The following is a 71789-nucleotide window of genomic DNA, read 5'->3' as shown; positions in this document are numbered from 1 at the left end:
GCTGAAAGAAGCTTTTACCACTGCTTTGATCTAATTGTCAAGTTTCAGATCACAGTCCACTTTGACCAGCAGGTTTGTGACAGTTGGCTTAACATACTGGGCCAAGGTATAGGGCTTTGGAGCGTGATGTCACGGGTGTGGGCGTGGAAAGGATTTTGGCCCGATCCGCCATTTTGGGGGTCTAGCGCAAGTGAAAAGGGAGCGAAGGCACACACAACAGCCATGGTTCGTAAATATGATAAGGAGATTCTGCAGGTCATTGATCAAAGTATAAAACTAAAATAAAATGTATTAGTGACACAGGATACAAACATGGAAGCAAGATGTGTAATTAGGATTATTTATAATAAATATGTATAAATTAGTGCAATTTCTTTAATCATAAAGAATAACTAAATCCTTCAGGACAATGTCACATCAATGCACTGAACTCACTATACTATAAAGACACATCTCCTGGATGCACTGGTACGCATCTTCAGTGATGTATCCTAGGGTCATCAGGTGTTTTGGGTCTCACAACATCATACACCCTCGCCCAGGCGACCCAGCCGGGGGTGATCAGGCCCCAACTTGCGTACCAGTAGCTACCCACGGATCAGCCCTCTTAATCCACAGCCACCTTGTGGCTTTCTCTGCCGCTTCACTCACAGCCTGGATGGCCCTCTTCTTGGCTGCCCCAGCCACGCCCAGCCGGCCTAGGACTTTGCAGAGTGATCGTCCTGCAAAGCCCCTACAACCCACTTCTATGGGCTCATAGAAAGTCTTCCAGCCCCTTTCCCTGCACTCTTGCACTAGTTCCTGGTATTTTCCTCGTTTCCTTTCATTAGCCTCCTCAATCCGCTCTTCCCAGGGCACTGTGAGTTCCAGCATGATCAGCTGTTTTGAGGCCTCAGAAATAATTATCAAGTCTGACCGGAGTGATGTTTTTGCAATGTTCTGAGGGAACTTTAGTTGTTTACCCAGGTCAGCCTGTAGCTGCCAATCAGAGGCTGTGTTGAGAAGGCCAGTTGTCAAATGTGGGCGCACCTGGGGTTTCTCTCCAGCCTTAATAAAAGAGATTGCCTTCCTCGGAGCATGATGATGCTTGCTGGTGCTGATTGCTGAGGCAATCTTTTCAGCAACTACTCTGAGCACCTGGTCGTGCCGCCAACGATACCGACCATCGGCCAGGGCCCTTGGGCAGCTGCTAAGGAGGTGTTCTAGGGTCCCTCTTCCAGAGCACAGGGGACAGGCAGGTGTCTCGGTCTTTCCCCACAGATGGAGGTTTGCTGGGCTTGGCAGAGTGTCGTATACTGCCTGCACTAGGAATCGGATCCGGTGGAAGTCTGCCTGCATGATGTTTGCCCAGGTGACCTTGCGCTGCAAGGTGCTCTCCCACCTTGTCCATGCTCCCTGCCGCTTAAGGCCTACAGCTCTGCTTACTCGCTCCTCCTCCACACCTGCTCGGACCTCTTCCTGGAGTAGCTGGTGTCTCTCCTTTCCCTGTGCCCTGCTGACCTGGGCCTTTGGGACGTACCCCAAGCCTGCTCCCCCTGTTGCTAAGACCCCCATTAGTGTTTTCTGCCTTAGGCGTGACTCCGCCACCTCAACTGCCTTCTCAGCCTTCCACTTTCTTCCTGTCCTTACCTCAATGCCTGCTGATGCCACCTTGCAGTCGTTAGAATCTCTGTACTGTAGGGCTTCTCGTGTGCGAGCCACCTTGAACTCTTCTGTGAGACCACTGAAGGGTAACTGCACGCTGTTGCTTGTCCCATACAAGGCAGCGCTGGTGAGACTGCGGGGAAGTCCCAGCCACTTACGAAGAAAGCCACTGATCTTTCTTTCAAGGGATTCCACAGTAGTTATTGGAACTGTATAGACAAGCAAGGGCCACAGGATTCGGGGCAGGATGGAATGCTGGTAGATCCAGGCTTTAAATCTTCCAGGCAAGCCGGACTTATCCACCTTAAGCCACGCTCCCAGCTCCTCATTTGCCTTCTGGATAGCAGTAGAGTCTTTCAGGCTGGAGTCAAAGAGTTTCCCCAAGCTCTTAACTGGTTGTTCCGTTATGGATGGAATAATGGTTCCTGAAATTGAGAACCGGAACTTGTCCGTCACCTTGCCCTTCTTCAGTACCATCGATCTTGACTTGGAAGGTTTAAAACTCATCCTTGCCCATGAGATGAGTCTCTCAAGACCTTGCAAGATCCACCTACACCCGGGAACTGATGATGTTGTAATGGTGAGGTCATCCATATAGGCTCTGATAGGGGGCTGACGAACACCTGACCTTGACCATAAAGAATAACTAAATCCTTCAGGACAATGTCACATCAATGCACTGAACTCACCATGTTATCCACCTAACAGCCTCCACATGTTCTCACTGTAATTTCCCCTCATGAATGAATTTATGCTGCACTAATCTGAATGTTTGCAGGGATATATATATATATATATATATATATATATATATATATATATATATATATATATATATATATATATATTGAATATTACTTAAACTCTCTTAAATTAACTTCCAATAAAAGAGGTTTATCATTGATTGAAATTCATTCAGAAATGTTTAACGAATGAGCTGTCACAACTTTCAAGTACAAAGTTGTTATGAAGTCTGTCACATCCCCCCACCTTTTTTTCTTTTTTCTTTTTTTATCCTTTATTTATTTATCCTTCTTATTTCATTGTACTGTATATTGTTACTCTTATTTGCCTTGTATGTCTACTGTACAAACTGAACTGGAATGTCTGACTCTTCGCTTTATGATTTCCATAACGTTTCGAAAAAAAACAAAAACCTCTTCGGCCGCTCCCTTCTGCCGTATTTTGCGGCAAAATTCTCCACACCCACTGCCGCGCTATGAATTGTGGGATATATGGGACCACGAAACGTACAACAGACCACGCATGATATTTGGGGAAATCAACGGTGCATTTGTAGTATGCATTTGAAGTACACTTCGAATTGGGACAGCCGTGGTCGCATGGCGGTGACGTAACCGCACTTAAAATGCGTACTTCAAGCGTGCAGCCCCTGAATTGGGACACAGCCCCTGAATTGGGACACAGCCTGTTGAAATAAGAAGAGAAAATGCTCTCAATTATGGAGACAGTCAAATAGTCTATTTATGTTTGATGTGTGCTTTGCATTTGTGTGGCTGTTAATAAAGTTAGCGTGCTCTAGGGGGCGTATGCGTTCATCAAAATGGCCGATGGCTGATGTGTATTTTTTCCTCCCTAGAATATCGTCGGCGAAGTTTGCCATGTGCGTTAGATTTCACTGCGCATTTTCATACCTCTGCCAACAGGTTATGGGCCCAGGAAGCTAAGAAGTTTTCCTAAAGCGTCCATCTGTTTTTTGCCACCGAGAGAAACGCCGCGACGTACTGTGCACTCGGTGAGGATTAGCATACCATGCTAGCGCCATGAGCCGACGAGCCGCTGAGTCAAATAGCCGTTGGGCTCGGCTAGTTTTTGATGGAGACGAAAAGAATTACGAACTATGGGAGACGAAATTTTTGGGCCACCTTCGTTTGCAGGGTTTAAGAGACATTATTTTGAGGCAGCCTACCGACGTGGAGGGAGAAGAAGACGGAGCAAAGAATGCAGAGGCCTACGCGGAGCTGATCCAGCGGACGATGGACGGAAGGCGCTGGGGATTCTAAGAAACTATTATGCAGGTAAAGGAAAACCTCGTATAATTAGCCTGTATACAGAACTCACTTCGCTCCAAAAGCCCAGCAGTGAGAGTGTGACTGAGTATGTGATACGAGCAGAGACAATAATCACAGCCCTGAGGAATGCTGGTGAAACATTGAGTGATGGGCTATTGGTATGGTTTTGAAGGGACTGCCAGAATCGTTCAAACCGTTTGCTATCCATGTCACACAAAGTGAAGTTGAAGTGACTTTTGCTGAATTTAAAACTAAACTGCGAAGCTTTGAAGACACAGAGAAAATGCGCGCCGCAGCGTCAGATGACAACATCATGAAAGCACGTGCAAGACCGAGCGACAATTCCACGTTTGAAAAATCGAATGACCGTGGGGCCGGCAACGCAGACATAGTGTGTTTCAGATGCGGACTAAAAGGACACAAAGCCAGGACGTGTCAGCGCAAGCAGTGGTGCAGCGAGTGTAAAAGCACCACCCATCGGGACTCAACATGCAGACGGAAACGGCGGCAAGACAACGCACGGAAAGTTTCTGAGGAGTCGGGTAGCAAAGACTACGCATTCCGGGTAAGCAGCGAGGATGCAGCGTTCCAGTCAGAGCATGGCATCAACAAAAAGGGTCTGATGGTGGACACAGGGGCAACTTCGCATATTGTCACAGATATAACGAAGTTCAGGAGATTTGACGACAGTTTCCAGCCCAAGTCACACTACGTAGAGTTGGCTGACGGCACCAAGTGCACTGGAGTTGCAGAGCAAAGAGGGGAGGCAGAGTTTTGCTTGATGGACAGCAGGGGGCAGTGCCACAAATGGGGCAACTATGATCTTCAAGCAAGGAAAAGACACCCTGCGACACAAAGACGGTACAAGGTTCCCAATACATGAGTACAACAGACTGTACTACCTACAAACAGTAAACACTGAAGGTAAAGACCAGTGTAAGGGTTGCTATGACATGCAAACATGGCATGAAATTCTCGGTCACTGTAATTATGATGACATTCAGAAATTACAGGGGGTTGTTGATGGTATGGCAATCAAAGGAAAAACAGACAAATCTGTCTTGCATTGTGAAGTGTGCACACAGGGAAAGTTTGTTCAAACTAGAAACAGGGACCCTGATGCACGAGCCAAAACCGCCTTAGAGCTGGTACACACAGACCTAGCTGGTCCAGTAGACCCAGAGTCCAGAGATGGATATAGATTTGCACTATCATTCACTGATGACTATTCCAGTGCAGTGTTTGTGTATTTTCTGAAAAACAAGAGTGACACAGCAAAAGCGACACAGAAGTTTTTGGCTGATACAGCCCCGTATGGGCAAGTTAAATGTATCAGGTCTGATAATGGAACAGAGTTTATGGGAAATGAGTATCAGGCACTCCTTAGCAAAAATGGAATCAGGCATGAGACCTCAGCACCATACTCACCACACCAAAATGGTACTGCAGAACGCAATTGGCGCACTCTTTTTGATATGGCCAGGTGTATGTTAATAGAGAAGCAGTTACCTAAAGAGTTGTGGACTTACGCAGTGCAAACAGCAGCTGTAGTGAGGAATAGATGTTTTAACAGACGCACAGAATAGACACCATATTTGATGCTGACAGGAAGAAGGCCAAACCTTTCCAGGATGCAGACATTTGGGTCAGTGTGTTATGCCTACAGGCAGAACAAGAGAAAACTAGACTCAAGGTGTGAGAAAGGAATTTTTGTTGGCTATGACAAGAACAGTCCAGCTTATATGGTCTACTACCCAGACAGTGGGAAAGTACAAAAGCATAGACTGGTGAAGTTTGAGACTAAAACAAGAGTAGAGAGACAAACACAGACTGACAAGGTGCCAGATGATGAGGGTGACTTTGAGACACCAAACAGGTTCACCAAGACCAGAGAACAGACTGATGTGAGTACAGAACACACAGATACTCAGGAACAGATCCCAGTAAGCATGTCTGAGATGAGCAGCCAGTCACAGGAGAATGAACTCGACTGCGAGGCTGCAAGGTATCCTTCCAGAGTGAGAAAGAGGCCTGGGTATTTAAGTGAATATGTTACTGATAAGGAGGATTGTGATCAAGTACTTACAAACATGGATTATTGTTACAGAGCAATGTGTAACATTCCCCAAACATTCAAGGAAGCAATAACTTCATCTAACTCAGAGAAATGGGTCAGTGCAATGGATGAAGAGATGCAATAACTAAGTGAAAATGACACATTTACCTTAACCACTTTGCCTGAGGGTAAGAAGACAGTGGGGGGTAGATGGGTGTACGCAGTCAAAAACAATGTTGATGGATCTGAGAAGTACAAGGCACGTTATGTTGCTAAAGGATACAGTCAGAGGATAGGTGTGGATTATGAAGAAACATTTTCCCCTACTGCTAACCTGACTAGTATCAGAGTGTTGATGCAAAAGGCAGCACAAGAAAACATGCTTTTACATCAGATGGATGTTAAAGCTGCCTATCTTCACGCACCAATAGATTGTGAGGTATTCATGGAACAACCTGAGGGTTATGAGGTAAAATCCGACACAAATGAAAAACTGGTATGCAAGTTGAAAAAGTCGCTATATGGGCTAAAACAATCAGGCCGAAATTGGAACAAGTTGTTGCATGAATATCTGAGTGAGAACGACTTTGTGCAGAACCCCGCTGACCATTGTGTTTACACAAAAATGACAGAAAACAAGAAGGTGATTCTGATAGTATGGGTGGATGACCTGATCATTGCTGCTAGTGATGAAAGTGAACTAACTGTTGTGAAGAAAATGCTTGTAGCAAAATTCAAAATGAAGGATTTGGGTAAACTGAGACATTTCATTGGTATAGATGTTGACCAGAGTGATAACTGTGTAAAAATGTCACAAAAACAATATGTGGAAAAAATACTTGAAAGATTCAACATGCAGGATTGTAAAGAAAGACAGACACCTTGTGAGCAAAAACTGAACTATGCTGATGATGCAGAAATGATGAGTGATGTCAAAAGGTACAGAGAGGCAGTTGGTAGTCTGATCTATTTAGCTACATGCACAAGACCAGACTTGAGTTTTATAGTCAGTAAACTTTCACAGTACTTTACTGAGCCAACTGAAGACCAATGGACTACAGTAAAACATGTACTGAGGTATCTGAAAGGGACAACCGAGAAAGAACTGTGTTACAGGAAATGTGACAACAAAGAACTGAGGTTGTGGGCATACAGCGATGCTGATTGGGCAGCTGATGTGACAGACAGACGGAGTACAACTGGTTATTGCATAAGCTTGTCTGTAGATGGTCCTTTAATCTCATGGAAAACCAAAAGACAACCTACTGTTGCATTATCTACCTGTGAAGCGGAGTACATGGCTTTAGCTACAACCCTACAAGAAGTTTTGTACCTAATGCAACTGTTACAAGGTATTGATGGACAAAAATATGCACCGCCAAAAGTTCATGAAGATAATCAGGGTGCAATTGCGTTGGCGAAGAATCCTGTGACGAGACAGAGATGTAAACATGTTGACATAAAGTACCACTTTGTGAGGTCAACTGTGAGTGCAGGAAAAATAACTCTGGATTATTGTTCAACAGAAGAGATGGTTGCAGATGTAATGACAAAGCCTGCAACAAAAGTTAAGTTGTTCAAGTTTGAGAAGTTTATGTTCGGGCATTAACATGGTATACGGACATGTATACAGTACTGAGGAAGAAACCTTTTGTTTGTTGTTTTTTGTTTGCTTAAGAGCATCATAATATGAGAGCAAGTGGGGGTGTTGAAATAAGAAGAGAAAATGCTCTCAATTATGGAGACAGTCAAATAGTCTATTTATGTTTGATGTGTGCTTTGCATTTGTGTGGCTGTTAATAAAGTTAGCGCGCTCTAGGGGGCGTATGCGTTCATCAAAATGGCCGATGGCTGATGTGTATTTTTTCCTCCCTAGAATATCGTCGGCGAAGTTTGCCATGTGCGTTAGATTTCACTGCGCATTTTCATACCTCTGCCAACACAGCCACTCACCCCCTCCTTCCTGGCTCACAGCTTTTTCTTCTTCTTGGTTGGCAACCAATGTTAAGGCGCATTACCACCCCCTGGCTCACAGCTCAGTGGACATTTAGATGAGAAAATATATATTTGACACATTTAAGAAAATAAATAAATAAATAAAAATAAACAAAATAAATGTTTATTAAGACATTTTGGTAGGAACTTGCTTTATTTTAAAAATGTTTTTGCTCATTCTTGCTCTATAAAAGAGTTTATTTCTTTTAGAATCACTCATCTTAGCAGTAGGATTTACATGAAAAGAGAAACAAATTAAATTTGAGTGAAAATATACATTTTGCAATCTCTGGTCAACTGACTCAGTGAATCAAATTACTCAAATTCGATTCGCTTTGGTGAGTGACTCATTCAATCTCGATTCAGTAAAAAGAATCTAATTTACCATCACTGGAAAGGAAAGGACTGGAAAGGCGCTACTTTTGAAATAACTCTCTCACGTGGTTACGTTGTGCAGCTGAGTCACGTGACCGCACAGCAACAAATCACAGCAGAGCCGGGAAAAGGGGGCGGAGCAAAGTGTCTGTGCAGGAGAGGAGTCGAGCAGAGAGAGCTGCTTTTTCATGAAACGGGAGTAAAGTAGTGAACTTACTGGAACATATACCACTACCAAAGTTTGGATCGATATCTGCATCGATCTGCACACCCTTGTCTCCTGGATTGTAGCTGAGATCAGCGTGAACCACGTGGGTCTCTGCTCACTGATCTGTTTCCTGTTTCTCTCGGTTTGTGGGCTCATCTAAAGGTAAGCACCGAGCTAACTTTAATGTGGGTTCCGTTTATGTTGAGTTTAGCTCTGTTGAGGATAATAGATTGCTTGGTATACACTGGAGTTAGACAGACTGTAGAGTTTGTGATTGCTTGCAACATTATGAAATGGTGGTTGCTAGGGGGTAAGAATATATATAGAAAATTAGCCTTGGTATATGAACAAAAGGATGGGCTGCAGGGCAGGAGAACAGTCTACCCCCACCCCTAGGACAGGAAGCCACAGGTACAAGCCTGGGGGAGGGCAACCCCAGGGTGAATAATAAAGATTAACAGACCACGTGACTTTCGCGTAGAGCTGGGCGATATAAGATTTTTTCATATCATGACATGTTTTTTTCATTTCAGGCGATAACGATATCCATTACGATATAAGCCAAATAACTATATTTGTAAGATTTAAATGTGCCATTGCTCACAAGTAAAATGTGAAATAATCAGCAGCTTGTTTTTATTTATATATTTATTTCCCATAAGTTCATCCATTAAGCGGACGCGAATGGATGGATGAAGTTCAACAGGGTAGATGTACTTAAGGAACATGAGACTTTTTCAGATAAATAAAGGCAAATATTGCAAACTACACAAAAGGCAGCCGCTAAAGCGTTTAAGTTTCAAAATAGAACAAACGAAACAGACTACTAAATTGTCAATTCCACTTAGAAACAAAATATTAATTCTAAAAATAAATCTTAGTTTGTTTTACAGAAGAACAGACAAAACTGACTAACTTTTGTCAATATCAAATAAACTGAGAACTAAAAGGAAATTCTCAATCTCTCCTTGTTGTATAGCTGAGCTTTTCAAAAAGTTTTAACAGTTACTTTAGTCTGACAAAAGCCGAATGACGAATTAGCGCTTCCAGTCAGAGACTGAGGTTACGTCCACACGTACACGGGTATTTTTGAAAACGGAGATTTTCCGTTTTCGTTTTAAAAAATAATCCCGTCCACACATAAAGGTAGAAATGAAGGAAAACGCTGCTATGAACTTGCCAAAGCAGCAGGTGGAGCTAGATTCCTAATCGTGCAGAAATGTTGGCCAATCAGAAGTCTAGAAGCCTCGGTGGGAAAAAGTAAACAAAGCTGGGGCATAGAAGCAGAACCGAGTCGTATGTGTGGAGGGACAGTAACTGTGTGTATATATAAGCATTTAAACACTGCAGCGAGTAGAATTAACAGTAACAGTATTGTAGAAATTCATTTCACCGAAACAATAACGTGGCACAGTGTGACGCATGCACCAGTTTATTGTATTTCCAGACTTGCTTCCGGCACAATTTACAGTGCACGCTACTCTGTTTTTTGTCAGACTTGAAATAGCCGAAATACCTTCACACTACGGAACTTCTATGGCTCTTCCGTTCGACAATCTCTCCGGCATTGGAACCATCATCTGTTTTCTCTTCGGTAACCTTCGGTCACGCTCGGTTGATTTTTCTAGTTGGCACACTCATTTCCTCCATTACCCGGGCGTTACGGTCGCTGGCTGCTTCCCAAACAAATACAAATGTACGGCTTGGCACTTGTGCTGTATGTAACAAGTCACGCGACGTGACGCTGCGGCTGTGATTGGTTCGGCTCTGCGCTACTCAATTTGGATTGGCTGACCTCTTTTTTTTTTTTTTTTTTTTTTTTTTTTAAAGAGGACAAGAGCGGCGAGGTCTATCACGATAGTTTAATTTCTCTATCGAGTAAAAGTTATATCGCGATAGATATCGTTATCGTTCTATCGCCCAGCTCTTCTTTTGCGCATTGCATGCCGGGAACTCATGGCAAAACATTCCAAGTACCGCATCAAATGCAAGCATTTGTAGCACCGCAAAACGTTCATTCTCCGGTTCCAATAAATTCTTTCTTTTTCTTTGCCCCCCAAAAAAGGTATGTACAAAACAAAGGAGAACAATGTGACCTGAAGTTAATAAACTTCATGAGTGCATACACTCATGAAGTTTAGTAACTTCAGGCCACTGCAACAAGCCCAGGTACGGTTTACCGACGGATGGTTACAGGACCTTGAAATGCACCGGACTGAGGCAATTTTCCCTTAGGATGACCAGGCATCGCGTGCTGGTGATTTAGCAAAACTCACCTGAGGAATCCTGCTTGACAACGCCACATTCTTATAGAACATTTCAAAATTAGCTGCAACACACCTTGTGAGCTGGATTTGAAGTGGGTTTAATAAACACTTTACAATTTGAATGGAAACATGCCAGCCAACACAAGGATCATCTCGGAAATTCGGCCACCACCCTTATATCTTATATACACCATCACAGACACTCTCAAACAAAGAACATTCCACAGCACATCATGCATACCTAAAGGTTCAGTCCAGCTCATCCATGACCTTCTCCCACACTAAGAAACGTTATGACCACCCGTCACCTCCCTTAGAGCAGGATGTCTGGAGCTCTTCCAGTCTACGATGGGTCCACTGTGAGGGTGCAATAACATGGGGCCCACTGGTGATAACATTCTACATGCATGCATACAACTGGTGAACACTAAAGTGAGGAAATAATATTACTATTACTAATGTGATATGATTTATAGGAAAGGAAATGTGCCACTGCAACATGCATAACAGCGCTGGTAAATACACACAGAAATTAACAACTACAAGATTAAGTCTGCATGGCCCACAAGCTCATGCGACCCTAGGATGTTGCTGTCATCTTCCTGCTCCTGGAAAAACATACATACATCTACCCTTTCCTTGTCTGCTTGGAGTAGGTGCAATCTGCGTATCAGTGTCAAGTCAGTGAACCATTTGTCCCCATTATCAGTCCAGTAAGTCCCCATTGCGATGTGGAGAAGCTCACTTTACGATCATTTTCCAGCAACACTATTGTATAGCACTTTTAGTTCCAATCATGCAGGCCTGCTTAACGGACAGCAGACTCTCAAACAAAACTCTCAGTGCACTCCTCAAACATGAAAAGGGAAAAAAAAGAAAATACTACAAAATATAAAAATATGAAAGTCTTAGTTTTAGGACTTGCCAAAGCATACTCATCTCCTTAAACTGATAAATCAAACCAAAACGTCTTGACAGGTTCCACTTGGTAAAAGAAAAATGTAGCCGCCAAATAAATCCCCAAAACATTCATCCACCAGTCACACACATTTCACACAACCCTAATGTCCTATTAGATAATAAGTTTATTCCCATGTAACCAGGTGTATGTCATGGTAAAGCATCCCTCACACATTTGAATTTGAATGTATTTATTTAAAAGGGACAGTGCAGTTTGACATAGTCCAAGTACAAAACATGAAACTGATGTAACGGACATAAGTTTATAGCTATTGCAAATTTTCAACAATTGTCCCTTGTTGGGCTTACAATCAAAATAAATACATTTTACCATAAAACATACATTTTCATAAAGCCAAAATACATCGTAAATACAACTACAATTAATAGACAATAAATAAAAATAAAATCATTAATAAAATGACTACATCTCTGATTTTCCTTTAACCAAACTTTAACCTTCAATAGAAAGGATCTGATGTCTGTAATCAATTTGATTTTGGTTGGAAGTGGGTTCCACAGATTGCAAGCCTCTATGGAAAATGCGTTCAATTTAAGAAAACACTGTTTCATCTTGTTCTCTCTATAAACTTCACAAGATGCTTGGTTGAACTTTCCCTCCTCTGAGGTAAACTTTTATTAAACTCTTAATAAACAGTCATGAGTCTCTGCTTCTCACCTTCCGGTGTTACACTCTCAAGACTCCGGGCGGAACACACAGCAATTCCGCTTGCTACATCCCTTTTCTTTTACAAAGACAATGAACTATTCATAAGTTGAGAACTCAGTTTGCAACTGGAACAAAACTTAGACATGACATTTGTTTGTTGGACACCATTTTCTTCAAAAATGAAAATTCTGCCTTCCACTTACTTTTTTTTAGTGTTACTTTTATTCATTTTTTCCATTTTTTTTTCTCTTTTCCTTATTATTTTTTTCTTTCCTTCCAAACAAGTAAACAGATCACAAAGCCATAACTCAAAATATTATCGCAGATGTTTTGCTCTGTTCTCTAACCAGTAAACAAATCACAACATATAACTCAAAATGTCCTCACAGATGGGTTTTTTTTTCTTTTGTCTTTCCTCTGACCAGTAAACAAATCACAACATATAACTCACACACTGCATACATAGTCCTTCAGATATCCAGGTTGTTGTACTACCCGTCCTGACCTGGTAGTGCTGTTTTGTGTGTTCTCTTTGCTCTGTGTCGGCACAGTAATGTTCTGTCCCTCAGGCTGGAGATGTGCTGACATGTCTTTTTTGACCTCCACAGCTCGCCTCAGATGGCGACGATTTCTTCTGAGGACTCTGCCGTTGTCCAACTCCACATCATAGGATCTGTTTCCCAGAGTGTTACACACTCTAGCTTTGGTCCATAAGTTGTGTGGTTCAAAAGGTTGGACTCGCACCAAGTCTCCTGGGTTTAATGTGTCCATGTCCTTCGCTGTCTTGTTGTAGTACTTTGTTTGTCTCTCTCTGTTTTTCATCAGTGCTAACTTGTTGTCAGTCACTTTGGGTTGCAACAATCTGTCTCCTATTGGGAGGAGTGTCCTCGTCCTCCTGCTTAACAGTCTCTGTGCAGGGCTGGTAGTTAAACCTTGTGTTGGGGTGTTTCTGTGGTCCAATAAGGCCAAATATGGATCCTGTCCAGCCAATTTTGCCTTTTTCATGAGTCGTTTGGCAGTTTTAACGGCAGACTCAGCTTTGCCGTTGCTCTGCGGATAGCCAGGTGATGAGGTATGGTGTCGAAATTCCCATTTCCAGCTGAAGTTGGCAAACTCTGTTGAGCTGTACTGGGGCCCGTTGTCAGAAAAAACAATATTTGGGATTCCCTGACGTGCGAAATGAGCCTTTAGTTTCCTAATCACAGTACTCGACTTGGTATCAGGTAGATAATCTATCTCCCAAAAGTTGGAGTAATAATCAACAGTTATTAGGTAGTCCCTACCCTCAAAGTTGAATAAATCTGTCCCAACTTTGGTCCATGGTCTAGTGGTCGGCTCGTGTGGTTTTAGTGTCTCTTTCTGTTGTTTTACATCCACAGACCGACATATGTCACGTGTAGCGATGTACTTTTTGATGTGGTCGTTCATACCGTGCCAGTAGACACAGTCTCTAGCTCTCCTGAGGCACCCTTCTGTGCCGATGTGTGTTGAGTGAATTCCCTGTGTTATATCTGCCTGCAGTGCTTCTGGAATCACCATTCTCTCTCCCTTGAAGACCAATCCATCCTTTGAGCTCAGTTCATCCTGCAAAGATTGGAACTGGGTTATTTCAACAGGTACATCTTTCTTACGGGCCGGCCACCCCTTTTGTATTGTTTTTATCAGTGTTTGTAGTGTGTGGTCGGTTCTTGTCCCTGCCCGTATTCTGTCCATGCTTTCTGTTGAAACAGGTACATAGTCCACCATGTTGACACATTCTGTCTCCAACTCCGTCTGGCTTTTGATGCTATCCTGCAGGTAGGCCCTACTCAGCGTATCAGGAAGTAGCATGTCGCGGCCTGGAACATATGTTATGGTTATATCATATTTTTGCAGCCTTAATAACATCCTTTGCAGTCTCTTAGGTGCATGTAACAGTGGCTTTTTAATAATGTTCTCGAGTGGCTTGTGGTCTGATTGCACTCTCACAAGACGACCATATGTATATTGGTGGAATTTCTCCATCCCAAACACAATAGCTAAGCATTCCTTTTCAATTTGTGCATAACCTCGTTCAGTGAGCGTCAATGCACAACTTGCAAATGCCACTGGTTTTCCATGTTGAGTCAGAGCTGCTCCCAGTCCTGTCTCGCCGGCATCACACTGCAGCGTCAGCTCTTCTTCAGGGCTGTAATATTTCAAAACTGGGACTTGTGTTAGTCTTTCTTTCAGTCTTTTAAATGCATCTTCCTGCACGTCTGTCCACTCCCATAGGCTGTCTCTGTGCGTCAGTTGTCTGAGAGGCTCACAGTTGTCTGACAGATGCTTGTAAAACTTTGATAAATAGTTGACCATTCCAACTAGTCTCTGCACCCCTTTTATATCAGTTGGTGCTGGCATCTCTGTGATGGCCCGTACCTTCTCTGGGTCAGCTCTCAGCCCTTCTGCTGTGAGTAGATGTCCGATGTATGGTACTTCCTGTCTTCTAAGCTTGAGTTTTTCCACATTTAATTTGATGTTTCTCTCTCTGCAGCGTTCCAGGAAAAGTCTCAGGTTTCTGTCATGATCCATTTCTGCCAACTCAGTCGTCTCTCCTTTTCCAGTGATCAGGATGTCATCAGCAATGATGTATGTGCCTGGCAGGTTCTCTAACGCTTGCATCAGTTTGCGCTGAAAGACCTCTGGTGCTGGGCTGATCCGCATCGGCATTCTCAGCCAACGAAAGCGACCAAATGGTGTTGCGAATGTCGTGAGATGGCTTGACTCTTCTGTAAGCTTCACATGCCAAAAGCCATGTTTCACATCACAAACTGTGAAAAATTTCGCTTTTGACACATCTGGCAAGATGTCATCTATTGTTGGTAACGGGAAGTGACTACGCTTCAAAGCTTTGTTGAGTGGTCTTGGGTCAATACATATCCTGGGTTTGCCATTTGGCTTCTGCACTGTCACCATCCCACTGATCCAATCAGTCCTACAATCCACCGGTGCTATTATTTGTCTGTCTGCAAGGCTCATCAGTTCCTCTTTCAGTGGTTTCATCATCGACACTGGGACTGTGCGTTTTGGCAGTTTGACGGGCTGCGCTGTTGTGTCGATTTCCAGCTCATATTCACCTTGCAAACATCCATCTCCTGTAAACACATCCTGAAACTCAGGCTTTATCTCTTCCAACAACCATGCGTTTTTCTCTGATGGAGCTGTTGTCACTGAGCTGTCCAAAGCACAGATGTTATCATATTTAACTTGTATTAGCTTCATCGCTTCACTAGCTGTTCTCCCAAGTAGAGGTGTTTTACAATCCTCCTCTACCACTTGGAACTCGACTCTGTACTATTTGTTTTTTCTTGGGTTTGTCAGCTTGACCTTACACTTTCCTAATGGACACAGCCTTGACTTATTGTACATCACAAGAACCTTGTCTGTGTGCTCCATTTTGATGTTCGGGTTCAACAAGTTGATGGGAATAACGTTGCAGGTTGCACTGCAGTCAACTTGAAACTTGACCAGGCTGTTGCCAATCATCATGCCTGCAAACAGCTGCTCTCGTTTTTTCATGTCTGATTCTCTGATCTGGTTCACTTCTACTGCAGTCTGTGTCATAGCTGTGACAGTCATTATGTCCTCACAGGAATCAGAGTCCTGCTCCGTCACTGTGTGGACCTTTTTTCCATTTTCACTCTGTCTGCTTTTACTCCTGCATGCAAAATGATTTTCTTTGCCACATTTTTTGCATTTTTTTCCATATGCTGGGCATTTTGATTTGAGTCTTTCATGTGCTCTTCCACAAAATCTGCATGATATCTCTTTATCCAGTCTTTCTCTCTCTTTTTGTTTTACTGCATGCAGTTCCTCTACAGCCTGTCCCGCTATTGTTTTGTTGTATTCTCTTGAAATCTCCATTGCTCTACAAATATCTAGACATCTGTCTAATGTGAGGTTCTCTTCTCTGAGCAACCTTTCCCTCCAACTGGAGCTGTTCGTGCCACAGACGATCCTGTCTCTGATCAGTGAGTCTTTTAATTGTCCAAAGTTGCAGGTGCTCGCCAGCATTCTCAGGTCCGTAACATATTTATCAATATTTTCTCCTGGAGCCTGATTGCATGCAAAAAATCTGTATCTCTCGACAGTCTCATTAACTTTGGGATTACAGTGTTCATCGATTTTTCTCATCAGCTCACTTACTGTTACCCTTGCCTCAGCTGCCACCATGTTTCATCTTGTTCTCTCTAAACTTCACAAGATGCTCGGTTGAACTTTCCCTCCTCCAAGGTAAACTTTTATTAAACTCTTAATAAACAGTCATGAGTCTCTGCTTCTCACCTTCGGGTGTTACACTCTCAAGACTCCGGGCGGAACACACAGGTAAATGCAATTCCCCTTGCTACAAACACAAATGATTAAAACTCCTAAAACTAAGTAGATTATGTTTCTCTAAAATGTGACAATGATGCCAGGGCTGCACCATTTTGCATAAAATGAGAATCACAATTTTTTTGCTTAGAATTGAGATCACGATTCTCTCACGATTTTCTTTTCCAATATAAATATTTATTGCACTTACTCCGTAATTTCTTTGTGCCTGGGGGAGTTTGACGGGTATGGGGAAGTGCTGTATAAGGTTCCCGTTATTGATGTTTGGGTGGTTGACGGGGACTGATTTTCTCCTGTCACTTTCTTGGCCTTTACAGCTTCGTCATATTGCACTTTATGGTGACGTTTAAGGTGGTTATACAAATTCGTAGTGTTAGCTTGCGGTGCTGCTACTATGGCAAAACACAGCTTGCAAATGATATCTTTTTGACTCTCATCTTCTTTGAAACCAAAAACCTTCCACATGGAGGAACGAGAACCTTTTCTTGGAATTAATGTTACAGTGGGGTTGTCATTCTCACCACCATCAGAGCTTTTCCTCTGCACTCATTGTGGTTTCTCCCCTCCGGCAGTTTCTCTCACGTGCTCTTCGTTGTTTTTTCCCCTTCCAGCTGGCTTCTGTATCACGTGGTATAAGGCTCTGCCCTTGTCATTTGTTGAGCATGAAGAGTGAGCGCTTGTTTTCATGCAGATTATGTCCCGGAGCAAAACGCGGTACAATCGTCATCTTTTTTTTTCTTTTCTTACATCATTGTCATTTGGAAATGAGATTGCACATAAGTATGAATTGAGATCGCGATTTTCTAACATTTAATTGTGCAGCCCTAAATGATGCCATCGGACAGATTTGACATAGGAGACAGACCTTCAAAATAAAACAGGAAACATGAGACACAGACATGACAATACAAACTTGATAACATAAGACACTCGGCATGAAACACAAAGGGTGAGGAAACTTAAATACAGGGGAAGAAAATAAAAGAGAAATCTAATAACCAAATGAACTTCGCTGACCTAAAGAACTTAAACATAGAACTCAAAACACTGGTTCAAAAGACCCAGGAACGTGACAAATGCATAAATAACTGAGCTGCTGAAGCAGGTATATAGTGCTGAATTAACTCAAAACAATTCAGATTAGCCTTGACCGTCTTAGCAATCTTCTTTACATACTTGTCCAATTTAAGACGTAAATCAAAAATTATTCCTAAAAACTTCTCATCTTACTAAGTGAGCTGAACAAGATGATAAAATCAGAAACACAGGCTTAAAATACCATCTGGTATTCATTGCATTGCATGTGTGTGTATGTGTTAGTAGGATTAAAACATTCTGTGCTTATTAGGGCTGCCACGATTACGTCGACTATCAAAAGCGTCGACGACTGATTTAATAGTCGACGCATCGTTTGAAGCTTTGTAAGATCACAAAAGACGCAGGAATAAGTAGTAGGATTTAAGAGTGTAATAATGGACTGAAACAGAAGATGGCAGCACTGCATGCACAAGGATGCTAGCTGCCGTTAAACCCCGAAGAAGAAGTAGCTCTGTCCCAGAATTCATAGCGCAGCCCAGCTCAGTTTTCAACAATGGTGGCAGCTAGTTGTAATATTACTCTTATTATTCTTTCTGTGTCACAAAATAAACGTTTAACATATTTTCAGAATGTAACTGAATGTATCTGCTCAGTTTACCAAGACACCACATATTTTCAAAAGCGCTCCGACATTTTCGGAGACGTCTGTTGCCCACTAGCTCGATAGCTAGCCGGGGTTCAAGGCTCACTAGAGCCCATGAGAGCACCGGACTCCCGGCAAATCGTTGTCAAACCCACCGCTGTCTTTCACTACTCAGGTTAAACATATATAAGTCACTTAGATAACTTACAAATGTTATTGTTTGGCTTTTTTTTAGTATTTTATTTGTTCCTGAGTAAATCGGTTTGGCTGAGATTAAAGTTATAGTTTTTACACAGCTGAATAAACGTCAAGCAGACAGCTGATTATCAGAAGCATGAGATGCTCGAGAATATACTCCGGTGTCCCGTTATATTTTAGATAGCAAGGAGTTTATTAAACTTCACCGAAACAATCTGCAAATTTCATTAAAATGTAATAAACTATCATCTTGTCTTTATTTTTACTTAGCACATACTTTAAACACTTAAAGCTGTAAGCTAATGATAGTTATATAAGAGCAGATGCATGCTGGTGCAATAAGCTGTATGTTTTACGTCCAATGGATGCATGATCTGATTAGTCGACTAATCGCAAAAAATATTGGTGACTAGTCGACTATCAAAATAATCATTTGTGGCAGCCCTAGTGCTTATGTATGTCATTTTAATTACTGTCGCCTTTTTCTGAAACAAATCTGTTTACTACACCTTCTTGTTTCAGAAACACCTAAAGAGGAAAGTCTCTATTGTAGTCAAGCACAGCTAAATTCTGCTTGTGAGTTAACCTAGCAAACCACACCGTGTGTTGTTAACACCTTAAACATGTACCTCCTCATGCCACTTCCTCTATGATTTTTGACACCCCTATATGGAGGACAACAAGAGCCACGCACATCAAAATAAAGAATTCTGTGCTTAAATAATGAATTGTAGAATAAATTCTCCATTTGTAAAATAATTCCACATTAACATAGTGAGTTTCGAAATGTTTTTTAAAGTCCTCATTACCATCCTAGGGGAGCTAGGATGGTAATGAGGTGCTTGAAATGTTGTAGGTGGCTGAGTTTATACTGCTACCATTGAGACTGATCGGGACTCCATCTTTGTGGATCTATGGAAGTCCATATAGACAGGGTGTAGCATCCCCTGGGTAAAGGTGGTGATGTGCAGGGGGGGTCAGTGGTTTTTCCCTTTCAAGTTCTTGTAGGCAACTGATGACTTTCTTTTTGTAGTTGCTTCTGGGGTTTCACCTTGAAGCTTCATAGGTATTGTTGTCACTGAGGAGTTTAGTCATGTTTATTTGCTCTGCTTCTTTTTGTCAGGGATAAAATACACATATATATACTTTTTGTGTCCCAGCTGAGTAACAGGAGGAGAAGAGTCTGGTGGTGCAGCAGAGGAACAATTTCAGCCATTTGGACTCAGCTCAGCCACTACAGAGGAAACAATGTCTTCAACACAAAAGGTAAGAAAAACATCACAGTTACACTGTTATTGAAACTGCGTGCACAGCTGGTTGGTTTTTAAAAACCTGTTAACAGCAGCTTTATCTTTTCCATCCTGGGCTCCTCCATATATACAGAATCTACATTCACAACCAAAAACCACAGAAGTTGCAAGAAAATACAAAGATCTTATTTTCTCTACACACATTGAAACCACAATATCATCAGTCGAACTCAGAATTTTTTTTGAAGTAAAAGAGTTTCTTTGATGATCAATATTTCTTCAATAATGTCATTTTCATTACAACTCTCTTTGTAGCACATCATTGTAATGTGATAGTATTACCAGAAGGTGGTGGTAACACACCAACAATGTGTTTTTTTGACATGTCTGATTCCACCAATGGAGGGAGTTTCAGTTTGTTCCACGACTGCATTTCACACACTGCCTGTGTTTGTATCTCTGTCACTGCAGGACCAACATGGAGCGAGAAGTCAGCGCTCTCAGGAGGCCGACAAACCTCACAGAAGAAAGGGAGAGAAAACCTACAGCTGTGATGAGTGCGGGAAGGATTTTACCCGGGCTGGAGACTTAAAAAGACACCAAGTCATCCACAGTGGAGTTAAACCTTACAGCTGTGACTTGTGTGGAAAGTCTTTTACCCACGCTGGAAACTTAAAAAAACACCAACTCATCCACAGTGGATTTAAACCTTACAGCTGCGACTTGTGTGGAAAGTCTTTTACCCAGACTGGACACTTAAAAAGACACCAAGTCATCCACAGTGGAGTTAAACCTTACAGCTGTGACTTGTGTGGAAAGTCTTTTACCCACGCTGGAAACTTAAAAAAACACCAACTCATCCACAGTGGATTTAAACCTTACAGCTGCGACTTGTGTGGAAAGTCTTTTACCCAGACTGGACACTTAAAAAAACACCAACTCATCCACAGTGAAGTTAAACCTCACAGCTGTGACTTGTGTGGAAAGTCTTTTACCCAGGCTGGACACTTAAAAAAACACCAACTCATCCACACTGGAGTTAAACCTTACAACTGTGACTTGTGTGGAAAGTCTTTTACCCAGGCTGGACACTTAAAAACACACCAACTCATCCACAGTGGAGTTAAAGCGTACAACTGTGACTTGTGTGGGAAGGATTTTACCTGGGCTCTAACCCTAAAAAAACACCAACTCATCCACAGTGGAGTTAAACCATACAGCTGTGACTTGTGTGGAAAGTCTTTTACCCAGGCTGGAAACTTAAAAGCACACCAACTCATCCACACTGGAGTTAAACCTTACAGCTGTGACTTGTGTGGGAAGGATTTTACCTGGGCTCTAAGCCTAAAAAAACACCAAGTCATCCACAGTGGAGTTAAACCTTACATCTGTGACTTGTGTGGAAAGTCTTTTACCCAGGCTGGAAACTTAAAAACACACAAACTCATCCACAGTGGAGTTAAAGCGTACAACTGTGACCTGTGTGGAAAGTCTTTTACCCATGCTGGAAGCTTAAAAACACACCAACTCATCCACAGTGGATTTAAACCTTACAACTGTGACTTGTGTGGAAAGTCTTTTACCCAGGCTGGAAACTTAAAAACACACAAACTCATCCACAGTGGAGTTAAAGCGTACAACTGTGACCTGTGTGGAAAGTCTTTTACCCATGCTGGACACTTAAAAAACCACCAAATCATCCACAGTGAAGTTAAAGCCTACAGCTGTGACTTGTGTGGAAAGTCTTTTAAATTTCCACATCAGCTGAATAAACACCAACAGATCCACACAAGGAAGTAACTCTACAAGTGCAGTTACTGTGAGGTATGTATTTAGTTTTATCTTGTAATTGTAACCTGATTGCTTGGAACAAGTCTGATCAGTAAACTTATGGAGTTATACTGAATGAACTGTTTTGAAAAATGAAGACTCATTATCTCTCAGTAAGCTGAGTGTTATAATGTAAACAGTAAAATGTAATTGGACGTTGGCAGAGATGCTCTTTGTTTCAGGCGACGTTCAGGATAAAAACGTTGAAGGAATTCCCTGACTTACAATGTCTTTGTTTAGAAGTGGAGCGACGCACATGGATCCATTTCTCAACCCTGTCGTCACTGTGGTGGTGGGAAAGAGTTTCTCTGTGATCTTTGTGGAAAAACTTCCAATCATCAACGGGACCTAAAACCACATCAACGTAGCCACACTGGAGACAAAATGAACTACTGCAAAGAATGTGGGAGAGGCTTCCACACACCAAATACATTAAAATACATGAACTCTTCCACAGTGGGGTCAAAAAGCACATCTGTGACCAGTGTGGGTCATCCTTCACCACTGGAAATAAGCTCAATGAAAAAGCATAAGGGAATCCACACAGGAGAGACACCATACAAGTGCAGACACTGTGACAAAAGCTGGTCACAATCAGGTCATCGTAACAAACATGAACGTACACACATGGAGGTGAACTTCAGCTGTGACCAGTGTGACAAGAGCTTCAGGAATCTCAGTTCATACTCCGAACACAAACGATCCCACGCTGTAAATAAACTGTTTCACTGTTACCAATGTGCAAAAACCTTCACTTCATTATCTGCTCTGTGCAAACATCAGCCTGATTATGCAGGACTGAAATCACTGGATCACAATGAATCTGAAGAGAGAGAAAGATCCTCTTCTGGTTTCAGGCTCAGACTTAAAAACCTTGAGATCAGGCTCCACAGAGTTCAGATGGAATCTCCTGTAAAGAGTGTCAGCTGATGTCACACTTGGATCTGATGAGGTAGCTCTGATTTCTGGAGCTGCAGTGAATAATCCTGAATGTTACATTTAGGAAGCTGCATGTATAGATATGCATATCAATTTTATTTTTTTTTCCTTTGAGGGATTTTAATTCTCTAAAATGTTATCGCTGTTACATTTTATTCTTTGTTTATTAGGACACAGTAGTGTTTAGTAGTTGTATTCATTTTATGTGTTACCTAAGTTAAATTTCAATCCTTCCTTCATATTTAATCTTTTGCTGTGGTAAAATCTTCTCTTAAGTAATTTTCTCCCAAAACTACAAATGTTTTCACAGCAGTTGCTCTTAAAACCTCCAAAATGAACTAAATCTGTCCACCAGCTTTGAAACAACACCTGCTGTGACTTTATGTCCAGAAAAAAGAAACTCAAGCTAAACTGGTTTTGGGCTGTATTTCCATATAATACCAGTTTGTACCTGAAGATGAAGCAGTGAGTCAGTGTAACCTTTATTTAATTAGGCAAAGACCACATTCATATTCACAGTGGCAGCAAAGAAATGTTGAAAGTTATAAACAGCAGCACACATCAGGACCAATTTAAAGATCACAGGTGACTACTTTTACTTAATTCAAATTCCTTCAAATTTTGGCTTCTCCTTTCACTTTAGTGTATTTACTGTATCCTTGAAGTCCACATGTTGTTTTTTAATGACTTCATTTTGATCCACATGTTCTGCAGCTGTTTCCCTGTTGATTTGATGTTTGTATTATGAAATCCTGATAATATTAAAGTGTTAGTTATATTTGATGAACTCTGTGTAAAGTTTGTGTTATTAAACAGTTTGGTGTGAAAATGAAGAAATTGTCTCAGAACAAGTAGTTTGAGCCATGATTTCAGATTCAAACTAATTTAACTGTTTTCAGTGGTACATGTGGAGGTTTATCAGAGGAGGCGACTTGGCTGTTCTCCACTCACACAGAACAGGGTTCCTGCAGCTAATTAAACACTCTGAAATGATCTTCAAGGACCAAAATATTTGATTTTTCTCAAAAACGTGCTGTGGGCATGACGCTTTTAGAGCGTGTGTTTAAGATGCATTGTGATTAACATCTCACACATTCCAATAAAGCAGATGTTCCTGCATTGCAACAGCGCTTTGCAGATGTGTTCTCCCCCTTGCCCATGTGCACGACTCTCATGGAGCACCACTTTGAAACACAGCTGATTGGCAGATTCCCTTGTCTGCAGAGTCCAAAGATAAAAACGGCCTCCTCCACTCTGTGTGGTTCGTAGCAATTCGTCACACTTCCGTTTGGCTTGTTTGAAGCCCCGGCCAGTTTTCAGCACTTCCTGTAGCGATAGCTGTGTCCTCACACTGCATATGCTGTTTCTTACCTGGATGATGTCATCATTCATAGTGATACCTCAGTGGAGCATGTGCAGTGGTTGGTCACAGTCCTGGATTCCCTGAGGCAGGCAGTGCTGATGGCAAACCCGAAGAAGTGTGTGGTTGGAGGGAGGTACAGAGTTTTTTGGTACAATTTTGAGACCCCATTTGGAGGCTGATTACACCACAGCGACGTGATGAAGGCTGTCCCAATTCCAAATGCGGCCGGAAATGCGCACTTCATTTCCCCGGACTTGAAGGAGTCAGGTGTATCATTCGTGGACTACAGGAGGAATGCTGACCCACATCCACCCATCCACATTAAGGGGACAGCTGTGGAGCGTGTGAGCAGCTTCAAGTTCCTGGGAGTCCACATCTCCGAGGATCTCACCTGGACGACCAACTGCTCCAAGCTGGTCAAGAAGGCTCACCAACGCCTCGTCTTCTTGAGGACTCTGAGGAAGAACCACCTGTCCTCAGACATCCTGGTGAACTTCTATCGCTGCACCATCGAGAGCATCCTGACCAACTGTATAACAGTCTGGTACGGGAACTGCTCTGCCTCGGACCGGAAGGCGTTGCAGAGGGTCGTGAAAACTGCCCAGCGCATCGCCGGAGCACCACTTCCTGCCATAAAAGACATCTACAGGAAGCGGTGTCTGAAAAGGGCTGGGAAAATCATCAAAGACCCCAGTCACCCATCACATGGACTCTTCACCCTCCTGCCCTCTGGGAGGCGCCACAGGAGCCTCCGGACTAAGACCACCAGGTACCGGAACAGCTTCTTCCCCACAGCTGTCAGACTCCTGAACTCTGCCTCCTGACATCTGACCCACGTTAAACTCATGGACTGAACATACACGCACCCACAATGGACAACTGTACCCTCAAACACACAATAATAACATGGACTGAACCACCACTCACAACCACTAGCACTTTATATAGCCTCTGTAGAATTATCCACATATCTCACTTATCTTAACTGCACTACTGTATAGCTCTGTGTAAATAATCATTCTGTACATTCGATAATTTTTAACCCTGCAACTGTTTGCAGCTTGCATAGTTCCCATTTCTGTATAGCTGTATATCTCAGATTTCTGTAAAGTTGTTTATTTCATATTCTGTATAGTTTTTCATATTTTTATCCTGTTCATAGCCTGTACATAGCTTGTACTCACTACAGCCTGTACATACTTATAGTTATAGAATATTCACAACATACTTCATACCATGTACATTATAACATAATAGACCCATTTCTGTAATATACTCACATATCTATATTATTGCTAATATATATTGTAATATATCTATATCACTAAAGCACTTCTGGATGGATGCAAACTGCATTTCGTTGCCCTGTACCTGTGCATGTGCAATGACAATAAAGTTGAATTCTATTCTATTCATTCGTGGCGCAACATATCCCAGAATTCATAGCGCAGCCTTTACTGTGGCTAATAAAAAAAAAGGCAGATGGCAGAAGCATGGTGGCTGAAGAGTAAACTTTTGAGTATTGAATTTTTCAACCTCATCAGTTAACGCTGTCCATGCAGATATTATAGATTTGTAAATGATTAGCTAACAATCTTGTCAACACAAAGTTCTTTATTGACAGGCAGTGGGGAGAGGGGACACCTGGGCAGTGTATTTACTGCATATAATGTGTTATCAACCTTTTCATCTTTTCTCATTACCCACAGCTGCCTCCACTTCTGTTGGGCTTAGGCTACTCACTAGGGCTGGGTATCATCACTGATTTCTATAATTGATTTGATTAAATTCAATTTTGACTCAGTAAGTGTTTCAAAGTAACTGAGGATAAAACACAAAACAACAGCAAGCTAAGCATTTTTCAAATTGGCATAATTTAAAGAAAAAATGTATTAAGCAGAAAAAATTTAGCTTTCTTTTGGCCAGAGAGGAACAAAAGCTGCAGCTCAGAATCAGTTAGATGTTGACTTTCTGCCCCGACGGCGTGTCCGTGTTCATGTCGCCGGGTGAGAAACACGACATGTCACTGATGCATCGGGTCCGCGCTTTGTGTTCATGTCTTTGTGTGGAATCTGTTCACTTGCTCTCATTTATTGTTTGTTTGGTGGTCATTGTAATAGTTTTGTGAGCGCCTGGCGTTTCTGGCAAAATACATAGAATAAATGACTGAATGAATAAATGGAGCTGCTGCAGAAAAAGCACGATCTCCTCTAAGTTTATGCTCAGTCCTGGGTACATTCAGGAACAGCTGATCAGCTGATCTGAGAGACGTGGGCGCTTCATAGATACAGAGAAAAACCCAACAATCATATGACCCCCTATGAGCAAGCACTTTGGCGACAGTGGGAAGGAAAAACTCCTTTTCGACAGGGTGATATGGTACTACAAGGTCATTAAGATAAGATGGGGCCTGATTATTTAAGACCTTGTATGTGAGGAGCAGGATTTTGAATTCAATTCTGGATTTAACAGGAAGGCAATGAAGGGAAGCCAAAACAGAAGAAATCTCTCTCTTTCTAGTCCCTGTCAGGACTCTTGCTGCAGCATTTTGGATTAGTTGAAGGCTTTTCAGCAAGTTTTTTGGACATCCTGATAATAATGAATTATAGTAGTCCAGCCTGGAAGTAATAAATGCATGAACTAGCTTTTCAGCATCACTCTGAGACAGGATATTTCTAATTTTAGAGATGTTGCGCAAATGGAAGAACGCAGTCTTACATATTTATTTAATATGTGCGTTGAAGGACATGTCCTGGTCAAAAGTGACTCCAAGGTTCATCACAATGTTACTGGAGGCCAAGGTAATGCCATCCAGCGTAAGAATCTGGTTAGATACCATAGTTCTAAGATTTTCAGGGCTGAGTACAATAACCTCAGTTTTATCTGAATTAAGAAGCAGAAAGTTAGCAGCTGTTAGTGGAAAATGATTCTATGTTTCTTTACCTTCTTTTAAATGTACAAAGATGCCCTTTGTCTGCCCTTTGCCTATGGTTAGATTAGTTTAGAATTATCCTTTTAGACTTTCTCAACAAAGACATATTGTTTTGGGACATATTGTTTTAGATTGTTTTATCTCTCACAGCTTTCTCCCAGCTCTCTGCTGACGAGACTAGCGCCACATATGGAGTTGTTTATTTTATCGGTTTATTATTTTCTTATCCTGTTCTCACTGTCTCTGTGATTTGTGCCTATAAAAATGCCAAGCCTCTGTTCATGGGTGTGAGTTGTTTTAACAGCTTACCCGTGCGCACGTTAAAGCATCAAAAGTAATCTTGTCTCATTGTGTCTTTATTTCTCCTGGGTCTTTTGCAGAGTTTTCCCCCAACAGCGGCCATCCAGGTCTTTATGTCTTTAAGACATTCCTGCAGTTTAAGTAATTGGTATGTGTTATCTAGCTCCATAGATAGACAGAGCTGGGTGTCATCTGCATACCAGTGAAAATATATAGAATAGAATAATCCTCAAGGGGAAATTTGGTATGCTATGTCTTCTAATGAAACTGCCTAAGGGAAGCATGTATAATGTAAACAGAATTGGTCCTAGCACTGAACCCTGTGGAACACCATAATTAACCTCAGTGTGTGAAGAGGACTCTCCATTTACATGTACAAATTGGAGTCTATTAGATAGATATGATACAAACCACTGCAGCGCAGTACTTGTAATACCTACAGCATGTTCTAATCGTTCTGATAGGATATTATGGTCAACAGCATCGAACGCTGCGCTAAGGTCTAGCAGGACAAGCACAGAGAAGAGTCCACTGTCAGAGGCTATAAGAAAATCATTTGTAACCTTCACTAAAGCTGTTTCTGTGCTGTGCTGAGCTCTGAAACCTGACTGAAACTCTTCAAATAAACCATTCCTCTGCAGATGATCTGTTAGCTGTTTGACAACTACTCTTTCAAGGATTTTTGATATGAAAGGAAGGTTGGAGATTGGCCTATAATTAGCTAAGATTGCTGGGTCTAGAGATGCTTTTTAAGTAAAGGTTTAACTACAACCAGCTTGAAGGCCTGTGGTACATAGCTGATTATTAGAGATAGGTTGATCATATTTAAGATCGAAGAATTAATTAATGGCAGGACTTCTTTGAGCAGTTTTGTAGGAATGGGGTCTAAAAGACACATTGATGGTTTGGAGGAAGTAATTATTGAAGTTAACTCAGAAAGATCAATTGGAGAAAAACAGTCAAACTTAACATCAATGGTATTAAGAGTAGCTGTAGATAATATTACATCTGTGGGATGGTTATTGGTCATTTTTTCTCTAATGATAAAAATTTTATTTGTGAAGTTCATGAAGTCATTACTAGTTAACGTTAAAGGGATGGTTGGCTCAACAGAGCTCTGACTTTTTGTAAGCCTGGCTACAGTGCTGAAGAGAAACCTGGGGTTGTTCTTATTTTCTTCAATCAGTGATGAATAGTAAGATGTTCTGGCTTTGCGGAGGGCTTTCTTATAAAGCAGCAAACTATTTCTCCAGGCTAAATGATGATCCTCTAAATTTGTGACACGCCATTTCCTCTCCAGCTTACAAGTCATCTGCTTTAGGGTACGTGTTTGAGAATTATACCACAGAGTCAGGTACTTCTGATTAGAAACCTTAGTTTTCACCGGAGCTACAGTATCCAGAGTCGTACGTAGTGAGGAGGTGAAATTATTAACAAGATAATCGACCTCTGTTGGAGTCGTATTCAGATAGCTGCTCTGCTCTATGTTGGTACAGGGCATTGGAGATGATAACAGTGGGTGGATTATATTCTTAAACTTTCAGAAAGACATCTACTGTGATAAAATCTACTCTCCTCTGCTGTGTAATCAATTATTGTAAATGTTATCAGGAAATGATCAGACAGGAGAGGGTTTTCAGGAAACACTGTTAAATGTTCAGTTTCTATGCTATATGTTAAAACAAGATCTAGAGTGTGATTAAAGTGGTGGGTGGGTTCTTTTACATTTTGAGAGAAGCAAATTGAGTCTAATAACAGATTAAATGCCATGTTGAGGCTGTCATTTTTAGCATCTACATGGATGTTAAAATCACCCACAATAATTATTTTATCTGAGCTCAGAACTAAATTAGATATAAAGTCTGAGAAATCAGACAGAAACTCTGTGTAAGGCCCAGGTGGACGATTGATGATAACAAGCAAGACTGGTTTCTGAGTTTTACAGCTGGGGTGGACAATGTTAAGCATCAGGCTTTCAAATGAATTAAAAGTCTGTCTTGGTCTTTCATTAATTAATAGGCTGGTGTGAAAAATTGCTGCCACACCGCCCCCTCGGCCTGTGCTTCGAGATTTCTGGTAGTTAGAATGACTCGGGGGTGTTGATTCATTTAAACTAGCATAATCATCCTGCTGCAACCAGGTTTCTGTAAGGCAGAGTAAATCAATTTGTTGATCAATTATTAAGTCATTGTGAAATGCACTATACACAGGTACTCACACACACAGGTCTTTATCACCAGGTTCCACATTTATTTACAGTTTTCCGAGGTTATGACTGAACACAGTCTGACAGCTGTCGGTCCCAGCTGATTTCCCTCTCCCTCCGCTCCTCTCCGTCTCACTATAAAAAGGGAAGGAAACCATTATCAGTCCAAATCGCCGTCAGCTGTTCTCACCGGCATCTCCAGCACCGCCCCGTTGAGCCCACTGCACCACTCCTCCCCTGCAGCCGCGCCCGGGACCACACCTCCGCCACAGTCATCTACTAACAGAGACTTGGAGGAGAGAGACCTAATATTTAATAATTAATCCACATTTCACTGTTTTACTCTTTGGTTCAGACGTGGATACTGTATTGTTCTTTCTTTGTGATTGTTTATGTTTAAGTTGTTTGTTGCTGGTTTTAGTTTGTTTTTTGTCTTTTTGGGAGCTGACACAGTCTCTATGGAGACGGGGGGGTTTGGGGGGGGGTAGCAGGAACAGAGAAGCTGCAGAGGTGTGTAAGACTGCAACTCTGCTTCCTGGTCCCAACTCTGGATAGTCATATTTTGGGGGATTTAATAAATTTGTCCATATTTCTAGAAATGAGAGCTGCTCCATCCAAAGTGGGACGGATGCCGTCTCTCCTAACAAGACCAGGTTTCCTCCAGAAGGTTTGCCAATTATCTATGAAGACCACATCGTTTCTGGGACACCACTCAGACAGCCAGCAATTTAAGGAGAACATGCAGCTAAACATGTCATTCCTGGTCTGACTGGGGAGGGGACCAGAGAAAACTACAGAGTCCAACATTGTTTTGGCAAAGTTACACACCGATTCAATATTGATTTTAGTGACCTCCGATTGGCGTAACCAGGTGTCATTACTGCAATATGTCAGTAAACACTTTTAAAAGGGCTGATTCAGTGCTATGAAAGGGTTTAAAAATAGATTGGAAAACCTGTAAAACATTTTGCTTTTCCAGGATGGTCATTCATTGACTGTGAACTCTCTTTTCAAGAATTTTGGAAAGAAAAGGTAGTTAGAAGATAGGCCTGTAATTTGCAAGATTCGTAGGATCAAGAACAGGTTTTTAATCAGGAGTTTGACTACAGCATGTTTACAATCTTTAGGGACTACACCTGACATCAAACTATGGTTTACCAGCTTGAGAACCAAAGGTCCAACTGTAGGTAACACCTCTTATAAGAGTCGAGGAGGGACAGCATCATTTGGAGACCCTGAAGGCTTAAAACGATCAACAGTCTCCCTTAACCCTTTAAAGCCGGTCGGAGCGGGCACGCTCCCTTTTGCATAACTATTTTTAAATCCCGGTAGCACTGGAACCATGAAAGTTAGCACAATAATTTTTTTTGCATATGAAACCGGAGGAGTTGTACTTACATCTTATGCCATCAGCTTGTCCTCGGTCACAGTTTCCTTCCACATAAAGCTTTGCAAAAATTGCATAAAAAGCACTTGCAGCAACAAAAACATAATATTCCAGAAACAGGCTTTGCCGATCCAATCAGCTTTTCGTAACACTTCCTACGTCCATCAGCGCGAACTATCACATATGCGCCATGACCTGCCCAAAACCGGAAGTGACGTCATTTTCACAGAAATTTAGTTCTTTACCATCAGGGCCTTGTAAGCCTATACTGGTGTTTTTAAAAGTTATGTTTGACTTTATGACTTTCTGTGTCGTTTCTGGGATGCTTAGGATACATATTGCACTGCTGGAAATAGTTTATTTTGATGCATATGCTATTTATTTTTGCAAATTTGCATTATAATACTTATTTTCGTTGTTTTTTTTTTTGCAGTATATAAAAATTGGTGAATATCAAAAATAAAACTATGAAGACACTCATAGTCTTCATAGACAACTCTGTCGTTCAGCCACTAATTGGTGCTGCTCGGGTCAAAGTCGGGGCTGTATCAAGACATGAGGACTAAACCCCAATTCAACCAGACCCAGAACTGATCTGGAATTAAAACAGGACTACAACAGTTTAAAATCAGGACTACTTAGGATTTAACCAAGACAGAACCAGAATCAGAACTAGATGATAGTAGCACTAAAAATCATCATAGACCTGCACTGCACCTTTTTTTTAATTCTACCAAAGTACACTCTCCCTCTCTGTTTCTCTCTCTCTCTCGCTGTTCCTCTCTCTCCCTCTTTGTTCTGACAATCAAGCCAAACACCAACATCATCAAATATACAGTTGAAACCAGATATTTACATACTCTTCAGATAGGAGAGGAGAGATGCATCAGTGCAAACTGTTTCATCCTTTAAACCTAAACTCTGTGAACAGTTGACTGTTCGATGTGCTAAAGAACAGAAAACATTATTTCCCATCAGACCATGAGCAACATTCAGGCATGTAACACAGTAACACTTTTATTTTTTACATATTCAGCAGAAAGAGTTAGCTGTGTGCACTATAAAAAATTAAGAAGCGTAATTCATTTCTGCTTGGTTTCACATAAACTGTATTATTAAGGAACAATAAGTGGGGCTCACCTCAAAACTATCAGTATAAGATCTGACTGGAGAGTTTTAGGCCAGAGCCAAACTTTTGGAACTGAAATAACAACTTTGAGCGGATCAGAGACTTGTTTTGATAACATCTCCCCCTAAAACAATAAACTGTCCTCACTATCACAACCACAGCAGGAACAAGACAGGATTCTGTGGTAGATTTTGTGCAATTTGTAGTAAATTGTGCACCACAGACTTTGTAATTTACATTTGTGTCACTCATTTAAATCTTCTTCTCTTGGAAGTGAAACACATTTACAAACACATTTGTCATAACTTCAGTCACAAACTGACACTGAGTCTCTTCAGTAAATCCAGCAGCTTTTTAACATCAAAAGATGTCTTTGAGCTGCTGCAGATGTTAGTAAATCTGACCCTAAAGGTTCCTTCTTCTTTAAAATTTTCTTCAAAACTTTGTAATGAAAGGATATTTTTAACAGGCTATTCTCGTTTATATGACCTCCATAAAACAACAGGGTTAGAACACATTGTGACGAAGTAAGATGTTTGTTTTGTAGTCCATCTTCTGCACAATGTAGTTTCAACAGGCGGACATCCGGTGTCACATCGCTCCTCTCTTTCCCTGAGTCCTTAGCAAATATCCTTCCCACGATGAAGTTTTCATCGAGGCCAAGGAAAAGAGTTTAGGAAAAGGAGATAGGCGCTACTTTTGAAATAACACCCCACGTGGTTACCTTGTGACGCTGAGTCACGTGACCTCGCAGCAACAAATCACAGCAGAGCCGGAAAAGGAGGCGGCGCAAAGTGTCTGTGCAGGAGAGGACAGTCGAGCAGAGAGAGCTGCTTTTTCATGAAATGGGAGTAAAGTAGTGAACTTACAGGAACATATAACACTACCAACGTTTGGATCGATGTCTGCATCGATCTGCACACCCTCTCCTGGATTGTAGCTGAGCTCAGCGTGAACCACGTGGGTCTCTGCTCCCTGATCTGTTTCCTGTGTTTGGAAAGACTTCCAGCGGGGCGGTCTGCCTCTCCCCACCGCAGGGAAAAGGGTAACACCACCTGGGTCTGGGTGCAGTTCCCCCCTCCAGGGGCAAGGGTACCTAGACCCGGTTCGTAGAGTACGCTTGGGGAGTGTGATCGTGTATACAGCGTCTCTTTATGTCTGTCTCCACGTTGGTTGAGTGTGGAGTAAGTGCATATGAGAGCATGAGGGGGGGAATGGATGTTTGTATCTGTGTGTGTCTGTATGTCTGTGTCCATATGTCAGGTTGGGTATCAGACGCCACCTCTCTGGGGACATCTCAGGCCCTCCAAGGTTTGGAGGCCTATCTCCCCCCACCACCACTTCCCCTGCCAGTGGCGGACTCCCTCAGACATCGGTGCGTTGGTGGTTCTTTGTGTCTGGGGATGGGCGTCCAGGTACACGCCGGCTCACTCCTTGGCGGCCGCTTATCGGGGCCTGGAGCCTGGGGCTCGCTCGGGCCACTTCGGAGGTGGGGTGCCCCCGGCCTCTCGGCATACATGAATGCATATATGCATCCACACAAAGTCCACCTTTAGTGCTTTGTTTGACGCCCCCCCCCCCCCCCCCCCCGTGCATTACCATGGCAACACTCCATCATCCTACCACAGATGCTCTGTTCAGTGGCCTGTAGAGATTGAAAATGTGACGTCATTCAGGGGTAAAACTACAAAGAATTGTAGGTACAAGTGGCAAGCGGTACTAGCGCACGCAGGCGTTCACATGAAAACAGTCACACAGCGATAAAAAGAAACACAAAAAATGGCAAGAAGCTGTTGTATTATTAACTGCAATAGTCACATGACAGCCATGGGAAGCCGACGGGTAAAGAGATTGTTATCGGATTCCGTCGTGGAAGAGAAATTGTTTAAGCCATAGGTGTCAAACTCTGGCCCGCGGGCCAAATTTGGCCCGCAGCCTAATTACATTTGGCCCGCGAAGCCATACCAAATTATTATTAGAGCTGGCCTACTGGTATTATACGGCTAATATATATATTGTTTAGTATTAAGCTTTGCTTGTTCCATATCCAGTTTTTCAGCAAAACGTGTTTGAGTCCATAAGAAAAGATTCATTCTTATATCTGGAGGAATAAATATATTTCAATAAATATTAACGTTAGCCCGCGACTTTGTTCCAGTTTTGAATTTTGGCCCACTGTGTATTTGAGTTTGACACCCCTGGTTTAAGCCATGTTTCCAAAATAACAAATAGCCTCAATGGCCTCAATTCCAGCCATTCAAAGACCAAATATAACGTCTCAGAACACTCCAGCTCACATGTTAGTCTGCTCCAAGCATTTCCACAAAGGTAAGTCTTCTGTTGTAGTTATTACGTAATTTATCATAACATAATTGTTGATGTAGGTTATAAATAAGTCTTAATTTGAATTGAATTCATTGCGCTGTGCTGCTTTGTTCACTGTGGCCATGGAATGGACGTAGAGACCTAAAATTCATTCCAGATACACAATATAACCATCCCTCCCAAACAGTGGTCACAAATCAGTCCAAATGTGTGGTAGTGGGCACATCTGCCATATTGAGATAATCCATCCCACCTCACAGGTGTGCCACATCAGGATGCTGATCTGACATCATGAGTAGTGCACAGGTGTACCTCAGACTGCCCACAACAAAAGGCCACCCTGGAATGTGCAGTTTTGTCTCACAGCAAAATGCCACAGATGCCACAAGCAATGAGGGAGCGTGCAATTGGCATGCTGACAGCAGGAATGTCAACCAGATCTGTCGCCCGTGCATTGAATGTTCATTTCTCAACCATAAGCCGTCTCCACAGGCGTTTCAGAGAATATGGCAGCACATCCAACCGGCCTCACAACCGCAGACCTCGTGTAACCACACCAGCCCAGGACCGCCACATCCAGTAGGTTCACCTCCAAGATCGTCTGCGACCAGCCACCCAGACAGCTGCTGGAACAATTGGTTTGCACAACCAAACAATTTCTGCACAAACTGTCAGAAACCGTCTCAGGGACGCTCAACTGCATGCCCGTCGTCCTCATCGGGGTCTTGACCTGACTCCAGCTCGTCGCCGTAACAGACTTGTGTGGGCAAATGCTCACATTCGATGGCATCTGGCACGTTGGAGAGGTGTGCGCTTCACGGATGAATCATGGTTCACATTGTTCAGGGCAGATGGCAGCTGAGAATGTCCCAGTTCTTGCATGGCCAGCATACTCACCGGACATGTCACCCATTGAGCATGTTCGGGATGTGCTTGACCGGTGTATACGACAGCATGTACCAGTTCCCACGAATATCCAACAACCTCGCACAGCCATTGAAGTGGAGTGGACCAACATTCCACAGGCCACAATTGACAATCTGATAGACTCCATGCGACGATGTGTTGCACTGCATGAGGCAAATGGTGGTCACACCAGACAGACAATAGCAGAGTAGTAAGCAGATTTGGTTTGACTAATACATTCCTGGTAATACTGAACGTGGTTATTAAACATATCCTTATGAATAGTAAGGCCAGTTTTCTTATAGAGACGTTCAAGCTGTCGGCCTTTAGCTTTCAGTAGCCGGAGTTCAGGGGTGTACCAGGGTGCAGAGCGAGAAAAAAGTACAGTTCTGGTTTTTTGTGGAGCCAGGGAATTTAAAATACTACTAAGGCTATGATTATAAAAAAGTACCAGGTCCTCTTGAATAGCTAAATTGTTAGAAGACAAGCAGCTAGAAAAAGCAGAGGAAAGGATATCAAGATTTATATTCTTGATATTCCGGAAAGAGATAATACGGGGGTTGTTAATTACAGAGAGGGTCATGTGAACATTAAAGGAGAGAAGCAGATGGTCCGAAATTGGCAGTTCGTCAGCTGTACAGATGGAGGGGGTAAGTCCAGAGCAGCAGACTAAGTCCAAAGTGTGGCCCTTAATGTGGGTAGGGAAGTTTATGTATTGTTTAAGGCTGAAGCTGTCAAGGCAGGATAGAAGGTCCTTGGTAAGAGGATGGTCGCAATTATCCACGTGAACGTTAAAGTCACCCAGCAATATTATATTAGGGGAGACAGTAGCTAAATTGGTCAGCAGATCGGCAAAGTCACTGATAAAAACAGAATTAAATTTTGGGGGGCGGTAGATGACAGCTATTACAGTTGGGGTAGGTCCTGAAAGTTGACAAACAACAGATTCAAAGGAGCTGTACGTAGGGGCGGACAGCGGCGAGACTTTCCAGTTCTCGCGATAGATTATCGCGAGGCCACCACCACGGCCGGACCCCGGGGGGGGGGTGGAGTCGTTGAGTTGCGAAAAGTCATTGGGCTGTTGCCATGTCTCAGTCAAGCAGAAAAAGTCAAACTTACGGTCTGTTAGGAGATCCTGGATGAGATGTCCTTTGTTCGTAAGCGAACGGATATTAAGCAGGCCGAAGTTGACAGGAATACTGTCGGACTGGATGAGAGTGTTAGCCGACCTAGGCAGACCAGTCAGAACATTGTGGTCAATAGACCTGCAGGGGTTCCGTTGAGAGCGACCAGAGGTGGACCAGAAGGACTGAATTGGTTTGGAATTATCCTGATGGAAATACCGACGGGAGCCTCGATGTACGTACTTTCGGCGAGGGAGGAAGGCAATGTCCGTGTGGAAATGAAGAGCAGCCAACGGCGGAGCAGCTAAAGAGAAGCGGAGCCGGAGGAGCTCATCAGTTGTATATTGATGAAGTCCAGTGCCGAGTAGGTAGGTCGATGACATAAGGATCCAGACCCACACTGAGAGTACATAGATCCTGAAAGGCCACATCATGGACAGGAACAGCCAGGCAGGGACACCGGTGGGCCTTAGAAACAGGAGTAGGACAGAAGTCCAAAAGTCCAGAGTCCAGTAGCGTTAACGTTAGCGATAGTGGTGAGTGGCGGCCGGTGAGTAGCGGCCGCCAGTCGCGCCAGCGTTCACTCAACCGGAAAGAGGTTGACATTACATTTCCATCTGGGGGAATAGCACAATCCTACTTCTCAATCTGCAGGTGCAAAAGGCCTGTACTCACACGTACGCTTTCTTGGTCCTATAGCTCCTGTAGTCTATGGCTGCAGACATGCCCACCACCAGTGTGAGTACTCACTCTCAAAGACCTCCACCAGCATGAGATAGAGCTGCACACCCTCCAGACACATCCAGGAGAAGGCAGCCAAGAAGAAGAAATGCAGAAGGCCAGCAAAGATGGGACAGGCGATCTGAGGGTGGCAGCCATGGAGAGAGCAGAGAGAGGGAAAGGAGAAGGAGGAGGAGAGAGAAAATATGAAGTTAGAGGAGGAGATACAGTTAAGATTAAGGTATATAACTGAATGAACACCACAAGAGGATAGAATGGAGTTGCTATCTGGAAGTACTGCTGGACACTGACAAGGGAAAAATGAAAAGCTGCCCCCTGGGTTACTGGGTTGCAGTAAATGTTTTATAGAGTAGCATAATGACACAGGGCCTCAATTTCAGCTTCAAAGTCATTCAATAAAAAAGCTGAAAAAGTCGCCTGTGTTGTGCATAATGACATTTTCAAACCGGAATCTGTACAAAGTAACTAGATCTTGTCATTCAGTATCATTACAGAAATGGACACAAACACTAAGCTTTGATGCCTCAGCTGGAAATCTACATGTTAAATCACACCATAACTTATAGTGTAACAGGAAACCCCTCTAAACTCTACACCATAACTTTAAAGGTCATCAGAGTCAATCAGAGAGGTTTCTGGTTACATCATCAATTATAATCACTATATTTCTTTAGTTACAACGTTAGCTTAGTGTACTGATAAGCGATTTGTATACTGACACAGAACAAGAGGAATCGAGATGATGATTTTCCTTTGCTATTGTTTTCATGCAGTTTCTTTGTTGGGGGCACGATGCAGTCTCATGACAGCAGAGGAATAACTGCCTCATGATAGTGCTTGTTAAACTCAGCTGCACAGTAAGGTGGTTACTGGTTTGAACACCTATTATGAGGAGATTGTTTGCTCTCTACCTACCTGCAGTCCTCCAAGTACTCCAGCTTTCCTCCACAATCCAAACACACGCTCGTTTGGTAAACTGGTGAGCCTAAATTGAACGTGCATGTGAGACAGATTTCCTTTAATCGCTCACTGGAACAATGAGGTAAAAGATAAACCAGGAATCACTCAAGTAAAATCATAAATGCTTTTAAAAAGTCAAATTTAAAACCTTTACATTGCTGTAGCCTGTGGGAGGATCAGAGGCTCTGCAAAATGTGACATTTGACCCCTGTGTCTCATTCTGTCTTAAATGTTTCATTCATGGTCTTAAGTCCCAGGAAACAGAATAAAAAAATCACTCTAAAACGCTGCCGATCCTGCACAGTGTATGTTTGCAGAACAACTGGACATGTTTGTGGACACCGAACATTATTCAGTGTGATGGGCTGTTTCAGAGTCAGCGTTCCAGTGCAGCAGTGATGCAAGGTGTTGACTGATCGAGCACAACAGCTCAGTAACTTTTGTAATCAAAGCTTATCTCATCGTCTGATTGTGTGACAGGATTTAGAGAGACGTGCTCACACGAAGAACCGCACTGAATCTGTTCTTGTTCTTTACAGTTTGTCTCAGAGAGATTAAAAAGCTCATTTTACCTTCCAGGCCGTCACCCCCAAGTTTATGTCAGTCACATGATTTTTCACTGCTCACCTCACATTTAACAGATTTGACTTGTCCATGGTCATTTGTCAACATTTCCAATTGGTTCTACAGTTATATTCATATTAAATAAAATGATTTACTACCACACAGAGACAGTTTTGGTAGTTCGGGGCCTTTACCTTCTAAGACCTGAACTCTTCCACACCATGCATTTTTAATGTCTCTTTGATATTTGGGCATATTGGGGCCTGATGAATGCAAAAACAAAGAATTACCTGATTTTTTTTTTTTACCTTATTTTTGGTTTTTTTTTAAATAAGAGACACATATGAGAATATTCGTTTAAAACGTTGATAGAACAGTAGCAGTATAATGTCCTCGTAAGTGGATATCAGGCCCTTGTAGAGCAAAATCGAGTACTTTGGTCTAAATAACCCAAAATGTGATGTCCACATATGTGGACGCCAGGTCCTAGGAGGTTAAAAGTTCCACACAGTCACAACCACAGTGATACTTGTTACGCCCCCAGTCTAGGCGGGTAGGGACGCACATAAGGTTGGAGGAGAGAGAGACAAATCCCCGCCCTGGTTCCCAAGCCAAACATCCAAACCAGTTGTGAGTAAAAAGGTGTTTTTATTTAAGGAAAAGAAGCATAGCTCCAGGGTGAGCCCAGGCCAAAATAATAAACAAAACCAACTAAGTCCCACCAGAGAAAACTAACTAAACCCTAGGAAAGAAAAACAGAACAAACAAATGACAGAGCTATCCCTCGCTCCCTACCCGGAAAACAGGAGAAAACGATTCCAAAAGAAAAGGCAGCTCACCCCTTCCGCTTCAACCCAAGAGTGCCTAAGCGCTCAACTAATTCACTAGGAGCGGCTTTCACAATTTCACACTCTCACAAATACACAAGATAAGCACGGGCTGGGAACACCAGGGTCAGGGCCGCGACGGCTGTCCGGCTACTCGCTCGTTCCACTCTCTCTCTCCCCCCTCGGAGCTGTCAGAGCGGCCTTTTGAAGGTAGTCAACCGCTCCATGGTCCAATCAGTCGCTCACGACTCCTCATTAGGGGAGGGACCTGGAAAAGTCTTAAGCACAGTACAGAAAACACAGACAGAAAACAGGCCACACATGGCCACAGCAATACTGCTTAAAATAATCCAATAATTAAAAACAAAGAAATGTCCATATCTTCACTCCTCAAAGGTTGTAAGATGATTCCACCTTTTTCTTCCTCTGCATGAACTGAAATCAGGTGATTGTAGCTCACGCTGCACAGGAGACAAAGGCATGTTTGGTGGTTTGTAATGGGAAACATTATTGCAGTGTGATCACTGAGTTTAGCGTTTTATTACTGCATTACAGACCAATACAAGTAAAAACAACACATCACATTCAACAACATCAGTAGCTGCTGTCTAGAATGTTAACTCCAGTTATTATCTATGCTTCCTGTATTCATTTAGCCTTGTTGCCTCTTTGCTCCTATTTGTCCTTTTTTCTTTCAGCTAAGACCTGATGTAAGAGGATCCATTGTGCCTGGTTCTGTTACACATCTCTAAAAACAAAACTCTGGGTGACACCAGCTCTAGATCACGAGTCGGTGTTGCTGATAGTTTCAATCGTCCATTTGTGTGGGTTTCATTGCTGCCCTGCTTTGGTTGAGCTGTCATGTTGTTACAGTCCATCACTGCAACACACCACATACACAATGATGAGGATGAATGAAAGGACTTTTCCACAAAATAAACAAAGCCTTTACCCACTGCTGTCATGAGATGATGTTGTTTACTTTGATAACATTCCTCCACAGATAACGTGCAAACAGCTCAGTTTCTCAAACTAATCGATTCAATCAAAAACACACTGTTTGTTGGAGCTTTTGATAAGACAAGCTTCTTATTAGTGATGGCCAGCTTGAAGCTGACGCTCCGACGTGTGTGTCAAAAAACATCACATGATCAGTGACGACTGAAGCTTCCTTTAGAACGTAACTGCTTCAGTATCTGAGTCAGTGGATTATAGGGAAGTAAATCACTCTGTAGAGTGGGTAGTCATGATGAAGCAGTACACGTTAATTTGTAGACTCAAGCTGCTCTTCATATTTTTGGCCACCAGGTGTCACCAGACAGGACTGTGTTGAAGAGCTTGAAGTAATGAACCGTTTTTCAGCACAAGCTTCAGAAAGCTTCATTTGGCCATCACTTCTTATCAAAGAGTAAAACGATTAACTTTTGCGAAAAAAGCTCCAAAGGTTTTTATTTTTTATTTGTACCTAATTAAACGTCTTCTCTTGATGTTTGAGCGTCTTCTCCTCACGTGGAAATCAATGCCCGGCTGTGATTGGCTGGTTAGATGAGCTGAGGACCGCGATTGGCTCCCGGCACAGGTAAGACACGCCCATTTCCCCTCCTCGGCTGCCTGCACACCTTCTGCGAGATGATACCCGTTGAGTGTGTCGCAGGGTGGCGACTGGATCTTTCCTCAAGAGGAATCCAGGAGTCAAAGAGGGCTACCGCTTTTCTCCTCTAAAGATGGAGATGTTCTTTAAAGTGAGTCTTGCTGCGTGCGGCGATTCTCTCCGTGTGTTTTCAGTCTGAATGTTGCCGCAAACTCATCACTGATTGTGTTTTTAGGATGATGCCAACAATGATCCTCAGTGGTCAGAGGAGCAGCTGCTGGAGGCCAAACTGTGTCTGGCTGGGCTCACTATTGGTCAGTGTGAGGTGGACATAATGAGCCGCAGCACTCTGGCCATTTTTGAGATGGTGGAGAAGGCCTGGGCCACTCAGAACTGCTCCCTGGTGGACATGAAGGTAGGCTGTGCAGCAGCGCCCCCTGCTGGTTAAAGTCACATCTTGGTGCGATCACTTCTCTCCTGTAGCTGCAGCAGAACTACAACTAAGGACTTTTTCTTTGCTTATAGATTGAATTTGGTGTCAGTGTGAAAAGTCGAGAGATTGTGCTCGCTGACGTGATTGACAACGATTCGTGGAGGCTTTGGCCAGCTGGAGATCGGAGCCAGCAAACAGACAAACAGGTGATGGACTGACTTTGATTTATTTTCATGCTGATATGAAAAAGAAACAAGCCTCAAACTTTTCTTTTCCCCTTTGTAGGTGTACAGAGAGCTGAAGGAAGTGACCCCAGAGGCAATGCAGATGGTGAAGAGGAGTTTTGAGTGGGTCTCTGAAAGGGTCAAGGTACAGCAAACACATGCCTCTAATCTATTCTTGATCTTGTAGGAGTGTTTAGCTCTTTCTTTGCTTTGAACATCCAAACCAACAAACACTGTTTAACATCACAGAAGCCTGCAGCTGCTTTTGATGTAATTCAGGAAAAAACCAGCACAGCTGTACGATTTTTCTTTTGAGCAGGTAAAACTGACATAAAGTGATGATTCAATGGTTTCTGTGTGTCTACAGTTGCTGCTGGAGCCCCAGGCAAGCAGCAGGGTGGTGCTTTTAATGGGCTCCACCTCAGACGTGGCCCATTGTGAAAAGATAAGAAAGGCGTGCGCCTCCTACGGGATCCCCTGTGTCCTCAGAGTCACCTCGGCACACAAGGGTCCAGATGAGACGCTCCGCATTAAAGCTGAATATGAAGGTGAGCTTTAATGTTGACGTAACTGCGTCTTTGTACTGATGTGGGACTCTTTCTAATCGGATCGTTTCTTTATGCTGTGCTGCAGGTGATGGCATACCCACTGTGTTCGTGGCTGTGGCTGGGAGGAGTAACGGCCTCGGCCCAGTGATGTCTGGTAACACGGCTTACCCTGTGATCAGCTGCCCTCCTCTCACTCCAGACTGGGGACCACAAGATGTCTGGTCATCCCTCCGCATGCCAAGTGGTGAGCAGAGCTCTTTACTGTAGCGTGCTGTTTTTGGATTTATTTATTTTTGTCCTGCAGGTCTTGGCTGCTCCACCGTGTTGTCTCCTGAAGCTTGTGCTCAGTTTGCAGCGCAGATCTTGGGGTTGAGGGACCACCTGGTGTGGTGCAAACTGAGGGCATCCATGCTCAACACCTGGGTGTCTCTCAAGCTGGCTGACAAGAAGTTACAGGCCTGCAGCCTCTGAAGAGCCCAGCGTGCATCACACTCAACAAAAGAGCTTTGGTCCATTTAGCACCCTTGAAGCGAACTGCAGGACTGAAAACGACACAATTCATTTATTGAGACCAAGTTTATAACATGGAACAGTTTCTAACAGATTTGTTATAGTTACTCATTTTAATGGAATTTTATAGAACTTTTTAATTTGTTTATTTATTTTTGCATGCATGTTGTTGCTGCCTGTGTTTTAATGGTGTCATTTTTGTAAAAATGTAAATAATCAGTGTTCCTTAAATAAAGCCAGTACGGCTGCAGGTCAGATGGATAAATACCTTCTAAAAGATCTCATAGTGCTTTATTGTCACAACACAGTACTTCCAGTTCCGTCTTCTGTGGAACCAGCTGGGATTCAGGAGACAGACACTGTCTCTACCTTTAAGATTAGACCTAAAACTTTTAATGAAACCTTCATTTGTCACATGCAAGTTTGCAAATCCCGACCACACATACACAGCACAGACACCACATGGGAGACAGGTAGTAACTGGAAGATATGCACAGCTCAATGGGCAACTGGAGGAGGGGGAAAGAGGCCCCCTGCTCATACTGGGCTGCTTGTGGGAGGTCAGCATGAGAACAGAAAACAAAAGACTCGTCTGCACGCAGAGAGCACAGCTTCACATCACAACACCATGAAGCACATGACAAACAGGGTGAGAAGTGAGCCGATGTAGACGCAGCCATCTTGCCAAGCAGCTTTTAATCCAGCCTTTCTGCCCACTATAGTTTAAGATGCATTATTTATTTGGTGTAATAACATTTCTGGGACTTTGTAGCTCAAAAAATGAATTTTCATTCCCAAGTAAAGCAAAAAAGTAAATTAGCTTTTGTCAAAGCATCAATCATAGTAGTTAGAACGACTTCGTCAAAGACGCGTTATTTTATTCTTAGAGCAGCATAAACAAATTAAGCAACAAACAATTTTTCACAGAGCTATTGTCTCCTCACCACACAAAGCCTCTCGGCCACCCGGTCTGTCATATAATCACTTAAAGATAAAGATGCTGTGTATGTGGCAAACACAGCATGACTCGCACACAAACACCCAGATGGAGCACAGTGGGGGACAATCAGGGAGTTTGTTTGAAGTAGTAACGTTTCTGTAATTAGCTCTGTGGTGCTGAATTAGTTTAGATACACAGTGTTAAACACATATTTATAATATTTATCAGACATAAAAGACAGATTTGATTTTAAAGACACATCATCACTGATATTGTAACGGTGTCTGGCAGAGTCGTTAGTCATGTGATTCATCATGGAGTCCACTTCATGAGTCAGGTCAGCTTCGTCAGTCCTGCCCTTTGAGGGGACCTGTAGAGAAACTTCAGGTTCTTGTACTCAGTGTGACTGTTTCCAGGCAGATCAGGGGAGCATCAAAAGATTTAAAAAAAAAAAAAAAAAAAAAAAAAAGAACAGTGTATAAACGTGAGCGATATTAAACTGATTTTATTCATAATTTAAGAAATCTATGTTCCCATCTCTCTTTCCCTCACATCTCTCAGCAACCTCTCTTCCAGTCTGAGACTAATATTTACAGGATGTTTTGACTGTATTCATGAGTACGTGCACTGAGTGAGATTCAAGAAATCACAGAAACCCCCAAATTATCACGAGATTCATGAATACGAGTATTTAAATGTTTTATTGCATCGAGTCAGAAAAGAAAGCTCCATGACACAACTTCCTGTCCACGTGTCTGTGCTGAGCCACCGTGAACAAACTGTTTACATGTTTCGATTCCACTTTTTCTGCTGTGATCCAAAAGCTGTGTCTTAAGAAGCATACAAATACATACATGCTTCAATCATATGTGTGACAAACATCTACAGTTAATGGGTTTTCATAGTAAACAATGTTTGTAATTGAACTTTTTTTCAGCCAGGTAGATCCCACTGAAACAAAAACCTTTTTTTAGGGAGACCTGACGATAGGCAGCAGCTAGTTACAAAAATGATACAATGAAACACAGGCAGCAACAACATGCATGCAAAAATAAATAAACAAATTAAAAAGTTCTATAAAATTCCATTAAAATGAGTAACTATAACAAATCTGTTAGAAACTGTTCCATGTTATAAACTTGGTCTCAATAAATGAATTGTGTCGTTTTCAGTCCTGCAGTTCGCTTCAAGGGTGCTAAATGGACCAAAGCTCTTTTGTTGAGTGTGATGCACGCTGGGCTCTTCAGAGGCTGCAGGCCTGTAACTTCTTGTCAGCCAGCTTGAGAGACACCCAGGTGTTGAGCATGGATGCCCTCAGTTTGCACCACACCAGGTGGTCCCTCAACCCCAAGATCTGCGCTGCAAACTGAGCACAAGCTTCAGGAGACAACACGGTGGAGCAGCCAAGACCTGCAGGACAAAAATAAATAAATCCAAAAACAGCACGAACGATTAACGCTGCACGCTACAGTAAAGAGCTCTGCTCACCACTTGGCATGCGGAGGGATGACCAGACATCTTGTGGTCCCCAGTCTGGAGTGAGAGGAGGGCAGCTGATCACAGGGTAAGCCGTGTTACCAGACATCACTGGGCCGAGGCCGTTACTCCTCCCAGCCACAGCCACGAACACAGTGGGTATGCCATCACCTGCAGCACAGCATAAAGAAATGATCCGATTAGAAAGAGTCCCACATCAGTACAAAGACGCAGTTACGTCAACATTAAAGCTCACCTTCATATTCAGCTTTAATGCGGAGCGTCTCATCTGGACCCTTGTGTGCCGAGGTGACTCTGAGGACACAGGGGATCCCGTAGGAGGCGCACGCCTTTCTTATCTTTTCACAATGGGCCACGTCTGAGGTGGAGCCCATTAAAAGCACCACCCTGCTGCTTGCCTGGGGCTCCAGCAGCAACTGTAGACACACAGAAACCATTGAATCATCACTTTATGTCAGTTTTACCTGCTCAAAAGAAAAATCGTACAGCTGTGCTGGTTTTTTCCTGAATTACATCAAAAGCAGCTGCAGGCTTCTGTGATGTTAAACAGTGTTTGTTGGTTTGGATGTTCAAAGCAAAGAAAGAGCTAAACACTCCTACAAGATCAAGAATAGATTAGAGGCATCTGTTTGCTGTACCTTGACCCTTTCAGAGACCCACTCAAAACTCCTCTTCACCATCTGCATTGCCTCTGGGGTCACTTCCTTCAGCTCTCTGTACACCTACAAAGGGGAAAAGAAAAGTTTGAGGCTTGTTTCTTTTTCATATCAGCATGAAAATAAATCAAAGTCAGTCCATCACCTGTTTGTCTGTTTGCTGGCTCCGATCTCCAGCTGGCCAAAGCCTCCACGAATCGTTGTCAATCACGTCAGCGAGCACAATCTCTCGACTTTTCACACTGACGCCAAATTCAATCTAGAAGCAAAGAAAAAGTCCTTAGTTGTAGTTCTGCTGCAGCTACAGGAGAGAAGTGATCGCACCAAGATGTGACTTTAACCAGCAGGGGGCGCTGCTGCACAGCCTACCTTCATGTCCACCAGGGAGCAGTTCTGAGTGGCCCAGGCCTTCTCCACCATCTCAAAAATGGCCAGAGTGCTGCGGCTCATTATGTCCACCTCACACTGACCAATAGTGAGCCCAGCCAGACACAGTTTGGCCTCCAGCAGCTGCTCCTCTGACCACTGAGGATCATTGTTGGCATCATCCTAAAAACACAATCAGTGATGAGTTTGCGACAACACTCAGACTGAAAACACACGGAGAGAATCGCCGCACGCAGCAAGACTCACTTTAAAGAACATCTCCATCTTTAGAGGAGAAAAGCGGTAGCCCTCTTTGACTCCTGGATTCCTCTTGAGGAAAGATCCAGTCGCCACCCTGCGACACACCCACTCAACGGGTATCATCTCGCAGCGCGCAGCGATGAACGCCGTGTCCGAGTGCTGCTTAACAAAGGCCGTCTTAATGCCTGAGGAGAGAAGGGTGGATATCAGAGCAACCTCAAACTCACGGATAAATGACAACATCTGAGATTAAAAACTACATTTTATTGAATTTGTATACATGAAGTATTACTGCATGATTATCATTTCTGTTCATGCACGAGATTTAGGCTGTTTGTTTCCTGTCACTGAATCAACCTTTGATGCAATCTGTTGTTCCCAAAACCTTGTGCAGAAATAAAAACCTCACCAGACTCCTGCAGCAGCTGGAACACGCAGCTCGTGGTTTTGTTGGCAACGGCAGCTTTGCCCTCCATCTGATCTTTGCTCACGGCGTTCCCAGCAGTGATCTGGTCTTTAGACTGGACTAGAACCAGTCCCGGCTGGTCCACGAGCTCGAAAATCTGTTTAGTCTTGCCCTCATTGAGCTTCTGGCCAATTTTCAACTCTGAAAACAAGGAAAGAATTAAAACATGCACATCTAACTGAAGCGCTAAAGTGCGGATTAAGGCTCGTGCAGTACCTGGGGCGGGGGCCATGGCGCTCGTGGATCCTGAGCAGGCCTGAAAGACAAATCACACAACACGCCAGTGAACTTACAGAAGAATTGCTTCATTTTAGTCTACGCCCATAAAAGCCGGATTTGATTTCCTAGCAGGCAGCACTTGTTTCTTTTTTAAAGAAGAAAATAGTGGAAACACAAATCGCCTTTTCAAGTGTCACTGTTGTTAGCGACATGTTATCATGCAGCTTGTCTGTAAGGATGTCACATGATTGCCACGTTCTTATTTCTGATGAAACATAAGATACAGGTGTTGAGACCAGGCTAGTTTGAAGGTATTAAATTGACGGCAGCTAGATTTTGTTTTTGGTTCATGAAGCTGTCCCACATAGGAATCACACCACAGGTCATGTGACCCACATAACCCATGCATTGAGTCACACGTCAGCTCAACTGATGGGACCCTTAACGACCTGCATAGAAACCGGGCAGGTCAACGATCCATCGTGCATGAGAGGTGAAATGTCTTCATGAACCAAAACCCTGGTTTCCGTCAACTAGCTTGCAGTTTAATGTATTTTTCTTTATTTTCCAATTACATTGAATTCAGAAAGTCAACCAGACAACCACAGGTTAGCAGATTGCACAGCGCAGAAGAGCTAGCTCATCAGGCTGAGACGCGGTGGTCTGTTTACACCTACAGACCAGTGGCAACTCTCACAGTGACGGTGTGCACATCATGGTTTGAGTGGGGAGCCGTTACGTGAAAAGGCGATGACACCTCTGAACGATTGCTCATCATCTCACAGTGATGCGATTGGTACTCGTGGTACCAGTTTGCATACTGACGATCCTGAAACTGAATCGGTGGCTCATTGTTAGTCAGTGGTGCTGGTTTCAGTTGTTATGCAGCTGTTCTGCTTAAGTACTGCACTGTTAAGGTTGTGGTCAGCTGATACTGAAGGAGTCACCTGGATAAGCAGTGAAATATTTCTCCCATTTAAAATCCTGTGACCAGGTGAACAAAACCAACTCTGGAACTTTCTAACATGGATGAGTGAATAACACTTAAGACATAACTTTTCCTCAGGTTTGATTAACAAACGTCAGCCCAACATACATCATAGAGCTGCAGCTTTAGGCTTTACAATATTTGCATGAATCAATTCATCTTTGTTTTTGCAATCTGAAACAATCTGAAACCTAAACATGTTAAAGTTTACAAATGTAATTTTAATGTGGGACATTTTTATTTGAAAAATGATTATATAATAATCTGTCACTCGATTAATCAAGTAGTTGGGGTAGTTTTAAAAGAACCCACACCAGCGTTTATTATGTCGGAGAATACGTCAGTTTTGTAATGGTCACGTGAGATCAGTGTACGTTACCTGTGGCGATGGAGCAGGGGGGGCCACTGAACAGACTGAGTTGATCTTTAATATGGGGATGTGGTCCTGCTCTTCTTTACACTGGGTGTGCAGTCTGTCAGCAGCAACAGGGCCGAGAGGGTTCAGCCTTTTTCAGTGATGTGTGCAGTCCAGGGTCTGGAAATAAGAAGGACAAAGGTTAACGTACTTTTTAAGTACGACTAGTGTAACATGTCAGCTCCTAACAGGGTTTCATGAGTTGTGCATTGTTTTAGCTCACAGCCGTGTTCTTATCCATATTTAATTATTTCAGAAGGAGACACATTTCAGACCTTCATCCACAGCTTTCCTCTTCAGTCTTCTGTTTGATGCAGTAGTATTCTCTTTATCGACCTCACTCTCAGAAGCACCTGCAAAAATATATTTAAGGCAGTTAAAACACAGATATAGACATGCTTCTTTGCTGCAAAAGAAAAGCATTGTCTTGGTATTAAACAAAGTAAGACTGGCTTACGACCACCACGAGACTCATTTTAAATAAAACACATCTTAAAACCACTTCCTGGGTGGCTGCAGCTCAAGTTGGACCAAGTTGTTTACTAACTGGAAAGTTTGTAGTTTGAAAATAATATTTATTTCCCTCTACCTTCAAGTCTATTCAGTGTTAAAGGGTCAGTTTACTGAATCACAATTTCTCTGCAGATTTTATGGTTTTAGTTGAAATACTAACTAATATGTTGTGTTGATATAAGATTTTGAGAAATATTTTAAGGACAAAAACAGCCAAAACCTTTGTTTTTGGCTGTCCGTGCTGTTCCTGCTTGCTTATCTTACTCATGGTAACTGACCACTGAATGCATTGTGTAACCTTTTCATCTAATTCATACTGATGATAATGATGATTAAATGATCAGCTCACTCATCAACGTGTGTTCTTGATCCAAACGATGCTCCTTGATTTTATGCCGCTCTGACTCATAAGTGTTTGATGCCTCGATGGTTAAGTCAGAATCAGAGGTGCAGGTTTTGTCCTCCACAGCTCTCCTCGTGTTTGCCAAATTGCCGTCCACGTTATTTTTCTCATCACAGTTGTCAGATATTGTAAGTCTGTCTGAATCTTCTTCTGTGTAGTCGTTAGTCGCGCGATTCATAATGGAGTCCACTTCTTCGTAGAACCTCATGAGGCATCTCGGGTCAGCTTCATCAGTCTTGCCCCTTTGAAGGGACCTGTAGAGATACTTGAGGTTCCTGTACTTAGTGTGGCACTGTTTCCAGTCACGATCGATGCCTTGCTGCAGTAACCTCCTCGAGATCTGGACAAAGATGTCCCTCTTTCTGGTTGAGCTCTCCAGCTTCCTGCATATGCGCTCATCGGCCCAGACTTGGATCAGGGCTCGCACCTCTTGGTCGCTCCAGTTGCGACCAGCGTCCGACACCATGACCACTTGGTCAGAGCAGAAGTCTGTGTGTGCTCGATGGGCATCTGGAATAAAAGAACAGATATGGAAGGAAAAGCTTACATATGCAGCTAAACTCCACAGGTAGCAGATTTTCTTTTCTTTGTTGGCATACCTGTACTTCTCTCTCTCTTTATTTCCATTTCTCCGTCCATGTTGCAATCATCACTGTTGTCATCTTAAATAAGGAAAAATAAGAAAATTCTTTTCATGGAGTCTTGAATCTAAAACAACTGCTTGCAAACGTGATGCTTACCATCATCCATGTCGATGACCACCTCACTCTCAGAGCCTGTTATCTGCCCTGTGTGGCCTGCTGGCGTTTGTAGCCTCCCTGCTTTCAGTTCACCATCATACAGTCTCTTCTGCATCTCCATGCTCCCATTTTCCAGTCCTTTGTCCAGTAAAATAGCTTCCACTTCATCAAAAAACTTCATGTACTTCCCCAGGCTTCCTGCACTGCTGCCTCCTGCAGCGTGTGCACTTTTAGCAATCTTATAGTCATATTTCAAATTCTTGTATTTTGTACGGCATTGTCTCCAGTCGCGTATCACCCCATATTTTCTTTGCATCTGCCGAGCCATCTCTTGGAATATGGATTTGTTGCGCAGCGTGCTTTTCAAACGTTCCTGAATGTTGCGGTCGGCCCAGACGCACAGCAGCGCTTTTACTTCATCATCTGTCCAGTTGCGGATTCCCTCTTCAGCCACATTCGTAGAGTCAGAAACAGCTGAATGAAATTGAATCTTTATTCCTGTGCAAACATGAAGACATTGTCATTTTTGGCTAAAGGGTGATTGTTTTTTTTAAATAAAAGAAACTTTAACCTCCTAGGATCCACATATAGAGACATCACATTTAGACCAAAACTCAATTTTGCTCTACAAGGGCCTGATATCCACCTCCGAGGACATTATACTGCTACTCTTCTCCTCATATGTGGATCTCGTTTTTCTTAGAAACAAAGATCAGGTGAAAAAATAATTCTGATAATTCTTTGTTTTTACATTCAACAGGTCCCAATCCGCCCAAACATCAAAGAGAAATTAAAAATGCATGCCATGGAAGAGTTCAGGTCTTAGGAGGTTAATGTAATTGTCTGAGTTTGTAGCACAAGCAAGCTTTATCCTTTGATGCTAGTTTTTGTTTTTTCCCCAAGTGAACAAAGTCATGTTGTTATCGTCGTTAGTACAGTTGGTGTTGAACACAGTTACCTTGCTGGACTGGGTAGATTCTTCTTTGATTATCCACACCTTCCTCCCGTGGCCTTTCTTCCACTCCTGGGCTGTAGTTCACTGACGTGCCTGCATCAGGCCTCTTGCTCTGAAGTCTCATGCTTCTGAATTAGCTGAGACTCCTTCCAGCTGCGCACAACACTGAGCCTCCTCAGACGCTCTGAAATCCCCTCAAATGTGCTTCTGTTCTCTACCACGTGCTGATGTCCACCCTGGTCCCACACTGAGAGTAGAGCCAGCACCTCAGCCTCCCCCCCACTGCCTCTCCACGGAGCCTTCTCCCTCCCCCACCTCACTATCACCTCCTCTTTGTCTCTCTGCTCCTCTCTCCAAGTTTGAACCGACCCGGAAACGCTTTTCCGCCCAGCCTGTCTGCTGCACGGTTCCCTAGGAAACCAGGCAGTTAAGCCTGAAAGCAACGCCTTCATGCTGAAAAGCTGCCTCACCAGTGGCTTAAGCTGTGTGCTGAGGGGGCGGGACTAAGTGTAATCTGAGAAGCAGCTTGGTAATGGCTGAAACTGCAGCAAGAAGACTCTCCATATATGGCAGCCTCACAGCAGGGAAGCAAATCTGCTTTTTTGTTTTCGGGTGAATTTTGTTTCTGCTCCATTTGGCCCTCGTTAAACCAGTTTTGATTTGCCTCAAGGCGACCGTTACTGTTTCATGCAGAGAAGAAAAGAAAATCATTCATGCAAAAACACATTTCCCACTAATACATGACAATTTACACTGTTATTTTTTAAAAGAGTTGTCAGACACATAATATCCTGTTGAGGCCAAAATTATTAGCCCCCCAGGAAACATGGAACAATTTCCTAAACTTCTTCCCAATTTTATGCAGTATTGATGAAACTTGATATAATCAGAGTCACTGGTGCTATTTAGTAGCTTCTGGTACATTTTGTAATATAAAATACATTTGTAGGCTTGCTTTGTACCAAATGTAGTAAAAAGCCCCATGTGAATGTTTGCTTTCAAAACACACCTACAGTAATGAATCACCTTTAAAAACACACCTCAATTTAAGTCAGTTGGCTTCCTAACAACATCCAATCAGCATAAAAAAGACTCCAAGGAACAGGGCACTCGAACACATGACAGGGACGACTGTTACTCGCCAAAGACAAAGGAAATCAGAAAGAAGATCGTAGAGGCTCATAATAAGTGGAAAGGCTACACTGCCATTTCCAAGCAATTCACAGTTTGCTGTGGAAAATACTTTACTGAAGACGTATGAAGTGCAATAATAACACCCTGGAAAAGCAAAAGTTCAAAGAAATCATGAAAACCCCCAAATTATCACGAGATTCATGAATACAAGTATTTAAATGTTTTATTGCATCGAGTCAGAAAAGAAAGCTGACTCGATGACACGACTTCATGTCCACGTGTCTGTGCTGTGAGCCACTGTGAACAAACTGTTTACATGTTTTGATTCCACTTTTTCTGCTACGATCCAAAAGCTCTGTATGCCTTAAAGAAACGCACAGAAATACTTACAGGCTTCAATCATCTGTCTCTTTATTATTTATTAAATCTATATTTAACCAGGAAGATCCCACTGATATTAAAAACATTTTTCAAGGGAGACCTGCAGCAAGTATCTCACAGTTAGAAAAAATGACACATATAGACACAGTCAGCAACAACACATGCAGAAATCAATATAAATTCAGTAAAAAGTGTAAACCTCTCCTTAAAAGTAGTGAAAGAGCTGGATCTTGCATCTTAAACACGTCGCTCTCATTGTTCTACATTCTAATGTTTTGTTTTTCTTTACACACAATGAAATTGTGGGTTGTTGTTTTTTTGATTTGGTTAAATGCAGCTTTTGCAGAGAAATGATGAAAACGTTTTTGACTGTTGTGAAAACTGAAGTGGCTCTAAATCAGTTTTAGTAACTCTGGGATTCTCAAATGTGTCCTCACAGAGAAAAAACAATCTGCATCCATCTTCCACTATCATCCATTTGCTGTATCCTTTTTGTCTCTGTTATCCAAGGGATTAACAAAATAACTAGCTGCCGCTCACCTTTTACTGCAAACAGCTCTACAATAAAGCAGGTCACCAGTAGAGAAAGAACTTCAAGGTTCAAGGTTCTTTATTTGTCACATGCATAGTTATACAAGTATAACACACAGTGAAATGTAACCTGACACGCTCCTCGACATGTGCAAAAATGGGAGGGGGTGTGGGGGGGTTGGAGGAAGAACATTATATATATATATATAGTATATACATTGGGTGAATGTGCAGCAGTAGCAGCAAGCAGGTGAATTCTGTACATTAATAAGACATCTGACTATTTTACAGGATAGACAATATAAACATATTTAAAATGAAAGGAATTTGAAATGTACATTGTGCCTGGGTTTAGAGTGTCCTTGACCTCATGTCCAAGTCCAATAATTAGATTATTAATTAGCAAAGTTAAATAAAACAAAACACCCACACAAAACCCACCAATATGACATTTTGCAGCTATTTTCAATGCTGATTCTGTTCTCTGTCTTTAATCCCGCCCAGAAACAAACAATCTTACATTTGCACTGTAGCCCTAAACCCTTCTACATCTGACCTCATAGAGGTTCATGTGAAAATACAATCCGGTGCAGGAAAGTAATTTCAATGCACGATTGACAGTTTTATTGTTTTTTATTGTGTTATTTTGTTGTAAATTAAATCTCAAAAGTACTCAAGAGTCATTAAAGGGTTATGGGGAAATGATGATGAGGAAAATCTGTTGGTTGAAGTATTTCCTGCTGAACAAAGGCGTAGATTTGGCATGGACGGAAGGGACATGTCCCCACCAATAATTTGATGTCTTCGAGTAAAGAAAAACTAACCCGATAAAAAGAAAAAAAACCCGATCTGTCAGCGTCTCATTCACCCAGCGGTGCAGAAAGAGTTAAATTACGTCCTCTACTGGAGTCCTACGTCATGTGACAAATATGGCAAATGTGATTGGCTGTGCCTTTCATGGAGCTCTGTTTAGTTTTAGCAGCGGCAAGTAGTGATGGCCAAATGAAGCTTTCCGAAGCACTGAAGCTTGTATTGAAAAACGGTTCATTACTCGAAGCTTTTCAACACAGTCCTCTCCGGTGACATCTGGTGGTGAAAATTTTGAAGAGCAGCTTGAATCTGCAAAATAAAACGGACTGCTCAATTATCACTGCTCACTCAAGAGTGGAGTTCTCTCTGATATTGGGCCACCGTTCCGTTGCTTTGAACATGTAATTGGTTTTGTTTTCTCGATTGGGGGGCTGAAAAAAATGTAATGCGTATCTGCGTAATACATTTTGATCAATAAACTTTCCCTATTTAAACATGCACTATGGTGTGGCCTTTCTTTGCTCATAACTCCTTGATGTTGGTAAATACAATAAGTGAGCAATATATATAATATACATATGATAACGCACAGCACATTATGGAGTATGCCCCTGCTGTGGAGTCCTGCCTCCATCTACTTGTCGTTTAATCACAGCTGGACATGTTCATACAAAATATTAGATGAGGCCAATTGTCCTATACATATTTTTGACCTAGGGGTGGGACTGATTGTGAACTGGAAAGGGAAAATGCTTAGGGAGCTGAGTACGGCTGCATCGTCACTGATTTGTAGAATCATTTTGATTCGATACAGGATCCGATTCAATTTGATTGGAATCTGGAAAGTTTTGCCTCAGTCAGAAATATTACAAGTCTGATCATTTAACAGTATATATCCATAATTTCGTATCTATTAAAAGAAAGCTGACACATGTGAGACTTAATTAGAGATGTAAACAGAGAGTTATGAAACCTGCAGCTGCAGAAGCCAGCGAAAAAAAAGAGGCAAACACAGCGCGGACCCGACGACACATCAAAATCTGACTCTGACGCGTCGGGTCCGCGCTCTGTGTTTACGTTTGTATGCAGAATCCGTAAACCTGCTCCCAGTTACTGTTTTAGCTGCATGGTGTTTGACGACATGTTGTGAGGTTTAACCTGAGATGCTGGCGTTTCAGGCATAATAACGTTAATTTACAAATCGACACGGGATTTTAATGAATCAATATCACTTTATTCAATTTAGCATGGATTTTAATCAGAAAGGCGATAATCAAAACCCACCCCTAATCAAGAACTTGCAAAGTAAAAACATGATCTATGTAAGGTAGCCCTTTTGTTATTTACATTTAAAAAGAGGATTAGTGTTACTGTGCGCTGGCTGAGTCTGTTTCTTTTCTTAGAAATAGTTTCTCCTGCCCTGAAGAAAATCCACTTGCATGGAACAGAAGAGGCTGTGGAGTGCAGGAACTACACTGCAAGCTGGTAGATATGCAGGTATTCCTGGGTCCTGCAGACTATCACCTAAAAACAATAAACAAAATGATTTTCTAAACTGTGTAGCAATGTAATGTACGTATAGTGCCAAATACATTTTTGTAGTCTTCATCAGCTTTAATTCACATGGAAGTGTTCCTAAAGTCATATGCTGTAATGATATTTACATTATGAAAACATGATTTTGGACATTTCAGGTTTTTCACTTCGGCAGATAAAATGAATTGAACAAAATCAACTCAAAATATTTCCACACGCCAGAACGTCCTCTCTTCCTCGCTGGCTCCATATCTGTCAGTGGAATGATCACCTCTTCGCTCTCTGTCACCCTCAACACACTCCACGAATCCCGTGGATGATTCACTTCCTTATATCCGTTTGAATCAGGTACCGAAGCAGTTACGTGCGTAATGAAGCTTCGGACGTCACTGGTCACGTGACTTTTGCCAAACGAAGCAAGCCTCGACACAGTGCTTCTGAACCAGTGTGTTGTTTTTTTCGACACACGCTCCGGAGCGCCAGCTTCAAGCGGGCCATCACTACGTTCAGCATTAAAGCTGTTTTGGTTTAAGTTCTGTCTCCGGAGTCTGCACCTTGGGTCCTATTCCTGTCTGCACACAGCCGTCACCTAACAGAAGATCGCGACCAGAACATGGACCCAGCAGACTCCGTGTGGTATCAGCGACCCGCAGTTTCTGCCTTCCTCAAGGAGAGCGTGAGGCAAGAGGCTAAGCATGCCCAGGAGATCCAGTCACCTTTCTATGGGTCACGTTTGGCTTTGGGAGGGCCCCGCAGCCTCCAAACTGCCATGGCTACGGCCGAGCCAGCGCCTATGCCTCGGGCGATCAGGTTGAGCACGTGCTCATTCTCTCCAGTCACTACACCTCCACCTTCACCACTGGATTACCAGTCCGACAAGAGGGTTAAGCGGCGGAGGAAGAAAGATTATGTGACGCCGGACGTTAGACTCACTCCGCTGCAGTCCTTCGCTCTGTTTTTGGGTCTGCCACGTTCTGAGCTTCACAAACTCTCTGATTCCTCATCGCAGCCCGGTCCGTTGGAGGATTTACAGCCCAGTTTGCCACCCCCCACTTCCTGGAGGAGGCGACGCTCACACCGTCACCACTCTTTTTCTGCGGAGCAACTCCCGGTGGTGAGTGATGATTGCTTTCGTTCCTCTGAGCTGGAAAAAAACAATCATATGAACACTACTAAGACTGAGACCATTAAGACTGTTAGACGTGGTGGTGGTAGGAAGCTAAAAAACATTTTAGAGGAGTCTGTGTTTGCTGAGCCTGCTCCTTCGCACCATTGTGTTCCTGATCCCAGGGCAGCTCGGGCCCAGCATTCCCCTGCACCTGTTTCAGTGCTTCAGGTGAGGGAGGCTGAGGTCCAGCTGGTCCCTGCTCCGGTGTCCAGGCCGACTGAGCCTCTGCCTGTCGCTGCACCTGTACCAGCTCCTCGGGTGGGGACAGCACCTGCCCAGCCATTGACGGTGCCTGTCCCGGCTCCCAGGGGGAGGATGACCGGGAACCATTTCGCTCCGGCACCCGTTCCTTCTCCTCGGGTGGGAGTGGCTGGTGTTCGGCAGGTACCTGCACCTGTTTCTGACCTCGCTGGAGGCTCAGGTGAGCCCGTCCAGCATTTTTCTTCAGGTTCTGGAGGCTCAGGGGAACTAGCTCAGCTTACTGCTAATCCACCGCCTTACCCACCATTACTACCATCTTTACAACAGTCGATACATATTAAACTTCTCTCCATAGCTCAGACTTTAGCTCACCTATCAGCTCAGTCACCTGCTCAGTTCTCACCTCAGTCATTTACTCCACCGCCTGTTCCTGCTGGAGGGTCCGAGGGGCCCGTTCAGCCTCTTGCCTCGTCAGCTGGGGGTCTGGGAGGACCCAGCCAGCACGTCCCAGTGTCTGCTGATGGTTCTGGCGAGGCCATTCAGCCACCACCGGCTCCACCGCCTGGTCCGGCCTCCGAGTCTGCAGCTCCGTCTGGTCCTGCCTCCGAGTCTGCAGCTCCGTCTGGTCCTGCCTCCAAGTCTGCAGCTCCGCCTGGTCCAGCCTCCGAGTGTTCAGCTTCGTCTGCTCCTGAGGTCTCCATGCTGTCTGTTCCTGCACATCTTGTCCGGCCTGCTCGTCCTGTCTGGCCTGCTCGTCCTGTACGTCCTGCACGTCCTGTCCGGCCGATGACTGGACATTGTTGCCGTCATGGACAGCCCTCTGAACTACGCCGCCGTCATGGACGGCCCCCTGAACTACGCCGCCACCAGTGCCTCCCGCCCGGTCGGCCTCCTGACCTACTCCGTCGCCGCCGGTGTCTCCTGCCTGCCCGGCCTCCTGAACTGTTTTCTGGGCTCTTGGACCATCAGCCTCCGGGCCGCCTCCCTGACCTGCCCGGGTTTGGACTGTTGTGCCGTCAGCCTCCGGGCCGGCCCCCTGAACTTTTTCGAGACTGTTGCCTGGGCCTCTGCGCCTTTCATGGGCTTTTTTGTTTGTTTGCTTTTGGACTATGCCTGGGCCTTAGTGCTGTTGTTTTGGACTTTGTTCCTGTGTTTTGTTATGTTGCTTTCCGGGCTCCATTGTTTGCGCTTTTTTTGTTTCTGGCTCCTTGTTTGGTTTGTTTTGTGTTCAGTTTACGCTTCTTTGGTCTCGTCAGTTCTGATTTGGCCCAGCTGTGTTTCCCTCCTGTTACTCATTCCCTGATTGCTCCCTCTGTGTATTTAAGCCCTGTGTTTCTCTGTGTCCGTGTCGCGATCTACCGTTTATTTTGCTGTGTGTTTTGCCCATCCACCAGTGTTAGTTTATTTTGAGTTTTTTCTAGTTATGTGATGTTTGCGATCAGCATTAAAGCTGTTTTGGTTTAAGTTCTGTCTCCGGAGTCTGCACCTTGGGTCCTATTCCTGTCTGCACACAGCCGTCACCTAACACTGGTGGAGGCAGCTACAGATGTAGTCATAGATGCCCTGGGGCAGACTGACAGAAGCGAGGCTGCCATATCGTGCCATCGGCCCCTCTGGCCAACACCAGTAGGCAGTAGGGTAAAGTGTCTTGAACCAGGGACACAACAACCAGGACAGAGAGCCCGAGGATTGAACCGGCGACCTTCCGGTTACAGATGCGCTTCCCAACACCCTGAGCCACGGCTGCACTTAAAATCCTTTAATTTTCTCAACTTTCTTAAAACAGTGCGCCTTTTGTGTGAATTCTGGTGGTGCTTACTGACCTCGAACCGATTTTATGTGGTACACAGTGCGCAGAAAATTGTCAAAAAATGTTTTAGTGCAACTTTGGTAAGCTACGAAGCTGCACTGCTTGATGGATTGCCGGAGCATTACGGCTGCCGTAGTCAGGAGCCTCGCGGAGTAATCTGGGTCCAAAACTCTGTCTTCTTCAGGTCCCAAAGTCAAAAGAACACTGCTGCATCACTGAGAGTTAAAAACTGTCTAAATTCTTTCATCTTTAATAAAATGATCAGTGTTGCTGCTTTACCAGGTGTAACAATTAAGTTTAACATCCAGGCATCCATGAAAACAGAATTTATTAAAGTCAACGGAGTTAGACGTTAGCAGGAAGTTAGCTCACTAGTTTCCACCAAAACATGATATAGCACGTTTTGACTAAGAGATTTCTGAAAAAATTAAAACTAGAGATGGACCGATCAAATATTACGTATCGGTATCGGTCCGATTAGGGTTGCCAACAGTCCCTTAAAAAACGGAATCGTCCCGTATTTAGAAACAAAAGCACACGTCCCGTAATACAGTGAGAATCAAAAGTAGTCTATAACTTTTAATGGAATTAACGGTTTGTTTGAAAACATAATTCCCAGCCCCTTATGGGGCGCCGTTTGTAAAGTGAAACATGCTGAAATTAACGGCAACATTTTTTCACATTTAGCTCAAAACCTTACAAAAACATGTTTTTTCGAGTAATTTTTTACAACATTTAGTACAATATTTGTAACTTTTCATCAAATGTTACATATTAAATCTAAATATTATATTTAAATCTAAATGTTAAATCTAAATGTTAAATATTAAATCTAGAATATTAAATTTAGATTTAAATATTACATTTAAATCTAAATGTTAAATGTTAAATCTAAATATTATATTTAAATCTAAATGTTAAATGTTAAATCTAAATATTATATTTAAATCTAAATGTTAAATGCTAAATGTTTAGGCTAATATGCAAATTTATTTCACGGATCAACGGAAATACCAAAATAAAAGCTTCCCGAAAACCTCCGGTGCAAAATTGTGTCTGTTCTCCTCACTTCTCCCCACCATGTGCTGCTTCACTTCTTGCCTACGAGCATGTCCAGCGATTTTGCTGGACATGTGCTGCAGTGATTGTGAATTGGAGACTGCAGCTGCTAAGAGTGCACTACTGCCGAACCTTTGTATGGCCGACAAAACGGATCTTCCGATGTTTTCAGCTAAATCGCCAGACGTGCTTTCTCATGGTCCGTGCCGGGTTATGGCTGAATTCCAGTGGAATGACGTCCCGCCATAATAGACGTTCCAGCCATGTGTTGCAGCCCTAAACCTAACCTTATCCCTAGCCCTGACCATAACCTTATTCCTGACCTCACCCAGGACTATAATGATGTTAAATAACGTGTTTCTAAGCGATTTGAAGAAAAAGAGTGAAAACGTGTAGATGGAGTCCAGACGGTTCTCATATTTCCTCTTTTTTCCGAGGTCGTCATTTAGGAACGTTGTGGGTAGCCGAAAACGTAAGATGTTGACGATTTGTCACCTAGCGTAAAATGTTACGCTTTGGGAGTGAGAACGTGTTGCAACGTGTTGGATAGGAAAGAGCTTTACTTTTTCACTCAGCTGTCTCTTCACCATGATGGACCGCTACAGTGTCCACATCACTGCAGCCACAGCACCAATCTGTCTGTTGATCTCCCACTCTCCTCACTCTTAAACAAGATCCTGAGATAGTTAAACTCCTCCACTTTGTGCAGGAACATGTCCCTGACACGGAGTGGGCGCTCTACCCTTTTCCACTGAGGACCATGGCTGCATACTGCTCCAGTGGGAGCTGGATGCCAGGACCTGTTGAAGGTCAACATTTTAGACGCATGTCAACCAAGACAGCTCAACAACATTCAGACCCTTCAGGAACTCAGGACGAACCTCATGCACCCCAGGGGCCTTGCCACCAAGGAGCTGTGTAACTGCCTCAGTGACCCCGCCCCCGGTGATAGACGAGCCATCCTCCTTGTCCACAGACTCATCTCCCTCAATCCCACATGTCAGTGGGATTAAGGAGGTCCTCGAATTATTTCTTCCACCACCCGACGATATCCTCAGTAGCACTCTGTAGTTAGAACAATAATTAAAACTCCTTACACACACACAGGGTATTTATACATTTTTAGAGAATGTTATTTTTTAAACTTTTGTTTTCAGACAATGCAGCAAAGTTGGAGGAAGTGGATAAGCAGAGGACTGCAATTGAAAATCTTAATCAACAGCTACGAGGTAATGTGATGAAGTCAGCATGGCTCTGATTATTTTCATCTTAAAATATCTGTGTATTTTTTTGTGTATTAAGGCTGCAATCCAGTTACCAAGAAGACTGCTACACACTGTGTGGCAAAACATATCTACAACCTTTTCTTTAAATGTATTTATCTCAGCACTCCTCCTCCAAATTGTCTGTGGACAGCTACCACACTGCAGCTGTTCTTAGTTGGTTTTGGCTTCTGTAAGAATGAAATCTATCAAATGCTTTCACTAAAACTTTTTTCATTTCGTCTTTTGGGGAGGGGGGGACACCGCAGCAAAAATGTTAAATTTATGACATTTCTCTCTTTCTTAGTCAAACAGGTGGCTTTTTCAGCTTCTTTACTGGCTGAAGGTGGTGGAATTACTGGCCCATTTAACACACACACTACGCTTGTCTTTAAACATCTTGTCACAAACATTGGAAATGCCTACAACCCACACACAGGTAATAAGACTGAATGTCACTTCTCAGCTATGTTGATGTCAGACTGATGTTCACGATGTTCGAACATCTGATTTTCCACTTAACAAATGTCCCACAGGTATTTTCACTGCACCAGTGAGAGGAGCCTACCACTTTGAGTGGTAAGTATGTGGACCTGGAGATCCTGTTTATGGTGTAGCTGTTGTGTTGTTTAAGAATGGAGAATGCATTTTTTCAGCGTGGGAGCGTCAGGCCTCACATTTCGGAACAGCTTCTAATGGAGCCTCACTGCGTCTAGAGACTGGAGATCAGGTGTTTTTATGTCTCTGGGTTAGTTTTAAAATATATGACAATCATTTTCACCATTCCACCTTCAGTGGTCATCTTCTTTTCACCATGTAAAAAGGGAAACGCTTCCTTAAGTTGTCTTCTATTATCCACCAGCTTCTGATGTTTTAAAATGTGCATTAATTCAATAGGTGGCAATCTAGTTATCTTAAATATCTAAAACCTCATAAATCATTTCTACTTCTAAAAGCAGTTAATAATATTTTTATGTAACGATTTGCAAATCTGTTAGTAAAATAATGGTAAATTTGATTTTAAAAAAATCAAAGTGACTGATTATTTATTTGTTGTGTGTGTGTTGGAGAGCTGTATTAAAGACTAACACATAACATGTGTAGTTATTATTTTATTGTATTTGCATCAATTGTCAACATCAGGATATTAAAACCTATGAAAGTTGGTTACACACATGTTCCATATCTTAACTGTGTGTAGCTACAACAGGAGACAGTCTCCATGGCGATGAGTACAATTGGCAGCTGAAACTGTTGTGAACTTCTCCATGAGTCATGTTTCCTGTTTCAGAGCTGCTGATTGGCTCTTTGGGCCCTTTACCTTCAGGAGGTCATGGACGAAGCACTGAAGTCGTTTATCACGTAAAAAATATTTTTAGTTTATAATAATTTGATAAATAATAAAATATTAATAAAAACTGGAGGTTTTTTTTAGAACTTAGATTTTAAGCTATTTATGCCTTTTTTGCTGCTCTTTTTTAAACTTATTCCCTTTAAACTGTATTTATTCTTTTTAAAATATATTGGTTATTGCACTGTAGAGGCTGCTGAGGAACAGTATTTCGTTTCAGGCTGTGTAACACGAAATGACAATAACCAATAAAGTCTTGAGAGCTGCCATCATTGTTCCAGCAGGAGGCAGTAAAACACCAAACTGCACCTGTTGTGCTGAAAAGGTGTGAGCATGTGCAGCAACCCAGTAAGTTACCTGAATATCTCTCTCTCTCTCTCACACACACACACACACACACACACACACACACACACACACACACACACACACACACACACACACACACACACACACACACACACACAGTACTGATACTAATGACTCGCTCTCACATCTATTTGGGTTTAATGTCAGGGTATATTTGTGGATGAAAGTTTTGTAGAACACATGATGTGGACAGTCTGGTAATCCCAGAATATTTTAATGTAAGAAAACTCCAGACAGCTCTGGAGAAAGTTTCAGAGTAAAAGCCCTGGAGTGTTTTACATGTTATTCTGTTGGATTAAATCTGACGGAGCTGATTCATAAACACTTCACTGCCAGGTATCAGGTGACCTGCAGAGACTGATCCTACAAACACTCAGAAACAGAGTAAACCAAACTGCACCACAGTGATCAGACGAAACCTTCCTGACATGAACACAGCTCCTCAGTAAAAACTGTGAACCAGCAGAGAGACTACACCCAGCACCATACACCACCTCTCTGACACAGTACACCCTCGGGCAGGTGGTGTCCCCATAAACAGTGTGAGAAGCTCTGATTATTTACTATGTTCAAACAAACTGAGTGTCCACAAACGTCTGAGCTCACAGTGAGAGCTGCTGGCACAGTTTGGAGGTGTTCTGCCCCCTGCTGGACACACAGAGCTACAACATGAGGATCAGAGGAGGCTGGTGCTGCTTCACCTTTAGACAGGAGAAGGAGGTCAAAAAATGTAGAAACAGAGATTGTTTTTAAACCTGTAAAGGGGGAAATCCTGACGAACCAATCCACAGCCAGAAAAGAAGACTAACTCTGTGCTGCTCCAATCAGGAATCAGCTCTGTTACTGTGTGAGTGTGTAAAGTCACAGAGTAGCTGGTTTCAAATGTATCTATAAAATTTATTCACATTTTATTTAGGCTTCAAAAAACAGTCCAAGTTTATTTCTTTGGACTTTGTTCACTTAGCGCCACCTGGAGGACAGTCAGCTCCCTGCAGCAGCTCTGGAGGACTGTTAACTGATGAAGAGCTCGGACTGCACAGCCTGCTTCATCACCGACTTCTTTAAATAAACATGACCACGATCAGTCGCAGCACCTCAGACAAACACTTGTTACACAGCAGCCGCCTTCACACCGACTGAGCTCCATCACAGCTTCAGAGCTCAGCTTACTAAAGTCAAAGTTTATTTCCTCTCAGGTTTCTTACTTTCAGTAAAGTTTCACTGTTAGAGCCCTGACCAGCATCCTGCAGCATCTGGAGCAGCTGTGTGGTGCTGTCATGGCAATAAGGATCCAAATCTGTGGGGATGTTTCCAGCAGGGGTTATAACCTGCAGCCAGCAAGGTGTGCCTAATAAAGTGGCCGTGTTTATGTCCCAGAGCAGCAGCATCAGAAAACGGTGGTTTACATCTCTGTTACAGGAAACCTGAAGAGTTAAAACACCAGAGAAGAAAATCTAAACGTTACACAAAGAACATAAAAGAAGTAAACTTCATAAAAACTTCACAAATGATGCTTTAAATGAAAAATAAATCCCTGTAAATAATTCAACAGGTCACATGTTAGAACCACCTTAACTAAACTCTGTAGCCGCTCACTGTGGTTTGTCCCAGCAGCTCTTAGGAAACAAACTGCTAACTTCAGTGTCAGCACACACTGTTAGTAAACTATGCAACACTGAATTCAGGTTTCAGTTGTGTTAAGTTGTGAAGTTGTGATGAAAGTCTTCTTACTGACACAGGTAGGATGGTCAGGCGTCCTCTGTTCCTTCACCGTTCATGAACTGTCACTTATAAAATGCTGCCAAACATCAACTACACTCAATAACTAAACGTGTGCAGGTTAAAGTGATGGACGCCCAGATCTGCACTCCAAATACAAACAGACTAAAGGTGTTTCCTCCAGAAACAAAGACAATATTTACAAAGGTCTCACAGGTAAATTGTGAGCGATCACAGCAGCATCTCATCCTGACTAACAGCTTTTAGATGCAGGGAGAGCGTCGTGGTTCAGAGGTGGTTCAGCAGATGATGAAGGCCTTTCTGTTGCATTGTGTAGTGCTGTGGAGGCCATGATGGTCGACTGGGTCTGGTTCTACTGAACTCACAAACACTTCTGAGGTATTTACACCTGAAGCCTCATTGAATGTGAGTCAGAAACAAACGGCTCAGCTGTGATTAATGGATGTTTCCCTGCATTTCTATTTTCACACAGTTTATTTCTTACAGCAGGAAAACTGAACAGAATGTATGTAAGAGGTCAGAGTGAGGATGACGTCACTTAATACAGGAAATACATGTTTGTCTGTTTTGATGATGAAGGACTTCTTCAGCTCTGTAAACAGCTACACTTGAGAGGACAGAGGTGATTTCATGGATCAATAACAATGTGTTTATCAGCTTTCATCATCGCAGTGCAGACATGACGTCAGATCTATCAGAGTGAAGGCCGTCTCTCTGATGACGTCACAGAGCAGAGTCCTTCTGTCCAATAAAGGATCTCAGATCAGCTGCTGCCATCTTGTGGCCACAGTTGGTTACTGTCTCTGAAAGTTGTCTCATGTTTCCTGTTGTCCTGCTAACAAAGGCTGGAGCTCATCATGCTGAGAGGGCAGCAGCATTTTGTGGCTCTTCACACATGTTCATTTTATTCTGATGATCCTGGATGGAGACAAACTACAGATAAGTGTGTTCAGCCCAACTAGTTTATCTCATTACAGCAGTTTGATGTTTCCCTTTGAATCCCCCTGAAGATCCTGACAGTGAAGCACGTACATAATACTCCAGCCTTTCAACTCTGAGCTTATTTAGTTCTATTAATACACTGAAATCTCATTTGTGTCATGAAGAAAGTCTTTAATCAAACAGAATTCAAAGAGCAGAAACATTTCATATATGGAGTTAAACATGAATCATTGTGTCAACAACATATTTATTGTTGTCATAAACAGACAAGAAGACAACAACAAACTGCTCCTCCCATTCAACACATGTCAGTCCATATCCCAGCAAACTAAATCATCTCCATTTACACATCAAATAGAAACATGAATCACTTGTAATGATTAGAAACTTGATAGAATTTCAAATCTAGTTTGGGGAGTCATTCAGTGAGAAACAGTGAAATGATTTTCCATGTGAAAAGGTGGACAGCAGAAACAGAAAGAAAGAGTGAAACTAAAAGAGAAACAAAGAGCTTTGGAACAACGAGGCAGCAGGAGGACAGCTGCAGTTTAACAGCTTCAACTCACTGACAGGAAACAACATTAGAAACATCATCATCCTCAACTCATCTGCTGCACTGACACTGACACCTTCAACGGACACACCTTTGCTTTAACAGCAGTGTCAATAAATGGAAACATCCTGTGAGTGAAAGTGTGTGTGAAGGTGTGTATGTGTGTGTTAGTATCAGGATCAGAGAACGACAGCTTTCCTCTGTTCCAGTCCAGATTCACTCTGATCCTCTGGAACTTCTTCTGTACTGAGAGAGCAGTGAGAGGAGCTGATGGTGAGCGTGCTGAGTATTCACCTTTATAAAACTCTATTCTCCATAATCCAGACAGTATGACTCCCTTCCTCTGCACAGACTCTGCTAACACACCCAGTCCCCACCATGTACTGTCTCCTACATCAACATCCCAGCTGTGAGTCCCTGAGTTAAAGCCCTCAGAGCCCAGGACAGAGTAGTAAAAATCAATCCTCTCTGGATTATCAGGAAGCTGCTGCTTCTCTCCTCCTCCTCTCACACTGGTCAGATCTTCAGACAGGATGAGGTTTGGATGAGCAGTGTTTGGGTCCAGAATGAGAGGAGTGTAGGAGACCATGTCCTTCATGTTGTTCCAGATGTTGAAGGTCAGGTTGCCCAGGTGTTTGGCCTGGTCTATCAGAGCTCCTGAGGGCAGCTGTGGATCATCCAGCAGGGGGCAGCGCTGGACTCTTTCCACTGCAGCCTTGTAGTTGTGCAGGAATGAGACGTCTTCAGCTCTCAGCTCCTCCTCTGTGGCTCTGACTGTGTCTGAAAGAGCTGCTATCTCTCTGCTCAGAGCCTCCATCTTCTCCTTCATCATCCCACTCTTCTGCTCCTCTTCCTCCCTCAGTGCAGCCAGCCTGGCCTCCTCTTCCTCTGCTAGAAACTGGTGAAGCTTCTTAAACTGCTCCTTAATCTGCCTCTCTGTGTGTCGGGCCTGGACCTTAATGTGTTCTGCTGTTTGATCAAACTTCACTTGAACTTCCTCACAAACCTTTAACTTCTTCTTTAAGGGCTCCAGAGTTTCCTGAAGTTCCTTCTTGTGTTGTTGTGCAGCTTCATCGATGGGTCTGAATCTGTGATTGGTGTGTTTTTCTGAGGCACAGCAGACGAGACACGCTGGCTGCTGATGGTCCAGACAGAAGAGTTTGAGTTTCTCAGAGTGCAGACTGCAGAGAGCCTCTGAAGCTCTCTGATCTCTCTCCTGTAAGAACGACTCACACAGGTTTCTTAAAGCCAGATTTAAAGGTGGATCATCCTTTGAAGATCTTCTGTTACAAACTGGACACTCGTGTGTTGGTCTCTCTCTCCACCATCTATTCAGACAGTCTTTACAGAAGCTGTGGCTACATGACAGAAGAACAGGATCTCTGAAGACCTCCTGACAGACCGGACAGCAGAGATCCTCCTCTGATCTGGAAGCCATTGAGTCTGTGAGTGAAGCTGAAAACAGCAGACAGGAAGTACAGTCAGTCCTGGCTCCCCTCCCTCCTCTACCACCTTCACTGAAACTTGCTTTGAGTCATGTTTTTGCTCAAACTCACATTCAGTGTGTGGAGCGTCAGCAGCTTGAAGCAGCAGTGTTGGAGTTTTCCACTTTTCTCTCCTGTAGCTGGACTCACTCAGAGGAAGCTGCTAGTTTGGTCTGAGCTCAGTCTGATCGTCTGTGCGTCTCTCTTTACTGAGGACGAAGAACTTCCTGTTTCCTGGTTTGTCACATTTGAGTGACGTGAGGGGAGGAGACAAATGTTGCTGTTTGACTTTTAACTAAGGTGTGTTTCAATCCTGCCTGCAGCTCAAAAGCTGTAAAACAGGTTTTGTGTCTTTTCACCTCCACAGGTCACAACATGAAACCTGTTGTGAAGTTTATAAAATAAAGTGTCACTCGGTGGTGCAGCTGTTTGTCAGCTTCTATTTTAGACTTTGTTCTGGTTGTTGTTCAGGTTCCCAGCAGTGGGAGTGTAATGCAGTCACACACACACAGGTGGTGTTAAGGTGGATTCACTTAGTTACAGACAGTGGTGTTATTTCCTGTAACTAAGGGTGTGTTTCACTCCAAAGTTCACACATTAACCTGCCAGAAGTTGTAAAAGTTACTGATAAAGAGCTTTTATCTCAGAAAGCAGAAAGAAAAGAAATAAGTGTAAAGAGTGCAGCAAAATGTTTTAGTGTGAGCTGGTTCATCTGATCTGGTTGTGTAAAAGTCACTGCATGACACTGAGTTTTACTTCTGTCATGATTAGTGGAGCGGACTCAGGCGCAGACCACAAGTTTCTTCAAATCAAAAGTGAATTTATTTACAGTGTTCTCCACGGTGACACACACACACGTGTTCTCCACGGTGACACACACACACAGGTGTCTGGGAAAAAGGGGTTCCAGGGTCCGGGAGTGAAAGGGGCAGGAGTCCAGGGAGGGGAGATTTCCATACAGCCCTCGCAACCACACACAGCTCCTCTTCTTTCCTCCATCACTCTTGCTCACGCTCAGTCAGCGTGCACAGGGAAAACAGGTCCAGGGGAAATCTATACACAGACAGAGAAACAGTTAGTCTCCTGGTTCAGACGTGCTCACGAACAAACTTTGCAGAGTGCAGGACGACTGACGCTGATGGCTCAACGATCCAGCAACGAGTAGAGCAGACTCGCCATCTTAAGTAGGACTCCAATTCTCATAATCAGCGGCAGGTGTGCTGATCATCTCCAGGTGCGTGGGCCAGGAGCAGGAGCCCATACTGAGCTCCGCCCCGGCAGGAGAAAGAGAGAGTGGGAGAGGACGAGAGAGAAAGGGAGAGCAGAGGCGAGAGAGGAGAATAAACAAAACAAAGCGCCTGACTGCTGTCAGCTGGCGAGGTGCGGGGACCATGACAACTTCTGTGTTACTGACGCTCATCTCTGACTCAGAGAAACGATTTCTCCCCTGTGATCTTCACACAGTGGTGAGTTACATGTGTGTGGAATTTTTCACGTTTTATAGAATTAAATTTCCTCTTACTTTCTTTTTTGTTAACCTGAGTCACTGATCATTTGCAGTATTACAGAGTCTGGCAGTCTTTGCATGATGTCCACGTCACTGTAAGTTTCTAGCTGACTCTCAGGTGTGACAGGTGTGCCAGCAGGAAAGAGTAATAATAACCTGCATCCTGAGGTTTGTCATGCAGGATTAAAGGAGCCAGGCTTTGTTCACACAGCTACACTCTAAAAAATATTCGTGGTGTTTGTAGGTAGAACTTAACAAAAAAGCATTTTTCTACTTAAAAAAGTAAGTTGTCTACATGTACACGTTTCAGTGAGTTGACTAATCAATGTTATAAGTCAGTGCAACACAGAAATTAATAAACACCTCCTTAACTTAAATGTTTGAGTATATTGAACAAAATACTTTTGTCATCAATCAACAACACAAAATATTAAGTTTGTGTAACATGTAAAAGTGAGCTTGAACATCCTTCGTGTTTGACCTGCCCATAACTGGACCATAACGAAAAAATAATTACAACTGCCATAAAAAAAGACGGAACGGAAAAAAACAGAGGTTGGCACCACTACCTGGTAAGTTTCTTGTTTTATAGTCTTTTATAAATATGTACTAGTTACAGGAATTTACTGCTTAAGTTTAGTCTGACAATGGCAGCTACATGATGTGAATTGACACTCTGTGTTATGCTAGTTGTTACTCTATAAAAGTATAAAAGAGCGTTTGTATTTTTTCCTGTTATTAATGAAATCTGTCAATTAAATCTGTCACTCTGGTGGTTACTTTGGTTAGCCATAGGTGTGTATGAGACCATGCATACAGCAGAGGGTAACCCCGTAGCATATGTTCGTATCATCACAGGCGTAGCAGTTGTCTGCATTCTTATCACTTTGTGGGAGTAGAGGTGTGTTTCCCCTAGACTGTGTTCGGTGAGTTAACTAAGCATTGAATTTCAAAATAGATTAATTACAAGTTATATTTGTACACTTTAAATTTGATGGTTTTAATCATAGTTTAGCATAGTAAAGTTGCTAAAGTTAAAGTTGTTAGCTAGCTTTCTTTTAGCTTGCAAACGTTCCTCGCAATTGTCAATTTTTCCACTTATACTTAAAATTTGTCACTTGTCAGGGTGCATTTGGTTAGCTGATAGACCTTGCAGACAGCACAGCATGTTCAATTTGAACCTGTATATGTTCAAATTAACCAGTCAGCAGCTGCCTGCATTTTTATCTACCATGGTGTCAGAGTAAATTTGTGTTTCGACGGTCTTGGGTGAGGTAACTAATTACTGACAGAGTGTGAGTAAAAGTATTTCTATCAAATGTATTGATATTTTAAGCTCAAATGTGAAATATGCCTGAGGTTAAAGTTAGTTGACCTAGCAAGAAAAAAACAAAATTGTGTGTGTGCACATAAGACTTGCTTTCGTTACCTTCTGTAATTGTAAGCATAATGTGAAGTGTGGGATTGTAGCATGTCAACAGTGGTCTTCAAATAATTAAAAAGAAAATTCTCTCACACATTTGGATATGACACAATTTTTCCAATTTTAAATTACAGTCTGTAGATTTATTTATTTATTTAGTTTTTGGATTCATCTTTTCAGTGTTTCATTGTGGTGTTTTAGAGAAGGTTTTATACTTAAAATAACTTAACTCAAAAGCCTTGGTAAGCCTTTGTAGTCTTTTATAGTCCTTAGAACTCAACAAAAACTGTTTGAAATAGTCTCCAAATCTAGGTTACATTTACTTTCACTCACCTTAACCTACTGCTAGCAAAGGGTGCATTGAAAGCAGGGCAGTATGTAACAGATTAAATTCAAGTTATAAAAATTTAATTGTTTATTTGTTAAAAACAAAAATTAAATCAATAATTAGCAAAACGCTAGTCCTATGAATGTAATGTGTTTGACTTTTGGCCTAGTAAACTTTATTCTCCAGAGTTCGGTGGAAACAAGAAGAGAGGTCGCAATCCATTGCCTGGTGGTGTATTTGAAAGAGAAAGAAGAGGATCTCTTCAGAGAACAGCTGGTAGGTAAATCTCACATTGTTTTGTGTTATATTTTTAAATAGCATATAAAATACCGACATGTTTCTTTTTAACCTACTTGCCAGGATGGTGAAGAACAGTTCTCAGAAGAAGTGGTAAAGATCGTAGTCACCAGACGTGCAGCAGTGTCTCTTCCAGCCGTCGCTAAAATTGTGATTGAAGGAACAGCTGTCCTGGAAGACCTTGATGTGCCCAGAGCATGTGCCTTAATGATGGGACTTATATACGCTCTCAATCTGAGCTACCCCAAACAAGTAAAGAACACTCTAGAGGTATTCCAGAAGGTGTTTCTGGAACTTGATGGGCTTAAAGCCAGCCCACGGGTAATGTCTCTTAAGTACAAACTTAGTGGTTCTCAAAGTCGGTCATCAGGCCCCACTGCTCTGCTTGTTTCTATTAATAACTAAACACTGTTGATTGGCTGGTGTGTTCAGTTAATCAGAAGTTGTAGACACCATTGTGGATGAAGAAAAACAAAGTGAATTGGTATGTTTTAGCTTCTGATTCAACACACCTTGTCCAAGTAATAAACATGCTACATTTTCTTTTGTTACTGAGGTTGTTTGCGGAGGAATTGTACTGAAATATATTATTGTTTTTGCCCACTCATTTATAATTAAAGGGCTGCTGTAATGTTTGATTTATGTTGTATGACACAGAAGTGTATTACTTCGAAAATGTTATGCAATAAACTGTTTCATCAGCTGGAATAATTTAAATGGCTATGTTTGCATGGATAATTGTGAGTAGGATATATGTAAAAAAGTAAGTTAGATTAACTCAACTAATGTAATTTGTCAACTCAATATTACCAGAAATTCTAAATTAATATTAGGTTGCTAAAACTTAATTATGCTTTTACAGGTCAAAGTAAATCATGTTGGTTTCTTGAACCAGTTGAGTTAGCCAAACCTAAAAATTACTTGCTGGATTTACTTAATAATATGCAAAATTTGT

General features: G+C 42.8%; 5 protein-coding genes and 1 pseudogene across 5 annotated transcripts; 3 read left to right on the top strand and 3 right to left on the bottom strand.

Moving 5' to 3' along the window:
* Positions 1 to 447: 447 nt before the first annotated feature.
* LOC113014951 (uncharacterized) lies at positions 448 to 3430 on the bottom strand. Its single transcript, XM_026156834.1, has 2 exons — positions 3417 to 3430; positions 448 to 2272 (listed from the first exon to the last, which is right to left on the bottom strand). Exons 1-2 carry the CDS (start codon positions 3428 to 3430, stop codon positions 562 to 564), a joined length of 1725 nt encoding a protein of 574 aa, XP_026012619.1. The 3' UTR covers positions 448 to 561.
* Positions 3431 to 20073: 16643 nt separating this feature from the next.
* On the top strand, positions 20074 to 21940 carry LOC113014944 (zinc finger protein 595-like). Its single transcript, XM_026156822.1, has 3 exons — positions 20074 to 20104; positions 20199 to 21514; positions 21761 to 21940. Exons 1-2 carry the CDS (start codon positions 20074 to 20076, stop codon positions 21488 to 21490), a joined length of 1323 nt encoding a protein of 440 aa, XP_026012607.1. The 3' UTR covers positions 21491 to 21514; positions 21761 to 21940.
* An 18381-nt stretch (positions 21941 to 40321) lies between these two features.
* Positions 40322 to 42679, top strand: LOC113014937 (multifunctional protein ADE2-like). Its single transcript, XM_026156809.1, is given in 9 exon segments — positions 40322 to 40349; positions 40779 to 40865; positions 40868 to 40965; positions 41050 to 41229; positions 41340 to 41453; positions 41533 to 41616; positions 41839 to 42019; positions 42105 to 42263; positions 42324 to 42679. Coding segments are annotated over 9 exon segments (1098 nt in total). The 3' UTR covers positions 42491 to 42679.
* Positions 42680 to 44143: 1464 nt separating this feature from the next.
* Positions 44144 to 51401, bottom strand: LOC113010327 (uncharacterized; annotated as a pseudogene).
* A 4517-nt stretch (positions 51402 to 55918) lies between these two features.
* On the top strand, positions 55919 to 61767 carry LOC113010713 (uncharacterized). The gene is made up of 4 exons (XM_026149918.1): positions 55919 to 56454; positions 60736 to 60807; positions 61148 to 61279; positions 61377 to 61767. Exons 1-4 carry the CDS (start codon positions 55954 to 55956, stop codon positions 61395 to 61397), a joined length of 726 nt encoding a protein of 241 aa, XP_026005703.1. The 5' UTR covers positions 55919 to 55953; the 3' UTR covers positions 61398 to 61767.
* Positions 61768 to 65823: 4056 nt separating this feature from the next.
* On the bottom strand, positions 65824 to 67248 carry LOC113010692 (nuclear factor 7, brain-like). Its single transcript, XM_026149885.1, has one exon. It carries the CDS (start codon positions 67231 to 67233, stop codon positions 65842 to 65844), a length of 1392 nt encoding a protein of 463 aa, XP_026005670.1. The 5' UTR covers positions 67234 to 67248; the 3' UTR covers positions 65824 to 65841.
* Positions 67249 to 71789: the final 4541 nt, after the last annotated feature.

The sequence above is a fragment of the Astatotilapia calliptera genome, chromosome 3, assembly GCF_900246225.1.
Source record: "Astatotilapia calliptera chromosome 3, fAstCal1.2, whole genome shotgun sequence".
NCBI lineage: Eukaryota > Metazoa > Chordata > Actinopteri > Cichliformes > Cichlidae > Astatotilapia > Astatotilapia calliptera.
Note: the sequence above shows the minus strand (reverse complement) of the source record. Positions and strands in the feature narration are given on the sequence as shown.

Excerpts from the sequence above, each read along its gene's own strand:
- LOC113010692 (XM_026149885.1), bottom strand. The coding sequence starts at position 67,233 with ATGGCTTCCAGATCAGAGGAGGATCTCTGCTGTCCGGTCTGTCAGGAG.
- LOC113014944 (XM_026156822.1), top strand. The coding sequence starts at position 20,074 with ATGTCTGATTCCACCAATGGAGGGAGTTTCA. Across the intron at positions 20,105-20,198 it reads CACCAATGGAGGGAGTTTCA|CCGACAAACCTCACAGAAGA; the intron begins GTTTGTTCCACG and ends GCTCTCAGGAGG.
- LOC113010713 (XM_026149918.1), top strand. The coding sequence starts at position 55,954 with ATGGACCCAGCAGACTCCGTGTGGTATCAGCGACCCGCAGTTTCTGCC. Across the intron at positions 60,808-61,147 it reads TCTTAATCAACAGCTACGAG|TCAAACAGGTGGCTTTTTCA; the intron begins GTAATGTGATGA and ends TCTCTTTCTTAG. Across the intron at positions 61,280-61,376 it reads TGCCTACAACCCACACACAG|GTATTTTCACTGCACCAGTG; the intron begins GTAATAAGACTG and ends AATGTCCCACAG.